Below are 72,089 nucleotides of genomic sequence, written 5' to 3'. Positions count from 1 at the left end.
CTAGACCTCCTGCTTACACTACATACCTGTTATTTATATACTGATCTCATATGTAACTGTATCACTAGACCTCCTGCTTACACTACATACCTGTTATTTATATACTGATCTCATATGTAACTGTATCACTAGACCTCCTGCTTACACTACATACCTGTTATTTATATACTGATCTCATATGTAACTGTATCACTAGACCTCCTGCTTACACTACATACCTGTTATTTATATACTGATCTCATATGTAACTGTATCACTAGACCTCCTGCTTACACTACATACCTGTTATTTATATACTGATCTCATATGTAACTGTATCACTAGACCTCCTGCTTACACTACATACCTGTTATTTATATACTGATCTCATATGTAACTGTATCACTAGACCTCCTGCTTACACTACATACCTGTTATTTATATACTGATCTCATATGTAACTGTATCACTAGACCTCCTGCTTACACTACATACCTGTTATTTATATACTGATCTCATATGTAACTGTATCACTAGACCTCCTGCTTACACTACATACCTGTTATTTATATACTGATCTCATATGTAACTGTATCACTAGACCTCCTGCTTACACTACATACCTGTTATTTATATACTGATCTCATATGTAACTGTATCACTAGACCTCCTGCTTACACTACATACCTGTTATTTATATACTGATCTCATATGTAACTGTATCACTAGACCTCCTGCTTACACTACATACCTGTTATTTATATACTGATCTCATATGTAACTGTATCACTAGACCTCCTGCTTACACTACATACCTGTTATTTATATACTGATCTCATATGTAACTGTATCACTAGACCTCCTGCTTACACTACATACCTGTTATTTATATACTGATCTCATATGTAACTGTATCACTAGACCTCCTGCTTACACTACATACCTGTTATTTATATACTGATCTCATATGTAACTGTATCACTAGACCTCCTGCTTACACTACATACCTGTTATTTATATACTGATCTCATATGTAACTGTATCACTAGACCTCCTGCTTACACTACATACCTGTTATTTATATACTGATCTCATATGTAACTGTATCACTAGACCTCCTGCTTACACTACATACCTGTTATTTATATACTGATCTCATATGTAACTGTATCACTAGACCTCCTGCTTACACTACATACCTGTTATTTATATACTGATCTCATATGTAACTGTATCACTAGACCTCCTGCTTACACTACATACCTGTTATTTATATACTGATCTCATATGTAACTGTATCACTAGACCTCCTGCTTACACTACATACCTGTTATTTATATACTGATCTCATATGTAACTGTATCACTAGACCTCCTGCTTACACTACATACCTGTTATTTATATACTGATCTCATATGTAACTGTATCACTAGACCTCCTGCTTACACTACATACCTGTTATTTATATACTGATCTCATATGTAACTGTATCACTAGACCTCCTGCTTACACTACATACCTGTTATTTATATACTGATCTCATATGTAACTGTATCACTAGACCTCCTGCTTACACTACATACCTGTTATTTATATACTGATCTCATATGTAACTGTATCACTAGACCTCCTGCTTACACTACATACCTGTTATTTATATACTGATCTCATATGTAACTGTATCACTAGACCTCCTGCTTACACTACATACCTGTTATTTATATACTGATCTCATATGTAACTGTATCACTAGACCTCCTGCTTACACTACATACCTGTTATTTATATACTGATCTCATATGTAACTGTATCACTAGACCTCCTGCTTACACTACATACCTGTTATTTATATACTGATCTCATATGTAACTGTATCACTAGACCTCCTGCTTACACTACATACCTGTTATTTATATACTGATCTCATATGTAACTGTATCACTAGACCTCCTGCTTACACTACATACCTGTTATTTATATACTGATCTCACATGTAACTGTATCACTAGACCTCCTGCTTACACTACATACCTGTTATTTATATACTGATCTCATATGTAACTGTATCACTAGACCTCCTGCTTACACTACATACCTGTTATTTATATACTGATCTCATATGTAACTGTATCACTAGACCTCCTGCTTACACTACATACCTGTTATTTATATACTGATCTCATATGTAACTGTATCACTAGACCTCCTGCTTACACTACATACCTGTTATTTATATACTGATCTCATATGTAACTGTATCACTAGACCTCCTGCTTACACTACATACCTGTTATTTATATACTGATCTCATATGTAACTGTATCACTAGACCTCCTGCTTACACTACATACCTGTTATTTATATACTGATCTCATATGTAACTGTATCACTAGACCTCCTGCTTACACTACATACCTGTTATTTATATACTGATCTCATATGTAACTGTATCACTAGACCTCCTGCTTACACTACATACCTGTTATTTATATACTGATCTCATATGTAACTGTATCACTAGACCTCCTGCTTACACTACATACCTGTTATTTATATACTGATCTCATATGTAACTGTATCACTAGACCTCCTGCTTACACTACATACCTGTTATTTATATACTGATCTCATATGTAACTGTATCACTAGACCTCCTGCTTACACTACATACCTGTTATTTATATACTGATCTCATATGTAACTGTATCACTAGACCTCCTGCTTACACTACATACCTGTTATTTATATACTGATCTCATATGTAACTGTATCACTAGACCTCCTGCTTACACTACATATCTGTTATTTATATACTGATCTCATATGTAACTGTATCACTAGACCTCCTGCTTACACTACATACCTGTTATTTATATACTGATCTCATATGTAACTGTATCACTAGACCTCCTGCTTACACTACATACCTGTTATTTATATACTGATCTCATATGTAACTGTATCACTAGACCTCCTGCTTACACTACATACCTGTTATTTATATACTGATCTCATATGTAACTGTATCACTAGACCTCCTGCTTACACTACATACCTGTTATTTATATACTGATCTCATATGTAACTGTATCACTAGACCTCCTGCTTACACTACATACCTGTTATTTATATACTGATCTCATATGTAACTGTATCACTAGACCTCCTGCTTACACTACATACCTGTTATTTATATACTGATCTCATATGTAACTGTATCACTAGACCTCCTGCTTACACTACATACCTGTTATTTATATACTGATCTCATATGTAACTGTATCACTAGACCTCCTGCTTACACTACATACCTGTTATTTATATACTGATCTCATATGTAACTGTATCACTAGACCTCCTGCTTACACTACATACCTGTTATTTATATACTGATCTCATATGTAACTGTATCACTAGACCTCCTGCTTACACTACATACCTGTTATTTATATACTGATCTCATATGTAACTGTATCACTAGACCTCCTGCTTACACTACATACCTGTTATTTATATACTGATCTCATATGTAACTGTATCACTAGACCTCCTGCTTACACTACATACCTGTTATTTATATACTGATCTCATATGTAACTGTATCACTAGACCTCCTGCTTACACTACATACCTGTTATTTATATACTGATCTCATATGTAACTGTATCACTAGACCTCCTGCTTACACTACATACCTGTTATTTATATACTGATCTCATATGTAACTGTATCACTAGACCTCCTGCTTACACTACATACCTGTTATTTATATACTGATCTCATATGTAACTGTATCACTAGACCTCCTGCTTACACTACATACCTGTTATTTATATACTGATCTCATATGTAACTGTATCACTAGACCTCCTGCTTACACTACATACCTGTTATTTATATACTGATCTCATATGTAACTGTATCACTAGACCTCCTGCTTACACTACATACCTGTTATTTATATACTGATCTCATATGTAACTGTATCACTAGACCTCCTGCTTACACTACATACCTGTTATTTATATACTGATCTCATATGTAACTGTATCACTAGACCTCCTGCTTACACTACATACCTGTTATTTATATACTGATCTCATATGTAACTGTATCACTAGACCTCCTGCTTACACTACATACCTGTTATTTATATACTGATCTCATATGTAACTGTATCACTAGACCTCCTGCTTACACTACATACCTGTTATTTATATACTGATCTCATATGTAACTGTATCACTAGACCTCCTGCTTACACTACATACCTGTTATTTATATACTGATCTCATATGTAACTGTATCACTAGACCTCCTGCTTACACTACATACCTGTTATTTATATACTGATCTCATATGTAACTGTATCACTAGACCTCCTGCTTACACTACATACCTGTTATTTATATACTGATCTCATATGTAACTGTATCACTAGACCTCCTGCTTACACTACATACCTGTTATTTATATACTGATCTCATATGTAACTGTATCACTAGACCTCCTGCTTACACTACATACCTGTTATTTATATACTGATCTCATATGTAACTGTATCACTAGACCTCCTGCTTACACTACATACCTGTTATTTATATACTGATCTCATATGTAACTGTATCACTAGACCTCCTGCTTACACTACATACCTGTTATTTATATACTGATCTCATATGTAACTGTATCACTAGACCTCCTGCTTACACTACATACCTGTTATTTATATACTGATCTCATATGTAACTGTATCACTAGACCTCCTGCTTACACTACATACCTGTTATTTATATACTGATCTCATATGTAACTGTATCACTAGACCTCCTGCTTACACTACATACCTGTTATTTATATACTGATCTCATATGTAACTGTATCACTAGACCTCCTGCTTACACTACATACCTGTTATTTATATACTGATCTCATATGTAACTGTATCACTAGACCTCCTGCTTACACTACATACCTGTTATTTATATACTGATCTCATATGTAACTGTATCACTAGACCTCCTGCTTACACTACATACCTGTTATTTATATACTGATCTCATATGTAACTGTATCACTAGACCTCCTGCTTACACTACATACCTGTTATTTATATACTGATCTCATATGTAACTGTATCACTAGACCTCCTGCTTACACTACATACCTGTTATTTATATACTGATCTCATATGTAACTGTATCACTAGACCTCCTGCTTACACTACATACCTGTTATTTATATACTGATCTCATATGTAACTGTATCACTAGACCTCCTGCTTACACTACATACCTGTTATTTATATACTGATCTCATATGTAACTGTATCACTAGACCTCCTGCTTACACTACATACCTGTTATTTATATACTGATCTCATATGTAACTGTATCACTAGACCTCCTGCTTACACTACATACCTGTTATTTATATACTGATCTCATATGTAACTGTATCACTAGACCTCCTGCTTACACTACATACCTGTTATTTATATACTGATCTCATATGTAACTGTATCACTAGACCTCCTGCTTACACTACATACCTGTTATTTATATACTGATCTCATATGTAACTGTATCACTAGACCTCCTGCTTACACTACATACCTGTTATTTATATACTGATCTCATATGTAACTGTATCACTAGACCTCCTGCTTACACTACATACCTGTTATTTATATACTGATCTCATATGTAACTGTATCACTAGACCTCCTGCTTACACTACATACCTGTTATTTATATACTGATCTCATATGTAACTGTATCACTAGACCTCCTGCTTACACTACATACCTGTTATTTATATACTGATCTCATATGTAACTGTATCACTAGACCTCCTGCTTACACTACATACCTGTTATTTATATACTGATCTCATATGTAACTGTATCACTAGACCTCCTGCTTACACTACATACCTGTTATTTATATACTGATCTCATATGTAACTGTATCACTAGACCTCCTGCTTACACTACATACCTGTTATTTATATACTGATCTCATATGTAACTGTATCACTAGACCTCCTGCTTACACTACATACCTGTTATTTATATACTGATCTCATATGTAACTGTATCACTAGACCTCCTGCTTACACTACATACCTGTTATTTATATACTGATCTCATATGTAACTGTATCACTAGACCTCCTGCTTACACTACATACCTGTTATTTATATACTGATCTCATATGTAACTGTATCACTAGACCTCCTGCTTACACTACATACCTGTTATTTATATACTGATCTCATATGTAACTGTATCACTAGACCTCCTGCTTACACTACATACCTGTTATTTATATACTGATCTCATATGTAACTGTATCACTAGACCTCCTGCTTACACTACATACCTGTTATTTATATACTGATCTCATATGTAACTGTATCACTAGACCTCCTGCTTACACTACATACCTGTTATTTATATACTGATCTCATATGTAACTGTATCACTAGACCTCCTGCTTACACTACATACCTGTTATTTATATACTGATCTCATATGTAACTGTATCACTAGACCTCCTGCTTACACTACATACCTGTTATTTATATACTGATCTCATATGTAACTGTATCACTAGACCTCCTGCTTACACTACATACCTGTTATTTATATACTGATCTCATATGTAACTGTATCACTAGACCTCCTGCTTACACTACATACCTGTTATTTATATACTGATCTCATATGTAACTGTATCACTAGACCTCCTGCTTACACTACATACCTGTTATTTATATACTGATCTCATATGTAACTGTATCACTAGACCTCCTGCTTACACTACATACCTGTTATTTATATACTGATCTCATATGTAACTGTATCACTAGACCTCCTGCTTACACTACATACCTGTTATTTATATACTGATCTCATATGTAACTGTATCACTAGACCTCCTGCTTACACTACATACCCTGTTATTTATATACTGATCTCATATGTAACTGTATCACTAGACCTCCTGCTTACACTACATACCTGTTATTTATATACTGATCTCATATGTAACTGTATCACTAGACCTCCTGCTTACACTACATACCTGTTATTTATATACTGATCTCATATGTAACTGTATCACTAGACCTCCTGCTTACACTACATACCTGTTATTTATATACTGATCTCATATGTAACTGTATCACTAGACCTCCTGCTTACACTACATACCTGTTATTTATATACTGATCTCACATGTAACTGTATCACTAGACCTCCTGCTTACACTACATACCTGTTATTTATATACTGATCTCATATGTAACTGTATCACTAGACCTCCTGCTTACACTACATACCTGTTATTTATATACTGATCTCATATGTAACTGTATCACTAGACCTCCTGCTTACACTACATACCTGTTATTTATATACTGATCTCATATGTAACTGTATCACTAGACCTCCTGCTTACACTACATACCTGTTATTTATATACTGATCTCACATGTAACTGTATCACTAGACCTCCTGCTTACACTACATACCTGTTATTTATATACTGATCTCATATGTAACTGTATCACTAGACCTCCTGCTTACACTACATACCTGTTATTTATATACTGATCTCATATGTAACTGTATCACTAGACCTCCTGCTTACACTACATACCTGTTATTTATATACTGATCTCATATGTAACTGTATCACTAGACCTCCTGCTTACACTACATACCTGTTATTTATATACTGATCTCATATGTAACTGTATCACTAGACCTCCTGCTTACACTACATACCTGTTATTTATATACTGATCTCACATGTAACTGTATCACTAGACCTCCTGCTTACACTACATACCTGTTATTTATATACTGATCTCATATGTAACTGTATCACTAGACCTCCTGCTTACACTACATACCTGTTATTTATATACTGATCTCATATGTAACTGTATCACTAGACCTCCTGCTTACACTACATACCTCTGTTATTTATATACTGATCTCATATGTAACTGTATCACTAGACCTCCTGCTTACACTACATACCCTGTTATTTATATACTGATCTCATATGTAACTGTATCACTAGACCTCCTGCTTACACTACATACCTGTTATTTATATACTGATCTCATATGTAACTGTATCACTAGACCTCCTGCTTACACTACATACCTGTTATTTATATACTGATCTCATATGTAACTGTATCACTAGACCTCCTGCTTACACTACATACCTGTTATTTATATACTGATCTCATATGTAACTGTATCACTAGACCTCCTGCTTACACTACATACCTGTTATTTATATACTGATCTCATATGTAACTGTATCACTAGACCTCCTGCTTACACTACATACCTGTTATTTATATACTGATCTCATATGTAACTGTATCACTAGACCTCCTGCTTACACTACATACCTGTTATTTATATACTGATCTCATATGTAACTGTATCACTAGACCTCCTGCTTACACTACATACCTGTTATTTATATACTGATCTCATATGTAACTGTATCACTAGACCTCCTGCTTACACTACATACCTGTTATTTATATACTGATCTCATATGTAACTGTATCACTAGACCTCCTGCTTACACTACATACCTGTTATTTATATACTGATCTCATATGTAACTGTATCACTAGACCTCCTGCTTACACTACATACCTGTTATTTATATACTGATCTCATATGTAACTGTATCACTAGACCTCCTGCTTACACTACATACCTGTTATTTATATACTGATCTCATATGTAACTGTATCACTAGACCTCCTGCTTACACTACATACCTGTTATTTATATACTGATCTCATATGTAACTGTATCACTAGACCTCCTGCTTACACTACATACCTGTTATTTATATACTGATCTCATATGTAACTGTATCACTAGACCTCCTGCTTACACTACATACCTGTTATTTATATACTGATCTCATATGTAACTGTATCACTAGACCTCCTGCTTACACTACATACCTCTGTTATTTATATACTGATCTCATATGTAACTGTATCACTAGACCTCCTGCTTACACTACATACCTGTTATTTATATACTGATCTCATATGTAACTGTATCACTAGACCTCCTGCTTACACTACATACCTGTTATTTATATACTGATCTCATATGTAACTGTATCACTAGACCTCCTGCTTACACTACATACCTGTTATTTATATACTGATCTCATATGTAACTGTATCACTAGACCTCCTGCTTACACTACATACCTGTTATTTATATACTGATCTCATATGTAACTGTATCACTAGACCTCCTGCTTACACTACATACCTGTTATTTATATACTGATCTCATATGTAACTGTATCACTAGACCTCCTGCTTACACTACATACCTGTTATTTATATACTGATCTCATATGTAACTGTATCACTAGACCTCCTGCTTACACTACATACCTGTTATTTATATACTGATCTCATATGTAACTGTATCACTAGACCTCCTGCTTACACTACATACCTCTGTTATTTATATACTGATCTCATATGTAACTGTATCACTAGACCTACTGCTTACACTACATACCTGTTATTTATATACTGATCTCATATGTAACTGTATCACTAGACCTCCTGCTTACACTACATACCTGTTATTTATATACTGATCTCATATGTAACTGTATCACTAGACCTCCTGCTTACACTACATACCTGTTATTTATATACTGATCTCATATGTAACTGTATCACTAGACCTCCTGCTTACACTACATACCTGTTATTTATATACTGATCTCATATGTAACTGTATCACTAGACCTCCTGCTTACACTACATACCTGTTATTTATATACTGATCTCATATGTAACTGTATCACTAGACCTCCTGCTTACACTACATACCTGTTATTTATATACTGATCTCATATGTAACTGTATCACTAGACCTCCTGCTTACACTACATACCTGTTATTTATATACTGATCTCATATGTAACTGTATCACTAGACCTCCTGCTTACACTACATACCTGTTATTTATATACTGATCTCATATGTAACTGTATCACTAGACCTCCTGCTTACACTACATACCTGTTATTTATATACTGATCTCATATGTAACTGTATCACTAGACCTCCTGCTTACACTACATACCTGTTATTTATATACTGATCTCATATGTAACTGTATCACTAGACCTCCTGCTTACACTACATACCTGTTATTTATATACTGATCTCATATGTAACTGTATCACTAGACCTCCTGCTTACACTACATACCTGTTATTTATATACTGATCTCATATGTAACTGTATCACTAGACCTACTGCTTACACTACATACCTGTTATTTATATACTGATCTCATATGTAACTGTATCACTAGACCTCCTGCTTACACTACATACCTGTTATTTATATACTGATCTCATATGTAACTGTATCACTAGACCTCCTGCTTACACTACATACCTGTTATTTATATACTGATCTCATATGTAACTGTATCACTAGACCTCCTGCTTACACTACATACCTGTTATTTATATACTGATCTCATATGTAACTGTATCACTAGACCTCCTGCTTACACTACATACCTGTTATTTATATACTGATCTCATATGTAACTGTATCACTAGACCTCCTGCTTACACTACATACCCTGTTATTTATATACTGATCTCATATGTAACTGTATCACTAGACCTACTGCTTACACTACATACCTGTTATTTATATACTGATCTCATATGTAACTGTATCACTAGACCTCCTGCTTACACTACATACCTGTTATTTATATACTGATCTCATATGTAACTGTATCACTAGACCTCCTGCTTACACTACATACCTGTTATTTATATACTGATCTCATATGTAACTGTATCACTAGACCTCCTGCTTACACTACATACCTGTTATTTATATACTGATCTCATATGTAACTGTATCACTAGACCTCCTGCTTACACTACATACCTGTTATTTATATACTGATCTCATATGTAACTGTATCACTAGACCTCCTGCTTACACTACATACCTGTTATTTATATACTGATCTCATATGTAACTGTATCACTAGACCTCCTGCTTACACTACATACCTGTTATTTATATACTGATCTCATATGTAACTGTATCACTAGACCTCCTGCTTACACTACATACCTGTTATTTATATACTGATCTCATATGTAACTGTATCACTAGACCTCCTGCTTACACTACATACCTGTTATTTATATACTGATCTCATATGTAACTGTATCACTAGACCTCCTGCTTACACTACATACCTGTTATTTATATACTGATCTCATATGTAACTGTATCACTAGACCTCCTGCTTACACTACATACCTGTTATTTATATACTGATCTCATATGTAACTGTATCACTAGACCTCCTGCTTACACTACATACCTGTTATTTATATACTGATCTCATATGTAACTGTATCACTAGACCTCCTGCTTACACTACATACCTGTTATTTATATACTGATCTCATATGTAACTGTATCACTAGACCTCCTGCTTACACTACATACCTGTTATTTATATACTGATCTCATATGTAACTGTATCACTAGACCTCCTGCTTACACTACATACCCTGTTATTTATATACTGATCTCATATGTAACTGTATCACTAGACCTCCTGCTTACACTACATACCTGTTATTTATATACTGATCTCATATGTAACTGTATCACTAGACCTCCTGCTTACACTACATACCTGTTATTTATATACTGATCTCATATGTAACTGTATCACTAGACCTCCTGCTTACACTACATACCTGTTATTTATATACTGATCTCATATGTAACTGTATCACTAGACCTCCTGCTTACACTACATACCTGTTATTTATATACTGATCTCATATGTAACTGTATCACTAGACCTACTGCTTACACTACATACCTGTTATTTATATACTGATCTCATATGTAACTGTATCACTAGACCTCCTGCTTACACTACATACCTGTTATTTATATACTGATCTCATATGTAACTGTATCACTAGACCTCCTGCTTACACTACATACCTGTTATTTATATACTGATCTCATATGTAACTGTATCACTAGACCTACTGCTTACACTACATACCTGTTATTTATATACTGATCTCATATGTAACTGTATCACTAGACCTACTGCTTACACTACATACCTGTTATTTATATACTGATCTCATATGTAACTGTATCACTAGACCTCCTGCTTACACTACATACCTGTTATTTATATACTGATCTCATATGTAACTGTATCACTAGACCTCCTGCTTACACTACATACCTCTGTTATTTATATACTGATCTCATATGTAACTGTATCACTAGACCTCCTGCTTACACTACATACCTGTTATTTATATACTGATCTCATATGTAACTGTATCACTAGACCTCCTGCTTACACTACATACCTGTTATTTATATACTGATCTCATATGTAACTGTATCACTAGACCTCCTGCTTACACTACATACCTGTTATTTATATACTGATCTCATATGTAACTGTATCACTAGACCTCCTGCTTACACTACATACCTGTTATTTATATACTGATCTCATATGTAACTGTATCACTAGACCTACTGCTTACACTACATACCTGTTATTTATATACTGATCTCATATGTAACTGTATCACTACACCTACTGCTTACACTACATACCTGTTATTTATATACTGATCTCATATGTAACTGTATCACTAGACCTCCTGCTTACACTACATACCTGTTATTTATATACTGATCTCATATGTAACTGTATCACTAGACCTCCTGCTTACACTACATACCTGTTATTTATATACTGATCTCATATGTAACTGTATCACTAGACCTCCTGCTTACACTACATACCTGTTATTTATATACTGATCTCATATGTAACTGTATCACTAGACCTCCTGCTTACACTACATACCTGTTATTTATATACTGATCTCATATGTAACTGTATCACTAGACCTCCTGCTTACACTACATACCTGTTATTTATATACTGATCTCATATGTAACTGTATCACTAGACCTCCTGCTTACACTACATACCTGTTATTTATATACTGATCTCATATGTAACTGTATCACTAGACCTCCTGCTTACACTACATACCTCTGTTATTTATATACTGATCTCATATGTAACTGTATCACTAGACCTCCTGCTTACACTACATACCTCTTTGCTATTGATATATAAATGTAGTCACCAGTCAGCAAGCGTAACACCAGGTTCTCCTAACTCTAGGCAGAAGTTATTATAAATTATGTAAAACTACTTATCAGCGACATATCCCTAAAGTCTTGCTGGTTAAAAACCTATAACTGAGGTTATGTTTCCGGTTAAGCTTATGATTCAGGATATCTAACCTTTAGGCTTAGGACAGACCCTTTACACAGCCTATTGTGATGGTTCCAGCTCTTCGCCAACAACAACAGCTGGAACACTTTTTTTAAAGGTAAATGAAGGATTAGGGACAGTAAATCCTACTACTACGGCTCTTCGAGTCTTCACATCCCGTGAGACGTTTCATGTAGCTGTACCTTGCACAAAGCTTTTTTACATGATCCGGAAACTCACAAGCATTCTCTGCTGGGTGTCTATGGTAAGTGCTGTATGGCATCCTCTGAGCATTTAGCAAGGACTAACGGTAAGGTAAACCGCTATACCTGCAATGCGTTAATTACGCTACATTATTTTTACTATCTCTTTAAAGGTTCTGGAAAGGAATATGAGAAAAAATAAAAGGTTTACTGACATTACTTTGTGTAGTAAAAGATTAAGTGTTGGCAATGCCATTCACGTCCTAATGTTAGATTTTGTGTAGTTAGGACAGTAAACATTTCTATTGGTTATAAAACAAAGGTATAACTTATACAAGATATCCTTGCTGGTGTGTGTGTTAGAAACAAATTTGGTCTAAAAAGATACTTCCCAGAATCAGATCTATTGTAAATTGTGTGTCTTATCTTATTTGAATTTATTGATGAGATAAGAAAATGATGTGTTATCCATATACAACTCTATGCATATATAGCACAATAGAAAAATAAATACTATAAAATACAAAATAAAAACAAAATAAATTAATTAAAATAAATAAATAAATAAAATAAAATAAATAAATAAATAAAACAAGGTGTTGATATACACAATTAGGGAATACAGCAACAGAATATACAGCAAAATATGATTAGGTAGTCAGAGTCTAAATGAGTCTCTATAGATGTATTCCACTCTAGGTAGATGACCCAGTGAATTTTATGGTGACATAGCTGTGGCTCAGACGTGCAAGATGTGGCAGGAACAGGCAGCAAAAATGTCAGCGAGTCTAGAAAAGTGAAGAAAAAGGAGAGGCGCTTGTGTGTACCAATATAGAACAGATTTAACGACCTAAAGTCCCCAATACAGGGTACTCACATTTATGAGGAGCACTCAGACAGTGCTATCAGGCGCAGACTGGGTATTTAGCAGCAACCCAGCTTGCTGGAACCCCCACGGCAGAGCAGGAACACTGGAACAGGAAAGCTGGAACAGTGAAGCTCTGGAGCCCCAGGTGCTAAGGGTAAGGAATAATCCACAGCTGACAGCTCCCAGTGGGAGTGATTGGTAAGAGGTGAATTGCAGGCAATTAGCCAAAAGTTCCAGTATATATATATATATATATATATATATATATATATATATATATATATATATATATATATATAAAAAAGATTTATTTAAAATGATACACAAATAAAAACAGGAACCATAAGGTAAAGTATATGGATAGCCCTTCTTGTATATGCAACCCGTTTATCAGCGCTTGCGCTGATGAAACAGCATGGCGAAGCGCTGAGAAACGCGTTGCATATACAAGGAGGGCTATTTGTGTATATTTTTAAATAAATCTTTTTTATATATATAAACTGGAATGCTTTGCTAATTGCCTGCAATTCACCTCTTACCAATCACTCCCACTGGGAGCTGTCAGCTGTGGATTATTCCTTAGCTCCTGGGGCTCCAGAGCTTCACTGTTCCAGCTTTCCTGTTTCAGTGTTCCTGCTCTGCCATGGGAGTTCCAGCAAGCTGGGTTGCTGCAAAATACTCAGGGGCATATGAGCTTGATGCCCCGTGTTTCTGGCGAGTCATCAGGCTCGCCAGAAACAGCAGTTATGAAGCAGCGGTCACAAAGACCGCTGCTTCATAACCTGTCTGCCTGCTCTGAGCAGGTGGACAGACATCGCCTGAAATCAACCCGATCGAGTACGATCGGGTCGATTGACACCCCCTGCCGGCGGCCCATTGGCGCGAGTCTGCAGGGGGCGGCGTTGCACCAGCAGCTCTTGTGAGCTGCTGGTGCAATGCTGAATACAGCGAGCGTATTGATCGCCGTATTCAGCGAGGTCTGGTGGACCTGATCCAGAGTGTTGGATCAGGTCCACCAGACCTTGATAACTATGGGCCTTTGACAAAGCAGCTGGCGAAACGCGCGTCAGGCATTCACACTGCTTCTTTTGTGATTTTGTTAAATAATAGCATACTTATGGTATAAAACTTAAATCTTGTTGATCTTGTTATTTAGTTGGTAAAACGCATGGGGAAACCAGGGTTACTTTAAACTTTGTAAAATAATCGCTCTAGTGGCTGATCGATAATAGCTGCACCATACGCTTCCACAATGCTGCACCCAATTTAAAAACTTCATAATTGATTTATAACATGCTGTGTGCATCGCTTAATCTAGCTATAAAAAGTTAGCAATTATTCTGGGGTTAACCAATCAATAACAGCATTATATGTTGCACCAGACTTCTAAACTTTTAAATGGATATTTAATGTGCTGTGTACATCGCTAAATCCAGCATTTAACAGGAAGCTAACTGCTCTGGTGTCTGACAGAAACCATTAGCATGAGATGCCTCCACACTGCTGCACTAGACCTTTAAATTACAAAACAGAAACTTAATGTGCTGTGTGCACCGCTATAACTAGCACCTTATAGAAAGTATTTGTGGTGGTTTCATAAACGGAATTACGTACTTCTGGAACTAATTTACATTACCTACTACCTAAACGATTTGATGATTATGTGCTCTTTGTACAGTTATATGTACTAGTAAATTAACAATAATTTTTTGGTAGTAGCAGGTTTCTGTGCCTTAGGCACCATTGTATATTCCTAGAACCATCTAAATTATGTTTTAACATCACTAATAATCTATACTGGTGTCCCTGGTACCTATAGTATTTACCTAACTAACAGATAATCCTGGTGGTAGCCTGACACAAACTCACACAATTTATTGTATTGAATAAAGAGTTGCCAGTCTATCTGGCTCAAGCATTTTCCAAACCCTACTAGTGTCTAATAACACAACACTGACACTGTTCTTTATATGATTCTAATATATTGTTAATGTTCACCAGGGTTACTGTGTACAAATAGAAAATTATTGTGAACATTTCCATCCCAATTTGTGGGAAACACTTTTTTCATTGTATTTGCTCACAAAAGAAGCAAGTCCACTTTTATCTTTACTATAGGGCAGTTTCTTTTGGAACCAACCCTAATTTACAATTTTTTAACTGATTATATCACTTAATCTAGTATCTCATTATATCTGATGTAGCTTTTTACTGTTTAGACCCAATGTTGCTACCCCTATTGGTGTCCAAGTGCTATTACACCCTACAACTTAATTTTGTTGCTAACATCCTATGACACAGCGTGTTCTAGTTGAATAGGATTGACATGATGGTACAGAGTTAATACACTATATATGGTTATCCAGCTACATTTATGCTCTTAATTTAAAATAATCTTTTTAGTCTTTTTGTGTATATATATATATTCATTTTTTTAGCTCTATTTATAATAAAAGTTATATTTTAAAATACCTTTAAACCTCGTGCTAACCTATGGTACAGCTATTTAGACTCTTTAACAAGTTTGCCACACGATACCTCTTTTTCCTAAATTAACATTAACTATGGGCCTCAGTCTGCGCCTGATAGCACTGTCTGAGTGCTCCTCATAAATGTGAGTACCCTGTATTGGGGACTTTAGGTCGTTAAATCTGTTCTATATTGGTAGACACAAGCGCCTCTCCTTTTTCTTCACTTTTCACTTTTCTATTGGTTATGCAGAGTAAACCCTCAAGCTGATGCACACTTGAGTTATAGACAGTGGCATCACCAATCATTCCACTCTAGTTTTCATTCATTTATTCATTTATGATTTGTTTTAGTTGATTGCTGGATCCATTAACTTGGAAGGCAAACCATTAATGTTTTATGTCCTATTCTGAATGTATGTGTGTTATTTATGGTGTAAATGCTCTTTGTCCCCCAATACAACCCATTGACTCTAAATATTTATGGTGTTTTGTGTGTGTTCCTGATTTTAACTACCTGACCTTCCCATCTCCAGTTATTTGTATTTAATTATTTCCAATAACAATGTACAATGATGGAAGGTTTATGCGGAAGTGCTACAGAGAACAGCAGGAGCCAGCTGGGGAACCAAGGCATCAACAAATATCATAAGCTATTTGGGGTTATGTCCCGTAGACTATAGCTCAGCGGTGACCTCTCTATGGCCAAAAGATGGTGGATAGACTGAAAGCAACAGAGTATTCTTGTCAGCAAACTTGTGAAAACCCCCTCAGGGAACAAATTCTAATCTAGTGATCTCAGTCTCAAGGAATGTGTAATTGTCTGGTTTCAACTTGGTGTTTTGTTTAATTGAAGTCTTAAGGGAATTAAAACATCTCGGTCAGTGACTCACGTCTGCTCTTGCAAATAACAAGTCTGTGAACTTATCCTATAACATAAGGTTGTTTCTGTAATTTCCATGTATCTACTTGTGATCCTGTACGCTGCTGCTGTTCTAACTCTTTCTTCATCCTGAATATCTGAGAGAGGTCTAGGAAACAACAGACAACAATTTCAGTTGGTCACAGCGCCATGTTGTGCACCTTTCTTGTTCTATAATCAGTCACCAGACTCGCGGATCAAACCAAACATCTTTTTGTTTAATATGGGGTATAACCTCCAGCGTTATTTGACGCTTCACACTGAGATGTATTAAAATCCTCATCTTACACTAGAATAGATCCACCAGGCTTCACATGCAAAGCCAATGCTGCAATGGCAATGCGCTAGCTTAGACTTGTAGAACATAAGGAACCTTTTATGAGGTCCTTACCTGTCATGTTCCGGTGTATATTCGCTCAGGACACAGACTCTCGGGGCAGTGGTAGGGAATTAGAGACACGACCCCTGACCCGGGGAAGAGTATCCTGGACGTGGATAGATGATATTCTGTGCTTCATAGTTGCAAGAAGTTATTGTAGAATTCATGGAGAGTGAAACATATGTATACAATATATTCTGGCTTCAATGGAAACAAAAATTGATACAGTGACTTATAGTTGATAGGAGTTGATGCAGGATTCATGAGTGGAAAAATATAGCAATGTAAGATGTTCAGGCTTCAGAGTAAACTGGTAGAAGATTGACTCATAGATGCAAACTACCGGCTAGATTTAGAGTTTTGTCGGTAACGACCCACGTAGCTAACGCTGGCTTTTTTCTGGCCACACCTTTAAAATAACTCTGGTATTGAGAGTCCACAGAATGGCTGCGTTAGGCTCCAAAAAAGGAGCATAGAGCATATTTAACGCAACTTCAACTCTCGATACCAGAGTTGCTTACGGACGCGGCCAGCCTCAAAAACGTGCTCGTGCATGATTCCCCCATAGAAAACAATGGGGCTGTTTGAGCTGAAAAAAAACCTAACACCTGCAAAAAAGCCGCGTTCAGCTCCTAACGCAGCCCCATTGTTTGCTATGGGGAAACACTTCCTACGTCTGCACCTAACACCCTAACATGTACCCCGAGTCTAAACACCCCTAACCTTACACTTATTAACCCCTAATCTTCCGCCCCCGCTATTGCTGACCCCTGCATATTATTTTTAACCCCTAATCTGCCGCTCCGTAAACCGCCGCTACTTACATTATCCTTATGTACCCCTAATCTGCTGCCCCTAACACAGCCGACCCCTATATTATATTTATTAACCCCTAATCTGCCCCCCACAACGTCGCCTCCACCTGCCTACACTTATTAACCCCTAATCTGCCGAGCGGACCGCACCGCTATCATAATAAAGTTATTAACCCCTAATCCGCCTCACTAACCCTATAATAAATAGTATTAACCCCTAATCTGCCCTCCCTAACATCGCCGACACCTAACTTCAATTATTAACCCCTAATCTGCCGACTGGAGCTCACCGCTATTCTAATAAATGTATTAACCCCTAAAGCTAAGTCTAACCCTAACACTAACACCCCCCTAAATTAAATATAATTTTAATCTAACGAAATGAATTAACTCTTATTAAATAAATTATTCCTATTTAAAGCTAAATACTTACCTGTAAAATAAATCCTAATATAGCTACAATATAAATTATAATTACATTGTAGCTATTTTAGGATTAATATTTATTTTACAGGCAACTTTGTAACTATTTAATAGTTACCTAGTTAAAATAATAACAAAATTACCTGTAAAATAAATCCTAACCTAAATTACAATTAAACCTAACACTACACTATCATTAAATTAATTAAATAAAATATCTACAATTACCTACAATTAAACCTAACACTACACTATCAATAAATTAATTAAATACAATACCTACAAATAACTACAATGAAATAAACTAACTAAAGTACAAAAAATAAAAAAGAACTAAGTTACAAAAAATAAAAAAATATTTACAAACATAAGAAAAATATTACAACAATTTTAAACTAATTACACCTACTCTAAGCCCCCTAATAAAATAACAAAGCCCCCCAAAATAAAAAAAATGCCCTACCCTATTCTAAATTACTAAAGTTCAAAGCTCTTTTACCTTACCAGCCCTGAACAGGGCCCTTTGCGGGGCATGCCCCAAGAAGTTCAGCTCTTTTGCCTGTAAAAAAAAAACATACAATACCCCCCCCAACATTACAACCCACCACCCACATACCCCTAATCTAACCCAAACCCCCCTTAAATAAACCTAACACTAAGCCCCTGAAGATCTTCCTACCTTATCTTCACCATACCAGGTTCACCGATCGGTCCAGAAGAGCTCCTCCGATGTCCTGATCCAAGCCCAAGCGGGGGGCTGAAGATGTCCATGATCCGGTAGAAGTCTTCATCCAAGCGGGGCAGAAGAGGTCTTCCATCCGATTGAAGTCTTCATCCAAGCGGCATCTTCTATCGTCATCCATCCGGAGCGGAGCGGCAGCATCCTGAAGACCTCCGACGCGGAACATCCATCCTGGCCGACGACTGAACGACGAATGACGGTTCCTTTAAATGACGTCATCCAAGATGGCGTCCCTCGAATTCCGATTGGCTGATAGGATTCTATCAGCCAATCGGAATTAAGGTAGGAATATTCTGATTGGCTGATGGAATCAGCCAATCAGAATCAAGTTCAATCCGATTGGCTGATCCAATCAGCCAATCAGATTGAGATCGCATTCTATTGGCTGATCGGAACAGCCAATAGAATGCGAGCTCAATCTGATTGGCTGATCGGATCAGCCAATCGGATTGAACTTGATTCTGATTGGCTGATTCCATCAGCCAATCAGAATTTTCCTACCTTAATTCCGATTGGCTGATAGAATCCTATCAGCCAATCGGAATTCGAGGGATGCCATCTTGGATGACGTCCCTTAAAGGAACCGTCATTCTTCAGTTGGACGTCGCCGGATGAAGATGGGTCCGCGGTGGAGGTCTTCAGGATGGAGCCGGTCCTCATCGGATGAAGATAGAAGATGCCGCTTGGAAGAAGATGGTTGCCGGTCCGGATCTACTCTTCTTCCCGGATAGGATGAAGACTTTGGAGCCTCTTCTGGACTTCTTCAGCCGTCGGATGATGGATGTCTAGCCCCCGCTTGGGCTTAGATGAAGATATCGGAGCCTGGAACGGACGGTCATACCTGGCATGGTGAAGACAAGGTAGGAAGATCTTCAGGGGCTTAGTGTTAGGTTTATTTAAGGGGGGTTTGGGTTAGATTAGGGGTATGTGGGTGGTGGGTTGTAATGTTGGGGGGGGGTATTGTATGTTTTTTTTTTACAGGCAAAAGAGCTGAATTCTTTGGGGCATGCCCCGCAAAGGGCCCTGTTCAGGGCTGGTAAGGTAAAAGAGCTTTGAACTTTAGTAATTTAGAATAGAGTAGGGCATTTTTTATTTTGGGGGTCTTTGTTATTTTATTAGGGGGCTTAGAGTAGGTGTAATTAGTTTAAAATTGTTGTAATATTTTTCTTATGTTTGTAAATATTTTTTTATTTTTTGTAACTTAGTTCTTTTTTATTTTTTGTACTTTAGTTAGTTTATTTCATTGTAGTTATTTGTAGATATAGTATTTAATTAATTTATTGATAGTGTAGTGTTAGGTTTAATTGTAGGTAATTGTAGGTATTTTATTTAATTAATTTAATGATAGTATAGTGTTAGGTTTAATTGTAACTTAGGTTAGGATTTATTTTACAGGTAATTTTGTTATTATTTTAACTAGGTAACTATTAAATAGTTCTTAACTATTTAATAGCTATTGTACCTGGTTAAAATAATTACAAAGTTGCCTGTAAAATAAATATTAATCCTAAAATAGCTACAATGTAATTATTCGTTATATTGTAGCTATATTAGGGTTTATTTTACAGGTAAGTATTTAGCTTTAAATAGGAATAATTTATTTAATAAGAGTTAATTAATTTCGTTAGAATAAAATTATATTTAATTTAGGGGGGTGTTAGTGTTAGGGTTAGACTTAGCTTTAGGGGTTAATAAATTTAATAGAGTAGCGGTGCGGTCCGCTCGGCAGATTAGGGGTTAATAAGTGTAGGTAGTTGGCGGCGACGTTGTGGGGGGCAGATTAGGGGTTAATAAATATAATATTTAGGGTCGGGCGGTGTTAGGGGCAGCAGATTAGGGGTACATAAGGATAACGTAGGTGGCGGTCGGCAGATTAGGGGTTAAAAAAATTTAATCGAGTGGCGGCGATGTGGGGGGACCTCAGTTTAGGGGTACATAGGTAGTTTATGGGTGTTAGTGTACTTTAGAGCACAGTAGTTAAGAGCTTTATGAACCGGCGTTAGCCCAAAAAGCTCTTAACTCCTGGTTTTTTTCTGCGGCTGGAGTTTTGTCGTTAGATTTCTAACGCTCACTTCAGACACGACTCTAAATACCGGAGTTAGAAAGATCCCATTGAAAAGATAGGATACGCAATTTACGTAAGGGGATCTGCGGTATGGAAAAGTCGCGGCTGAAAAGTGAGCGTTAGACCCTTTCCTGACTGACTCCAAATACCGGCGGTAGCCTAAAACCAGCGTTAGGAGCCTCTAACGCTGGTTTTCACGGCTACCGCCAAATTCTAAATCTAGGCCTAAGTGAGGGGAGCAGAGGAAGAATATAATATAGACAAAGACTCAGTGAAAGGAGTAGGGGAAGAATAGAATATAGACAAAGACTCAGTGAGGGAGTAGGGGAAGAATAGAATATAGACAAAGACTCAGTGAGAGGAGCAGGGGAAGAATAGAATATAGACAAAGACTCAGTGAGGGAGTAGGGGAAGAATAGAATATAGACAAAGACTCAGTGAGGGGAGTAGGGGAAGAATAGAATATAGACAAAGACTCAGTGAGGGGAGCAGGGGAAGAATAGAATATAGACAAAGACTCAGTGAGGGAGCAGAGGAAGAATAGAATATAGACAAAGACTCAGTGAGGGGAGCAGAGGGAAGAATAGATTATAGACAAAGACTCATTGAGGGGAGCAGGGGAAGAATAGAATATAGACAAAGACTCAGTGAGGTGAGCAGGGGAAGAATAGAATATAGACAAAGACTCAGTGAGAGGAGCAGAGGAAGAATAGAATATAGACAAAGACTCAGTGAGAGGAGCAGGGGAAGAATAGAATATAGACAAAGACTCAGTGAGGGAGCAGAGGGAAGAATAGAATATAGACAAAGACTCAGTGAGAGGAGCAGGGGAAGAATAGAATATAGACAAAGACTCAGTGAGGGAGTAGGGGAAGAATAGAATATAGACAAAGACTCAGTGAGAGGAGCAGGGGAAGAATAGAATATAGACAAAGACTCAGTGAGGGGAGTAGGGGAAGAATAGAATATAGACAAAGACTCAGTGAGAGGAGCAGGGGAAGAATAGAATATAGACAAAGACTCAGTGAGGGAGCAGAGGGAAGAATAGAATATAGACAAAGACTCAGTGAGAGGAGCAGGGGAAGAATAGAATATAGACAAAGACTCAGTGAGAGGAGCAGGGGAAGAATAGAATATAGACAAAGACTCAGTGAGGGAGTAGGGGAAGAATAGAATATAGACAAAGACTCAGTGAGAGGAGCAGGGGAAGAATAGAATATAGACAAAGACTCAGTGAGGGGAGTAGGGGAAGAATAGAATATAGACAAAGACTCAGTGAGGGGAGCAGGGGAAGAATAGAATATAGACAAAGACTCAGTGAGGGAGTAGGGGAAGAATAGAATATAGACAAAGACTCAGTGAGGGGAGTAGGGGAAGAATAGAATACAAAGACTCAGTGAGGGGAGTAGGGGAAGAATAGAATATAGACAAAGACTCAGTGAGAGGAGCAGAGGGAAGAATAGAATATAGACAAAGACTCAGTGAGAGGAGCAGAGGGAAGAATATAATATAGACAAAGACTCAGTGAGGGGAGTAGGGGAAGAATAGAATATAGACAAAGACTCAGTGAGAGGAGCAGGGGAAGAATAGAATATAGACAAAGACTCAGTGAGGGGAGCAGGGGAAGAATAGAATATAGACAAAGACTCAGTGAGAGGAGCAGAGGGAAGAATAGAATATAGACAAAGACTCAGTGAGAGGAGCAGAGGGAAGAATATAATATAGACAAAGACTCAGTGAGGGGAGTAGGGGAAGAATAGAATATAGACAAAGACTCAGTGAGAGGAGCAGGGGAAGAATAGAATATAGACAAAGACTCAGTGAGGGGAGCAGGGGAAGAATAGAATATAGACAAAGACTCAGTGAGAGGAGCAGGGGAAGAATAGAATATAGACAAAGACTCAGTGAGGGGAGCAGGGGAAGAATAGAATATAGACAAAGACTCAGTGAGAGGAGCAGAGGAAGAATAGAATATAGACAAAGACTCAGTGAGGGGAGCAGGGGAAGAATAGAATATAGACAAAGACTCAGTGAGAGGAGTAGAGGAAGAATAGAATATAGACAAATATATAGAAATATAGAATATAGACAAAGACTCAGTGAGGGGAGCAGGGGAAGAATAGAATATAGACAAAGACTCAGTGAGGGGAGCAGGGGAAGAATAGAATATAGACAAAGACTCAGTGAGGGTAGCAGAGGGAAGAATAGAATATAGACAAAGACTCAGTGAGGGGAGCAGGGGAAGAATAGAATATAGACAAAGACTCAGTGAGAGGAGCAGGGGAAGAATAGAATATAGACAAAGACTCAGTGAGGGGAGCAGGGGAAGAATAGAATATAGACAAAGACTCAGTGAGGTGAGCAGAGGGAAGAATAGAATATAGACAAAGACTCAGTGAGGGGAGCAGGGGAAGAATAGAATATAGACAAAGACTCAGTGAGGGGAGTAGGGGAAGAATAGAATATAGACAAAGACTCAGTGAGGGGAGCAGAGGGAAGAATAGAATATAGACAAAGACTCAGTGAGGGGAGCAGGGGATTAATAGAATTTAGACAAAGACTCAGTGAGGGGAGCAGGGGAAGAATAGAATATAGACAAAGACTCAGTGAGGGGAGTAGGGGAAGAATAGAATAAAGACAAAGACTCAGTGAGAGGAGCAGGGGAAGAATAGAATATAGACAAAGACTCAGTGAGAGGAGTAGGGGAAGAATAGAATATAGACAAAGACTCAGTGAGAGGAGCAGGGGAAGAATAGAATATAGACAAAGACTCAGTGAGAGGAGTAGGGGAAGAATAGAATATAGACAAAGACTCAGTGAGAGGAGTAGGGGAAGAATAGAATATAGACAAAGACTCAGTGAGAGGAGTAGGGGAAGAATAGAATATAGACAAAGACTCAGTGAGGGGAGCAGGGGAAGAATAGAATATAGACAAAGACTCAGTGAGAGGAGTAGGGGAAGAATAGAATATAGACAAAGACTCAGTGAGGGGAGTAGGGGAAGAATAGAATATAGACAAAGACTCAGTGAGGGGAGTAGGGGAAGAATAGAATATAGACAAAGACTCAGTGAAAGGAGCAGGGGAAGAATAGAATATAGACAAATATATAGAAATATAGAATATAGACAAAGACTCAGTGAGGGGAGCAGGGGAAGAATAGAATATAGACAAAGTCTCAGTGAGGGGAGCAGGGGAAGAATAGAATATAGACAAAGACTCAGTGAGGGGAGCAGGGGAAGAATAGAATATAGACAAAGACTCAGTGAGGGGAGCAGGGGAAGAATAGAATATAGACAAAGACTCAGTGAGAGGAGTAGGGGAAGAATAGAATATAGACAAAGACTCAGTGAGAGGAGCAGGGGAAGAATAGAATATAGACAAAGACTCAGTGAGAGGAGCAGGGGAAGAATAGAATATAGACAAAGACTCAGTGAGGGAGTAGGGGAAGAATAGAATATAGACAAAGACTCAGTGAGGGGAGTAGGGGAAGAATAGAATATAGACAAAGACTCAGTGAGGGGAGCAGGGGAAGAATAGAATATAGACAAAGACTCAGTGAGAGGAGTAGGGGAAGAATAGAATATAGACAAAGACTCAGTGAGGTGAGCAGGGGAAGAATAGAATATAGACAAAGACTCAGTGAGGGGAGTAGGGGAAGAATAGAATATAGACAAAGACTCAGTGAGGGGAGTAGGGGAAGAATAGAATATAGACAAAGACTCAGTGAGAGGAGCAGGGGAAGAATAGAATACAGACAAAGACTCAGTGAGAGGAGCAGGGGAAGAATAGAATATAGACAAAAACTCAGTGAGGGGAGTAGGGGAAGAATAGAATATAGACAAAGACTCAGTGAGAGGAGCAGGGGAAGAATAGAATATAGACAAAGACTCAGTGAGGGGAGCAGAGGGAAGAATAGAATATAGACAAAGACTCAGTGAGGGGAGCAGAGGGAAGAATAGAACACAGACAAAGACTCAGTGAGGGGAGCAGAGGGAAGAATAGAATATAGACAAAGACTCAGTGAGAGGAGCAGGGGAAGAATAGAATATAGACAAAGACTCAGTGAGGGGATCAGGGGAATAATAGAATATAGACAAAGACTCAGTGAGGGGAGCAGGGGAAGAATAGAATATAGACAAAGACTCAGTGAGAGGAGTAGGGGAAGAATAGAATATAGACAAAGACTAAGTGAGGGGAGCAGGGGAAGAATAGAATATAGACAAAGACTCAGTGAGGGGAGCAGGGGAAGAATAGAATATAGACAAAGACTCAGTGAGAGGAGCAGAGGGAAGAATAGAATATAGACAAAGACTCAGTGAGGGGAGCAGGGGAAGAATAGAATACAAAGACTCAGTGAGGGGAGCAGGGGAAGAATAGAATATAGACAAAGACTCAGTGAGGGAGTAGGGGAAGAATAGAATATAGACAAAGACTCAGTGAGGGAGTAGGGGAAGAATAGAATATAGACAAAGACTCAGTGAGGGGAGCAGGGGAAGAATAGAATATAGACAAAGACTCAGTGAGGGAGCAGGGGAAGAATAGAATATAGACAAAGACTCAGTGAGGGAGTAGGGGAAGAATAGAATATAGACAAAGACTCAGTGAGGGGAGCAGGGGAAGAATAGAATATAGACAAAGACTCAGTGAGGGGAGTAGGGGAAGAATAGAATATAGACAAAGAATAAGTGAGGGGAGTAGGGGAAGAATAGAATATAGACAAAGACTCAGTGAGATGAGCAGAGGGAAGAATAGAATATAGACAAAGACTCAGTGAGAGGAGTAGGGGAAGAATAGAATATAGACAAAGACTCAGTGAGATGAGCAGAGGGAAGAATAAAATATAGACAAAGACTCAGTGAGGGGAGCAGGGGAAGAATAGAATATAGACAAAGACTCAGTGAGGGGAGCAGGGGAAGAATAGAATATAGACAAAGACTCAGTGAGGGGAGCAGGGGAAGAATAGAATATAGACAAAGACTCAGTGAGGGGAGCAGGGGAAGAATAGAATATAGACAAAGACTCAGTGAGGGGAGTAGGGGAAGAATAGAATATAGACAAAGACTCAGTGAGGGGAGCAGAGGGAAGAATAGAATATAGACAAAGACTCAGTGAGGGGAGTAGGGGAAGAATAGAATACAGACAAAGACTCAGTGAGGGGAGTAGGGGAAGAATAGAATATAGACAAAGACTCAGTGAGAGGAGCAGGGGAAGAATAGAATATAGACAAAGACTCAGTGAGGGGAGTAGAGGGAAGAATAGAATATAGACAAAGACTCAGTGAGAGGAGCAGAGGGAAGAATAGAATATAGACAAAGACTCAGTGAGGGGAGTAGAGGGAAGAATAGAATATAGACAAAGACTCAGTGAGGGGAGCAGAGGGAAGAATAGAATATAGACAAAGACTCAGTGAGGGGAGCAGGGGAAGAATAGAATATAGACAAAGACTCAGTGAGGGGAGCAGGGGAAGAATAGAATATAGACAAAGACTCAGTGAGGGGAGCAGGGGAAGAATAGAATATAGACAAAGACTCAGTGAGGGGAGTAGGGGAAGAATAGAATATAGACACAGACTCAGTGAGAGGAGTAGGGGAAGAATAGAATATAGACAAAGACTTAGTGAGAGGAGCAGGGGAAGAATAGAATATAGACAAAGACTCAGTGAGAGGAGCAGGGGAAGAATAGAATATAGACAAAGACTCAGTGAGAGGAGCAGGGGAAGAATAGAATATAGACAAAGACTCAGTGAGAGGAGCAGGGGAAGAATAGAATATAGACAAAGACTCAGTGAGGGAGCAGGGGAAGAATAGAATATAGACAAAGACTCAGTGAGGGGAGAAGGGGAAGAATAGAATATAGACAAAGACTCAGTGAGAGGAGCAGAGGGAAGAATAGAATATAGACAAAGACTCAGTTAGGGGAGCAGGGGAAGAATAGAATATAGACAAAGACTCAGTGAGGGGAGCAGAGGAAGAATAGAATATAGACAAAGTCTCAGTGAGGGGAGTAGGGGAAGAATAGAATATAGACAAAGACTCAGTGAGGGGAGCAGGGGAAGAATAGAATATAGACAAAGACTCAGTGAGGGGAGTAGGGGAAGAATAGAATATAGACAAAGACTCAGTGAGGGGAGCAGGGGAAGAATAGAATATAGACAAAGACTCAGTGAGGGCAGCAGGGGAAGAATAGAATATAGACAAAGACTCAGTGAGGGGAGCAGGGGAAGAATAGAATATAGACAAAGACTCAGTGAGAGGAGCAGGGGAAGAATAGAATATAGACAAAGACTCAGTGAGAGGAGCAGGGGAAGAATAGAATATAGACAAAGACTCAGTGAGGGGAGCAGGGGAAGAATAGAATATAGACAAAGACTCAGTGAGGGGAGCAGGGGAAGAATAGAATATAGACAAAGACTCAGTGAGGGGATCAGGGGAATAATAGAATATAGACAAAGACTCAGTGAGGGGAGCAGGGGAAGAATAGAATATAGACAAAGACTCAGTGAGGGGAGTAGGGGAAGAATAGAATATAGACAAAGACTCAGTGAGGGGAGCAGGGGAAGAATAGAATATAGACAAAGACTCAGTGAGGGGAGTAGGGGAAGAATAGAATACAGACAAAGACTCAGTGAGAGGAGCAGGGGAAGAATAGAATATAGACAAAGACTCAGTGAGAGGAGCAGGGGAAGAATAGAATATAGACAAAGACTCAGTGAGGGAGCAGAGGAAGAATAGAATATAGACAAAGACTCAGTGAGGGGAGCAGGGGAAGAATAGAATATAGACAAAGACTCAGTGAGGGGAGTAGGGGAAGAATAGAATATAGACAAAGACTCAGTGAGAGGAGTAGGGGAAGAATAGAATATAGACAAAGAATCAGTGAGAGGAGCAGGGGAAGAATAGAATATAGACAAAGACTCAGTGAGGGGAGTAGGGGAAGAATAGAATATAGACAAAGACTCAGTGAGAGGAGTAGGGGAAGAATAGAATATAGACAAAGACTCAGTGAGAGGAGTAGGGGAAGAATAGAATATAGACAAAGAATCAGTGAGAGGAGCAGGGGAAGAATAGAATATAGACAAAGACTCAGTGAGGGGAGTAGGGGAAGAATAGAATATAGACAAAGACTCAGTGAGAGGAGTAGGGGAAGAATAGAATATAGACAAAGACTCAGTGAGAGGAGTAGGGGAAGAATAGAATATAGACAAAGAATCAGTGAGGGAGCAGAGGAAGAATAGAATATAGACAAAGACTCAGTGAGGGGAGTAGGGGAAGAATAGAATATAGACAAAGACTCAGTGAGAGGAGTAGGGGAAGAATAGAATATAGACAAAGAATCAGTGAGAGGAGCAGGGGAAGAATAGAATATAGACAAAGACTCAGTGAGAGGAGCAGAGGAAGAATAGAATATAGACAAAGACTCAGTGAGGGGAGTAGGGGAAGAATAGAATATAGACAAAGACTTAGTGAGAGGAGCAGGGGAAGAATAGAATATAGACAAAGACTCAGTGAGGGGAGTAGGGGAAGAATAGAATATAGACAAAGACTTAGTGAGAGGAGCAGGGGAAGAATAGAATATAGACAAAGACTCAGTGAGAGGAGTAGGGGAAGAATAGAATATAGACAAAGACTTAGTGAGAGGAGCAGGGGAAGAATAGAATATAGACAAAGACTCAGTGAGAGGAGTAGGGGAAGAATAGAATATAGACAAAGACTTAGTGAGAGGAGCAGGGGAAGAATAGAATATAGACAAAGACTCAGTGAGAGGAGCAGGGGAAGAATAGAATATAGACAAAGACTCAGTGAGAGGAGCAGGGGAAGAATAGAATATAGACAAAGTCTCAGTGAGGGGAGCAGGGGAAGAATAGAATATAGACAAAGACTCAGTGAGGGGAGCAGGGGAAGAATAGAATATAGACAAAGACTCAGTGAGGGGAGTAGGGGAAGAATAGAAAATAGACAAAGACTCAGTGAGAGGAGCAGGGGAAGAATAGAATACAGACAAAGACTCAGTGAGAGGAGCAGAGGGAAGAATAGAATATAGACAAAGACTCAGTGAGGGGAGCAGGGGAATAATAGAATATAGACAAAGACTCAGTGAGGGGAGTAGGGGAAGAATACAATATAGACAAAGACTCAGTGAGAGGAGCAGGGGGAAGAATACAATATAGACAAAGACTCAGTGAGGGGAGCAGGGGAAGAATAGAATATAGACAAAGACTCAGTGAGGGGAGTAGGGGAAGAATAAAATATAGACAAAGACTCAGTGAGAGGAGCAGAGGAAGAATAGAATATAGACAAAGACTCAGTGAGGGGAGTAGGGGAAGAATAGAATATAGACAAAGACTCAGTGAGGGGAGTAGGGGAAGAATAGAATATAGACAAAGACTCAGTGAGAGGAGTAGGGGAAGAATAGAATATAGACAAAGACTCAGTGAGGTGAGCAGGGGAAGAATAGAATATAGACAAAGACTCAGTGAGGTGAGCAGGGGAAGAATAGAATATAGACAAAGACTCAGTGAGGGGAGTAGGGGAAGAATAGAATATAGACAAAGACTCAGTGAGGGGAGTAGGGGAATAATAGAATATAGACAAAGACTCAGTGAGGGGAGTAGAGGGAAGAATAGAATATAGACAAAGACTCAGTGAGGGAGCAGAGGAAGAATAGAATATAGACAAAGACTCAGTGAGGGGAGTAGGGGAATAATAGAATATAGACAAAGACTCAGTGAGAGGAGCAGGGGAAGAATAGAATATAGACAAAGAATCAGTGAGGGGAGCAGGGGAAGAATAGAATATAGACAAAGACTCAGTGAGGGAGCAGAGGAAGAATAGAATATAGACAAAGAATCAGTGAGGGAGCAGAGGAAGAATAGAATATAGACAAAGACTCAGTGAGGGGAGTAGGGGAATAATAGAATATAGACAAAGACTCAGTGAGGGAGCAGAGGAAGAATAGAATATAGACAAAGACTCAGTGAGGGGAGTAGGGGAATAATAGAATATAGACAAAGACTCAGTGAGGGAGCAGAGGAAGAATAGAATATAGACAAAGACTCAGTGAGGGGAGCAGAGGGAAGAATAGAATATAGACAAACACTCAGTGAGGGGAGTAGGGGAAGAATAGAATATAGACAAAGACTCAGTGAGGGGAGTAGGGGAAGAATAGAATACAGACAAAGACTCAGTGAGGGGAGCAGAAGAAGAATAGAATATAGACAAAGACTCAGTGAGAGGAGCAGAGGGAAGAATAGAATATAGACAAACACTCAGTGAGGGGAGCAGAAGAAGAATAGAATATAGACAAAGACTCAGTGAGAGGAGTAGGGGAAGAATAGAATATAGACAAAGACTCAGTGAGAGGAGTAGGGGAAGAATAGAATGCAGACAAAGACTCAGTGAGGGGAGCAGAAGAAGAATAGAATATAGACAAAGACTCAGTGAGAGGAGCAGAGGGAAGAATAGAATATAGACAAAGACTCATTGAGAGGAGCAGGGGAAGAATAGAATACAGACAAAGACTCAGTGAGGGGAGCAGAGGGAAGAATAGAATATAGACAAAGACTCAGTGAGAGGAGCAGAGGGAAGAATAGAATATAGACAAAGACTCAGTGAGAGGAGTAGGGGAAGAATAGAATATAGACAAAGACTCAGAGAGGGAGCAGGGGAAGAATAGAATATAGACAAAGACTCAGTGAGAGGAGCAGGGGAAGAATAGAATATAGATAAAGACCCAGTGAGAGGAGCAGGGGAAGAATAGAATATAGACAAAGACTCAGTGAGGGAGCAGGGGAAGAATAGAATATAGACAAAGACTCAGTGAGAGGAGCAGGGGAAGAATAGAATATAGACAAAGACTCAGTGAGGTGAGCAGAGGGAAGAATAGAATATAGACAAAGACTCAGTGAGGTGAGCAGAGGGAAGAATAGAATATAGACAAAGACTCAGTGAGGTGAGCAGAGGGAAGAATAGAATATAGACAAAGACTCAGTGAGGGGAGTAGGGGATGAATAGAATATAGACAAAGACTCAGTGAGGGGAGTAGGGGAAGAATAGAATATAGACAAAGACTCAGTGAGGGGAGCAGGGGAAGAATAGAATATAGACAAAGACTCAGTGAGGGGAGCAGGGGAAGAATAGAATATAGACAAAGACTCAGTGAGGGGAGTAGGGGAAGAATAGAATATAGACTAAGACTCAGTGAGAGGAGCAGGGGAAGAATAGAATATAGACAAAGACTCAGTGAGAGGAGCAGGGGAAGAATAGAATATAGACAAAGACTCAGTGAGGGGAGCAGGGGAAGAATAGAATATAGACAAAGACTCAGTGAGGGGAGCAGGGGAAGAATAGAATATAGACAAAGACTCAGTGAGGGGAGCAGAGGAAGAATAGAATATAGACAAAGACTCAGTGAGGGGAGTAGGGGAAGAATAGAATATAGACAAAGACTCAGTGAGAGGAGCAGGGGAAGAATAGAATATAGACAAAGACTCAGTGAGAGGAGCAGGGGAAGAATAGAATATAGACAAAGACTCAGTGAGAGGAGCAGAGGAAGAATAGAATATAGACAAAGACTCAGTGAGGGGAGCAGAGGAAGAATAGAATATAGACAAAGACTCAGTGAGAGGAGCAGGGGAAGAATAGAATATAGACAAAGACTCAGTGAGAGGAGCAGAGGGAAGAATAGAATATAGACAAAGACTCAGTGAGAGGAGCAGGGGAAGAATAGAATATAGACAAAGACTCAGTGAGGGGAGTAGGGGAAGAATAGAATATAGACAAAGACTCAGTGAGAGGAGCAGGGGAAGAATAGAATATAGACAAAGACTCAGTGAGGGGAGTAGGGGAAGAATAGAATATAGACAAAGACTCAGTGAGAGGAGCAGGGGAAGAATAGAATATAGACAAAGAATCAGTGAGAGGAGCAGGGGAAGAATAGAATATAGACAAAGACTCAGTGAGGGGAGTAGGGGAAGAATAGAAAATAGACAAAGACTCAGTGAGAGGAGCAGGGGAAGAATAGAATACAGACAAAGACTCAGTGAGAGGAGCAGAGGGAAGAATAGAATATAGACAAAGACTCAGTGAGGGGAGCAGGGGAATAATAGAATATAGACAAAGACTCAGTGAGGGGAGTAGGGGAAGAATAGAATATAGACAAAGACTCAGTGAGAGGAGCAGGGGGAAGAATACAATATAGACAAAGACTCAGTGAGGGGAGCAGGGGAAGAATAGAATACAGACAAAGACTCAGTGAGGGGAGCAGGGGAAGAATAAAATATAGACAAAGACTCAGTGAGGGGAGCAGGGGAAGAATAGAATATAGACAAAGACTTAGTGAGAGGAGCAGGGGAAGAATAGAATATAGACAAAGACTCAGTGAGGGGAGCAGGGGAAGAATAGAATATAGACAAAGACTTAGTGAGAGGAGCAGGGGAAGAATAGAATATAGACAAAGACTCAGTGAGAGGAGCAGGGGAAGAATAGAATATAGACAAAGACTCAGTGAGAGGAGCAGGGGAAGAATAGAATATAGACAAAGACTCAGTGAGGGGAGTAGGGGAAGAATAGAAAATAGACAAAGACTCAGTGAGAGGAGCAGGGGAAGAATAGAATACAGACAAAGACTCAGTGAGAGGAGCAGAGGGAAGAATAGAATATAGACAAAGACTCAGTGAGGGGAGTAGGGGAAGAATAGAAAATAGACAAAGACTCAGTGAGAGGAGTAGGGGAAGAATAGAATATAGACAAAGACTCAGTGAGAGGAGCAGGGGAAGAATAAAATATAGACAAAGACTCAGTGAGAGGAGCAGGGGAAGAATAGAATATAGACAAAGACTCAGTGAGAGGAGCAGAGGGGAGAATAGAATATAGACAAAGACTCAGTGAGTGTAGCAGGGGAATAATAGAATATAGACAAAGACTCAGTGAGGGGAGTAGAGGAAGAATAGAATATAGACAAAGACTCAGTGAGAGGAGCAAGGGAAGAATAGAATATAGACACAGACTCAGTGAGAGGAGCAGGGGAAGAATAGAATACAGACAAAGACTCAGTGAGAGGAGTAGGGGAAGAATAGAATATAGACAAAGACTCAGTGAGGGGAGTAGAGGGAAGAATAGAATATAGACAAAGACAGTGAGGGGAGCAGGGGAAGAATAGAATACAGACAAAGACTCAGTGAGGGGAGTAGGGGAAGAATAGAATACAGACAAAGACTCAGTGAGGGGAGTAGAGGGAAGAATAGAATATAGACAAAGACTCAGTGAGGGGAGCAGGGGATGAATAGAATATAGACAAAGACTCAGTGAGGGGAGCAGGGGAAGAATAGAATATAGACAAAGACTCAGTGAGGGGAAGAATAGAATATAGACAAAGACTCAGTGAGGGAGCAGAGGGAAGAATAGAATATAGACAAAGACTCAGTGAGAGGAGCAGGGGAAGAATAGAATATAGACAAAGACTCAGTGAGAGGAGCAGGGGAAGAATAGAATATAGACAAAGACTCAGTGAGAGGAGCAGGGGAAGAATAAAATATAGACAAAGACTCAGTGAGAGGAGCAGGGGAAGAATAGAATACAGACAAAGACTCAGTGAGAGGAGCAGAGGGAAGAATAGAATATAGACAAAGACTCAGTGAGGGGAGCAGGGGAAGAATAGAATATAGACAAAGACTCAGTGAGAGGAGTAGGGGAAGAATAGAATATAGACAAAGACTCAGTGAGAGGAGCAGGGGAAGAATAGAATATAGACAAAGACTCAGTGAGAGGAGCAGGGGAAGAATAGAATATAGACAAAGACTCAGTGAGGGGAGCATGGGAAGAATAGAATATAGACAAAGACTCAGTGAGGTGAGTAGAGGGAAGAATAGAATATAGACAAAGACTCAGTGAGAGGATCAGAGGGAAGAATAGAATATAGACAAAGACTCAGTGAGAGGAGCAGGGGAAGAATAGAATATAGACAAAGACTCAGTGAGAGGAGCAGGGGAAGAATAGAATATAGACAAAGACTCAGTGAGAGGAGCAGGGGAAGAATAGAATATAGACAAAGACTCAGTGAGGGGAGCAGGGGAAGAATAGAATATAGACAAAGACTCAGTAAAGGGGAACAGGGGAAGAATAGAATACAGACAAAGACTCAGTGAGGGGAGTAGGGGAAGAATAGAATATAGACAAAGACTCAGTGAGAGGAGCAGGGGAAGAATAGAATATAGACAAAGACTCAGTGAGAGGAGCAGAGGAAGAATAGAATATAGACAAAGACTCAGTGAGGGGAGTAGGGGATGAATAGAATATAGACAAAGACTCAGTGAGAGGAGTAGAGGAAGAATAGAATATAGACAAAGACTCAGTGAGAGGAGCAGGGGAAGAATAGAATATAGACAAAGACTCAGTGAGGGGAGTAGGGGAAGAATAGAATATAGACAAAGACTCAGTGAGAGGAGCAGGGGAAGAATAGAATATAGACAAAGACTCAGTGAGAGGAGCAGAGGAAGAATAGAATATAGACAAAGACTCAGTGAGGGGAGTAGGGGATGAATAGAATATAGACAAAGACTCAGTGAGAGGAGTAGAGGAAGAATAGAATATAGACAAAGACTCAGTGAGAGGAGCAGGGGAAGAATAGAATATAGACAAAGACTCAGTGAGAGGAGCAGAGGGAAGAATAGAATATAGACAAAGACTCAGTGAGGGGAGCAGAGGGAAGAATAGAATATAGACAAAGACTCAGTGAGGGGAGCAGAGGGAAGAATAGAATATAGACAAAGACTCAGTGAGGGAGTAGGGGAAGAATAGAATATAGACAAAGACTCAGTGAGGGGAGTAGGGGAAGAATAGAATATAGACAAAGACTCAGTGAGGGGAGTAGGGGAAGAATAGAATATAGACAAAGACTCAGTGAGGGGAGTAGGGGAAGAATAGAATATAGACAAAGACTCAGTGAGAGGAGCAGGGGAAGAATAGAATATAGACAAAGACTCAGTGAGGGAGTAGGGGAAGAATAGAATATAGACAAAGACTCAGTGAGGGGAGTAGGGGAAGAATAGAATATAGACAAAGACTCAGTGAGGGGAGTAGGGGAAGAATAGAATATAGACAAAGACTCAGTGAGAGGAGTAGGGGAGGAATAGAATATAGACAAAGACTCAGTGAGAGGAGCAGGGGAAGAATAGAATACAGACAAAGACTCAGTGAGAGGAGCAGGGGGAAGAATAGAATATAGACAAAGACTCAGTGAGGGGAGTAGGGGATGAATAGAATATAGACAAAGACTCAGTGAGAGGAGCAGGGGAAGAATAGAATACAGACAAAGACTCAGTGAGGGGAGCAGAGGGAAGAATAGAATATAGACAAAGACTCATTGAGAGGAGCAGGGGAAGAATAGAATATAGACAAAGACTCAGTGAGGGAGCAGAGGGAAGAATAGAATATAGACAAAGACTCAGTGAGGGGAGCAGGGGAAGAATAGAATATAGACAAAGACTCAGTGAGGGAGCAGGGGAAGAATAGAATATAGACAAAGACTCAGTGAGGGGAGTAGGGGATGAATAGAATATAGACAAAGACTCAGTGAGAGGAGCAGGGGAAGAATAGAATACAGACAAAGACTCAGTGAGGGGAGCAGAGGGAAGAATAGAATATAGACAAAGACTCATTGAGAGGAGCAGGGGAAGAATAGAATATAGACAAAGACTCAGTGAGGGGAGTAGGGGAAGAATAGAATACAGACAAAGACTCAGTGAGAGGAGCAGGGGAAGAATAGAATATAGACAAAGACTCAGTGAGAGGAGCAGGGGAAGAATAGAATATAGACAAAGACTCAGTGAGGGGAGTAGGGGAAGAATAGAATATAGACAAAGACTCAGTGAGAGGAGCAGGGGAAGAATAGAATATAGACAAAGACTCAGTGAGGGGAGTAGGGGAAGAATAGAATATAGACAAAGACTCAGTGAGAGGAGCAGGGGGAAGAATAGAATATAGACAAAGACTCAGTGAGAGGAGCAGGGGAAGAATAGAATATAGACAAAGAATCAGTGAGAGGAGCAGGGGAAGAATAGAATATAGACAAAGACTCAGTGAGAGGAGCAGAGGAAGAATAGAATATAGACAAAGACTCAGTGAGGGGAGTAGGGGAAGAATAGAATATAGACAAAGACTTAGTGAGAGGAGCAGGGGAAGAATAGAATATAGACAAAGACTCAGTGAGGGGAGTAGGGGAAGAATAGAATATAGACAAAGACTTAGTGAGAGGAGCAGGGGAAGAATAGAATATAGACAAAGACTCAGTGAGAGGAGTAGGGGAAGAATAGAATATAGACAAAGACTTAGTGAGAGGAGCAGGGGAAGAATAGAATATAGACAAAGACTCAGTGAGAGGAGTAGGGGAAGAATAGAATATAGACAAAGACTTAGTGAGAGGAGCAGGGGAAGAATAGAATATAGACAAAGACTCAGTGAGAGGAGCAGGGGAAGAATAGAATATAGACAAAGACTCAGTGAGAGGAGCAGGGGAAGAATAGAATATAGACAAAGTCTCAGTGAGGGGAGCAGGGGAAGAATAGAATATAGACAAAGACTCAGTGAGGGGAGCAGGGGAAGAATAGAATATAGACAAAGACTCAGTGAGGGGAGTAGGGGAAGAATAGAAAATAGACAAAGACTCAGTGAGAGGAGCAGGGGAAGAATAGAATACAGACAAAGACTCAGTGAGAGGAGCAGAGGGAAGAATAGAATATAGACAAAGACTCAGTGAGGGGAGCAGGGGAATAATAGAATATAGACAAAGACTCAGTGAGGGGAGTAGGGGAAGAATACAATATAGACAAAGACTCAGTGAGAGGAGCAGGGGGAAGAATACAATATAGACAAAGACTCAGTGAGGGGAGCAGGGGAAGAATAGAATATAGACAAAGACTCAGTGAGGGGAGTAGGGGAAGAATAAAATATAGACAAAGACTCAGTGAGAGGAGCAGAGGAAGAATAGAATATAGACAAAGACTCAGTGAGGGGAGTAGGGGAAGAATAGAATATAGACAAAGACTCAGTGAGGGGAGTAGGGGAAGAATAGAATATAGACAAAGACTCAGTGAGAGGAGTAGGGGAAGAATAGAATATAGACAAAGACTCAGTGAGGTGAGCAGGGGAAGAATAGAATATAGACAAAGACTCAGTGAGGTGAGCAGGGGAAGAATAGAATATAGACAAAGACTCAGTGAGGGGAGTAGGGGAAGAATAGAATATAGACAAAGACTCAGTGAGGGGAGTAGGGGAATAATAGAATATAGACAAAGACTCAGTGAGGGGAGTAGAGGGAAGAATAGAATATAGACAAAGACTCAGTGAGGGAGCAGAGGAAGAATAGAATATAGACAAAGACTCAGTGAGGGGAGTAGGGGAATAATAGAATATAGACAAAGACTCAGTGAGAGGAGCAGGGGAAGAATAGAATATAGACAAAGAATCAGTGAGGGGAGCAGGGGAAGAATAGAATATAGACAAAGACTCAGTGAGGGAGCAGAGGAAGAATAGAATATAGACAAAGAATCAGTGAGGGAGCAGAGGAAGAATAGAATATAGACAAAGACTCAGTGAGGGGAGTAGGGGAATAATAGAATATAGACAAAGACTCAGTGAGGGAGCAGAGGAAGAATAGAATATAGACAAAGACTCAGTGAGGGGAGTAGGGGAATAATAGAATATAGACAAAGACTCAGTGAGGGAGCAGAGGAAGAATAGAATATAGACAAAGACTCAGTGAGGGGAGCAGAGGGAAGAATAGAATATAGACAAACACTCAGTGAGGGGAGTAGGGGAAGAATAGAATATAGACAAAGACTCAGTGAGAGGAGTAGGGGAAGAATAGAATATAGACAAAGACTCAGTGAGAGGAGTAGGGGAAGAATAGAATGCAGACAAAGACTCAGTGAGGGGAGCAGAAGAAGAATAGAATATAGACAAAGACTCAGTGAGAGGAGCAGAGGGAAGAATAGAATATAGACAAAGACTCAGTGAGAGGAGCAGAGGGAAGAATAGAATATAGACAAAGACTCAGTGAGAGGAGTAGGGGAAGAATAGAATATAGACAAAGACTCAGAGAGGGAGCAGGGGAAGAATAGAATATAGACAAAGACTCAGTGAGAGGAGCAGGGGAAGAATAGAATATAGATAAAGACCCAGTGAGAGGAGCAGGGGAAGAATAGAATATAGACAAAGACTCAGTGAGGGAGCAGGGGAAGAATAGAATATAGACAAAGACTCAGTGAGGGGAGTAGGGGAAGAATAGAATATAGACAAAGACTCAGTGAGGGGAGCAGGGGAAGAATAGAATATAGACAAAGACTCAGTGAGGGGAGCAGGGGAAGAATAGAATATAGACAAAGACTCAGTGAGGGGAGTAGGGGAAGAATAGAATATAGACTAAGACTCAGTGAGAGGAGCAGGGGAAGAATAGAATATAGACAAAGACTCAGTGAGAGGAGCAGGGGAAGAATAGAATATAGACAAAGACTCAGTGAGGGGAGCAGGGGAAGAATAGAATATAGACAAAGACTCAGTGAGGGGAGCAGGGGAAGAATAGAATATAGACAAAGACTCAGTGAGGGGAGCAGAGGAAGAATAGAATATAGACAAAGACTCAGTGAGGGGAGTAGGGGAAGAATAGAATATAGACAAAGACTCAGTGAGAGGAGCAGGGGAAGAATAGAATATAGACAAAGACTCAGTGAGAGGAGCAGGGGAAGAATAGAATATAGACAAAGACTCAGTGAGAGGAGCAGAGGAAGAATAGAATATAGACAAAGACTCAGTGAGGGGAGCAGAGGAAGAATAGAATATAGACAAAGACTCAGTGAGAGGAGCAGGGGAAGAATAGAATATAGACAAAGACTCAGTGAGAGGAGCAGAGGGAAGAATAGAATATAGACAAAGACTCAGTGAGAGGAGCAGGGGAAGAATAGAATATAGACAAAGACTCAGTGAGGGGAGTAGGGGAAGAATAGAATATAGACAAAGACTCAGTGAGAGGAGCAGGGGAAGAATAGAATATAGACAAAGACTCAGTGAGGGGAGTAGGGGAAGAATAGAATATAGACAAAGACTCAGTGAGAGGAGCAGGGGAAGAATAGAATATAGACAAAGAATCAGTGAGAGGAGCAGGGGAAGAATAGAATATAGACAAAGACTCAGTGAGGGGAGTAGGGGAAGAATAGAAAATAGACAAAGACTCAGTGAGAGGAGCAGGGGAAGAATAGAATACAGACAAAGACTCAGTGAGAGGAGCAGAGGGAAGAATAGAATATAGACAAAGACTCAGTGAGGGGAGCAGGGGAATAATAGAATATAGACAAAGACTCAGTGAGGGGAGTAGGGGAAGAATAGAATATAGACAAAGACTCAGTGAGAGGAGCAGGGGGAAGAATACAATATAGACAAAGACTCAGTGAGGGGAGCAGGGGAAGAATAGAATACAGACAAAGACTCAGTGAGGGGAGCAGGGGAAGAATAAAATATAGACAAAGACTCAGTGAGGGGAGCAGGGGAAGAATAGAATATAGACAAAGACTTAGTGAGAGGAGCAGGGGAAGAATAGAATATAGACAAAGACTCAGTGAGGGGAGCAGGGGAAGAATAGAATATAGACAAAGACTTAGTGAGAGGAGCAGGGGAAGAATAGAATATAGACAAAGACTCAGTGAGAGGAGCAGGGGAAGAATAGAATATAGACAAAGACTCAGTGAGAGGAGCAGGGGAAGAATAGAATATAGACAAAGACTCAGTGAGGGGAGTAGGGGAAGAATAGAAAATAGACAAAGACTCAGTGAGAGGAGCAGGGGAAGAATAGAATACAGACAAAGACTCAGTGAGAGGAGCAGAGGGAAGAATAGAATATAGACAAAGACTCAGTGAGGGGAGTAGGGGAAGAATAGAAAATAGACAAAGACTCAGTGAGAGGAGTAGGGGAAGAATAGAATATAGACAAAGACTCAGTGAGAGGAGCAGGGGAAGAATAAAATATAGACAAAGACTCAGTGAGAGGAGCAGGGGAAGAATAGAATATAGACAAAGACTCAGTGAGAGGAGCAGAGGGGAGAATAGAATATAGACAAAGACTCAGTGAGTGTAGCAGGGGAATAATAGAATATAGACAAAGACTCAGTGAGGGGAGTAGAGGAAGAATAGAATATAGACAAAGACTCAGTGAGAGGAGCAAGGGAAGAATAGAATATAGACACAGACTCAGTGAGAGGAGCAGGGGAAGAATAGAATACAGACAAAGACTCAGTGAGGGGAGTAGAGGGAAGAATAGAATATAGACAAAGACTCAGTGAGGGGAGCAGGGGATGAATAGAATATAGACAAAGACTCAGTGAGGGGAGCAGGGGAAGAATAGAATATAGACAAAGACTCAGTGAGGGGAAGAATAGAATATAGACAAAGACTCAGTGAGGGAGCAGAGGGAAGAATAGAATATAGACAAAGACTCAGTGAGAGGAGCAGGGGAAGAATAGAATATAGACAAAGACTCAGTGAGAGGAGCAGGGGAAGAATAAAATATAGACAAAGACTCAGTGAGAGGAGCAGGGGAAGAATAGAATACAGACAAAGACTCAGTGAGAGGAGCAGAGGGAAGAATAGAATATAGACAAAGACTCAGTGAGGGGAGCAGGGGAAGAATAGAATATAGACAAAGACTCAGTGAGAGGAGTAGGGGAAGAATAGAATATAGACAAAGACTCAGTGAGAGGAGCAGGGGAAGAATAGAATATAGACAAAGACTCAGTGAGAGGAGCAGGGGAAGAATAGAATATAGACAAAGACTCAGTGAGGGGAGCATGGGAAGAATAGAATATAGACAAAGACTCAGTGAGGTGAGTAGAGGGAAGAATAGAATATAGACAAAGACTCAGTGAGAGGATCAGAGGGAAGAATAGAATATAGACAAAGACTCAGTGAGAGGAGCAGGGGAAGAATAGAATATAGACAAAGACTCAGTGAGAGGAGCAGGGGAAGAATAGAATATAGACAAAGACTCAGTGAGAGGAGCAGGGGAAGAATAGAATATAGACAAAGACTCAGTGAGGGGAGCAGGGGAAGAATAGAATATAGACAAAGACTCAGTAAAGGGGAACAGGGGAAGAATAGAATACAGACAAAGACTCAGTGAGGGGAGTAGGGGAAGAATAGAATATAGACAAAGACTCAGTGAGAGGAGCAGGGGAAGAATAGAATATAGACAAAGACTCAGTGAGAGGAGCAGAGGAAGAATAGAATATAGACAAAGACTCAGTGAGGGGAGTAGGGGATGAATAGAATATAGACAAAGACTCAGTGAGAGGAGTAGAGGAAGAATAGAATATAGACAAAGACTCAGTGAGAGGAGCAGGGGAAGAATAGAATATAGACAAAGACTCAGTGAGGGGAGTAGGGGAAGAATAGAATATAGACAAAGACTCAGTGAGAGGAGCAGGGGAAGAATAGAATATAGACAAAGACTCAGTGAGAGGAGCAGAGGAAGAATAGAATATAGACAAAGACTCAGTGAGGGGAGTAGGGGATGAATAGAATATAGACAAAGACTCAGTGAGAGGAGTAGAGGAAGAATAGAATATAGACAAAGACTCAGTGAGAGGAGCAGGGGAAGAATAGAATATAGACAAAGACTCAGTGAGAGGAGCAGAGGGAAGAATAGAATATAGACAAAGACTCAGTGAGGGGAGCAGAGGGAAGAATAGAATATAGACAAAGACTCAGTGAGGGGAGCAGAGGGAAGAATAGAATATAGACAAAGACTCAGTGAGGGAGTAGGGGAAGAATAGAATATAGACAAAGACTCAGTGAGGGGAGTAGGGGAAGAATAGAATATAGACAAAGACTCAGTGAGGGGAGTAGGGGAAGAATAGAATATAGACAAAGACTCAGTGAGGGGAGTAGGGGAAGAATAGAATATAGACAAAGACTCAGTGAGAGGAGCAGGGGAAGAATAGAATATAGACAAAGACTCAGTGAGGGAGTAGGGGAAGAATAGAATATAGACAAAGACTCAGTGAGGGGAGTAGGGGAAGAATAGAATATAGACAAAGACTCAGTGAGGGGAGTAGGGGAAGAATAGAATATAGACAAAGACTCAGTGAGAGGAGTAGGGGAGGAATAGAATATAGACAAAGACTCAGTGAGAGGAGCAGGGGAAGAATAGAATACAGACAAAGACTCAGTGAGAGGAGCAGGGGGAAGAATAGAATATAGACAAAGACTCAGTGAGGGGAGTAGGGGATGAATAGAATATAGACAAAGACTCAGTGAGAGGAGCAGGGGAAGAATAGAATACAGACAAAGACTCAGTGAGGGGAGCAGAGGGAAGAATAGAATATAGACAAAGACTCATTGAGAGGAGCAGGGGAAGAATAGAATATAGACAAAGACTCAGTGAGGGAGCAGAGGGAAGAATAGAATATAGACAAAGACTCAGTGAGGGGAGCAGGGGAAGAATAGAATATAGACAAAGACTCAGTGAGGGAGCAGGGGAAGAATAGAATATAGACAAAGACTCAGTGAGGGGAGTAGGGGATGAATAGAATATAGACAAAGACTCAGTGAGAGGAGCAGGGGAAGAATAGAATACAGACAAAGACTCAGTGAGGGGAGCAGAGGGAAGAATAGAATATAGACAAAGACTCATTGAGAGGAGCAGGGGAAGAATAGAATATAGACAAAGACTCAGTGAGGGAGCAGAGGGAAGAATAGAATATAGACAAAGACTCAGTGAGGGGAGTAGGGGAGGAATAGAATATAGACAAAGACTCAGTGAGGGAGCAGGGGAAGAATAGAATATAGACAAAGACTCAGTGAGGGGAGTAGGGGAAGAATAGAATATAGACAAAGACTCAGTGAGGGGAGCAGAGGGAAGAATAGAATACAGACAAAGACTCAGTGAGAGGAGCAGGGGAAGAATAGAATATAGACAAAGACTCAGTGAGGGGAGCAGGGGAAGAATAGAATATAGACAAAGACTCAGTGAGGGGAGCAGGGGAAGAATAGAATATAGACAAAGACTCAGTGAGGGGAGTAGGGGAAGAATAGAATATAGACAAAGACTCAGTGAGGGGAACAGAGGGAAGAATAGAATATAGACAAAGACTCAGTGAGAGGAGTAGGGGAAGAATAGAATATAGACAAAGACTCAGTGAGGGGAGCAGGGGAAGAATAGAATATAGACAAAGACTCAGTGAGGGGAGCAGGGGAAGAATAGAATATAGACAAAGACTCAGTGAGGGGAGCAGGGGAAGAATAGAATATAGACAAAGACTCAGTGAGTGGAGTAGGGGAAGAATAGAATATAGACAAAGACTCAGTGAGAGGAGCAGGGGAAGAATAGAATATAGACAAAGACTCAGTGAGAGGAGCAGGGGAAGAATAGAATATAGACAAAGACTCAGTGAGGGAGCAGAGGAAGAATAGAATATAGACAAAGACTCAGTGAGGGGAGTAGGGGAAGAATAGAATACAGACAAAGACTCAGTGAGGGGAGCAGAGGAAGAATAGAATATAGACAAAGACTCAGTGAGAGGAGTAGGGGAAGAATAGAATATAGACAAAGACTCAGTGAGGGGAGTAGGGGAAGAATAGAATATAGACAAAGACTCAGTGAGAGGAGTAGGGGAAGAATAGAATATAGACAAAGACTCAGTGAGAGGAGCAGGGGAAGAATAGAATATAGACAAAGACTCAGTGAGGGGAGCAGAGGGAAGAATAGAATATAGACAAAGACTCAGTGAGGGGAGTAGGGGAAGAATAGAATATAGACAAAGACTCAGTGAGGGGAGCAGGGGAAGAATAGAATATAGACAAAGACTCAGTGAGAGGAGTAGGGGAAGAATAGTGTGACAGACCCTTCTGTCAGGACTGAAGGAGTTAACTGTGTTTAGCTTTAAGAAGCTAATTTCTAAAGACAGGTTTGCTGGCCTCAGCTATTGTGTGCTATAATTACGTTTAAGTAATAAACATTCCATTGTTTAATCACATCTAGAGAGCAGACGCCTCAGTGATAAGAGAAGCCAAGTGTGTGTCTTGTGTTCAAGTTGTTATCAGCTTGAGCAAGGTATTCTATTGTATCATGTCAAAGGGCGTGTTCCCTCCATCTAATGTACAACAGTCTTTCAACCCCCCCATCTGGGGTCAAACCTGTATAAATACTAGGCATCTAGCCTTTAATAAATGTCATTCTGTTTTAAACCTGATGTGAAGCCTGGTCTCATGTTTGAGGGGAAAAACTGGCTGGGTTGTGAGTTGCTGATTCCCTATGCAGGACATTGTTCATCTGGTGTTAACCCTTGGTATCCTGTTGGTACCGTAACAATTGGTGGCAAGCGACGGAATGAACCTTATCACCCAGAAGAGCAACTACACAAGCCAGTAACCTCAGGAAGAGGGGGATTATTACAATACTGACTAAGATGGAAAAGAGAAAATTAAATTTTGCAGCTTTTAAAAACTTCCTGGAAACAGAAGGAGAGATTGATGGGTACCTTGCGGATTTTGAGAGGCAATGTGCACTACACAAGGTACCCGCAGAGGACTGGGTCACGATATTATCTGGAAAATTATCCGGCCGGGCCAGTGAGGCTTTTCGGGCCATTCCAGATGAGGAAGTCGGGGATTATAATACTGTAAAAGAGGCTCTGCTCTCCAGGTATGCGGTTACACCGGAGGCATACCGGAGGCGGTTCAGAGACACTGTTAAATTAGCTGGAGATTCCTACCTTGAGTGGGCATGTAAGGTGCACCGCACAGCAGCTCACTGGATAGCGGGGTGCCAAGCCGTATCTGGGGAAGAGGTGCTGCAGCTAATCCTGTTGGAACATTGCTTCGACAAGTTACCCACAGGAGTTCGAGAGTGGGTTCGGAACCGTAAACCCTCCACCCTGCAGGAAGCGGCTCGCTTGACAGATGAGTATACGGATGCCCGCAAACTGGACACTGCTACCACTAAGCCCCCTGCTAGAGTGGAGTACAGACCCCCAGTCACCCCAGCAGCTGCCAGTTACCAAACCCCGGCGCACCGCTATACCACACGGCCTCCGGCCACAAACTACCCTCAGAGAGCCCGGTTCAATTTGCGGTGCTACTCACAACCTATTCGGTGCTTTAGATGTAAGCAACTAGGGCACAAAAGACCAGAGTGTCCCCTAAACGCAGCGAACCAAGCGCAGTCCTGGAGAAGACCCGCCGGCGGAATCCCACGTAATCCTCAGCCTGCGGCCCGCTACGTAGAGGCGCAAGAATGCTGGGGCATCCTACATGAGGCAGACCTTGTGCAAGCTGCCCACCGGAATAACCGGCAACTGGTTAAAGTGAATGGGAAGGAGGTCAGTGGTCTACGGGATACTGGTGCTACCATGACCTTGCTTCAAAAGAACTTGGTGTCTGAGAAACAGCACACTGGAGACACTGTGGCTGTGAGGGTAGCAGGGGGCGATGTGTTCCGCCTACCTGTTGCCAGGGTACATTTGGATTGGGGAGTGGGCGCTAGACCTGTGAATGTGGGGGTCAAGAAGGACTTACCTGCTGATGTTCTTCTTGGAAATGACTTGGCCCCCCTTGTTTCTGCCTATGCTCCCATGGGTCCCGCTGATGTTAATCCTGTGACTACCCGTGCCCAGACCCGTGCCACCGAGACCGACCCACCTGCTGCTGAGACCCAGGTAAGACTCTCTCCCCCGACTTGTACCCTAGACCAGACCCCCTTAAGCTGGGATACCCCAGAGACGTACGGGAGGGAAACCCGGGAGGATCCGACCCTTCAGAAATACAGGGCTAGGGCAGATGCTGGAGAAGAGGGGGTAGATGGGGAACATTATGAGTGGGTGGGGGATCGGCTATATAGAATCCCCAAACCTGCCCAGAAAAGTACTGCCCCTCCACACAATCGGCAGCTGGTGGTGCCTGCGAAATACCGGCAAGAGATTCTGCGGATTGGGCACGATGTACCATTAGCTGGACATCTAGGGTCCCGCCACACCGCTCATAGGATCACCCAGAATTTCTTCTGGCCCAATTTTAACCGAGATGTGCGGGTATATTGTAGTACTTGTGACACCTGTCAACGGGTGGGTAAGCGGGGGGATCACCCAAAAGCTAGGCTTATGTCTATGCCTGTCATTGGGGAACCCTTTTCCCGCATAGCCGTTGACATTGTGGGTCCACTGGCCAGGGCTAGTCCATCAGGTAAGAAGTATATTCTCACTGTGGTGGACTATGCCACTCGTTACCCAGAGGCAGTAGCACTGTCGAATATAGAGGCAGAGACAGTCGCTGATGCCCTAGTTAAGGTTTTTACTAGGGTCGGGTTCCCTAAGGAGATTCTCTCTGATCAGGGGACCCAGTTTACCGCTGTGCTCACCCAGCAGCTGTGGAAGGTGTGCGGCATTAAACCGTTGCTCAGTTCGCCTTATCACCCACAGACTAACGGTCTCTGCGAGCGCTTTAATGGCACCCTCAAGCAGATGCTGAGGACCTTCACGGACACTTGCAGAGACTGGGAATGATTCCTGCCTCATCTGCTATTTGCGTACAGAGAGGTGCCCCAGGAATCTACTGGGTTCTCTCCCTTTGAGTTACTCTATGGGAGAAGGGTCCGCGGCCCCCTGGATCTCATTAGAGGACACTGGGAGGGAGAGATAGAGCAGGAGGGAACCCCCATCGTGCCATATGTTCTGGAACTCCGGGACCGCATGGAGAAACTGTCTCTGATGGTAAGAGAGAATCTCCAGGTGGCCCAGGGGAGACAGAAGGGGTGGTACGATCAGGGTGCCCGGCAGCGGGTCTTCCAGGTTGGACAGAAGGTTTTGGTGCTCAAGCCTGTGAAGACCAACAAGATGCAAGCATCTTGGCAGGGCCCGTATAAGGTGTTATCTCAGGTGTGTGATACTACCTATATTATAGCCAGCTGTGCAGATGAGAGGATCCAGCGATCCTTTCATGTGAACATGCTGAAGGAGTATAAGGAGAGGCCAGAGGATGTAGCTGCAGTATGTGCCCCTGCTGCAGACGACCCAGACAATTTACCCCTACCCGACTTATTAGAGAAGGACCCCCAGACTGACCTCACTAGTCTTGTGCAGCTAGGGGACCGGTTAAACCCTACCGAGAGGGTACAGGCAAGACAGCTCCTGTGGGAGAAGCAGGCGACGTTCTCCCAAGAGCCCGGCTACACTACTCTAGCTGTACATAAGGTAGAGACACCTGGACAGAATCCCCTGCGACAGCCTCCCTACCGTATACCCGAAGCAGTCCGAGAAGGAATGCGGAAGGAGATACAGGAGATGGCTCGGATGGGAGTGATCGAGCACTCCGATAGTCCTTGGGCTTCACCTGTAGTCCTGGTACCTAAGAAAGATGGAACCACCCGGTTCTGTGTGGACTACAGGCGGCTCAACGAGAGGACCACCACTGACACTTACCCGATGCCCCGGGTAGACGAATTACTAGACCGTATTGCTAGGGGATGCTATCTGACAACCATAGACCTGTGTAAAGGCTATTGGCAGATTCCCCTGGCCGAGGATGCTATCCCCAAGTCGGCATTCGTCACCCCATTCGGCCTGTACCAGTTTAAGGTCATGCCCTTTGGGATGAAGAATGCTCCGGCTACCTTCCAGCGTATGGTGGATAGACTCCTCGATGGCTTCCAGGAATTTGCTTGTGCATACCTGGACGACATTGCGGTTTACAGTGAGTCCTGGGAAGAACACCTTACCCATGTAGGGGTGGTTCTGGACAAGATTCGGGCCGCTGGCCTGACCTTGAAACCAGACAAGTGCCATCTAGGTATGGCTGAAGTACAGTACTTGGGTCACCGAGTGGGGTGTGGGAGACAGAGACCGGAGCCAGCCAAGGTAGAGGCTGTGGCTAACTGGCCCACACCTATCACTAAGACCCAAGTGCTAGCCTTCCTGGGGACGGCCGGGTATTACCGATGTTTTGTCCCAGACTACAGTACTATCGCCAAGCCCCTGACTGACCTGACTAAAAAGAACCTCCCCAAACAGGTCCTGTGGTCTCCAGCTTGTGAAGCCGCGTTTCAGGCACTGAAGCAGGCCCTTGTGAATGCCCCTGTCTTGGCTGCCCCAGTCCCTAACAAACGTTTTCTCATTCATACAGATGCTTCCATGTATGGACTGGGGGCTGTACTGAGTCAAGTTGGGGAGGATGGAGGAGAGCACCCTGTCGCATACCTAAGCAGAAAGTTGTTACCTCGGGAAGTGAGTTATGCGGCAGTAGAGAAGGAATGTTTAGCCCTGGTCTGGGCACTGAAGAAGTTGAACCCTTATCTATACGGACAGGAATTTTCCCTCATAACGGACCACAATCCCTTAGTCTAGCTTAACCGGGTCTCAGGAGACAATGGTAGATTGCTGAGGTGGAGTTTAGCCCTCCAGCCCTATAACTTCACCATCGGCTACCGGCCCGGTAAGCTAAACGGGAATGCAGATGGATTGTCCCGGCAAACTGACATGCCTACCACCTCCTAGTCCGGTCATCCCCAGGTTGACCCGCCAAAGGGTCAAGCCGGGTCTGCCGGAGTGTTCCACAAGGGGGGAGCTATGTGACAGACCCTTCTGTCAGGACTGAAGGAGTTAACTGTGTTTAGCTTTAAGAAGCTAATTTCTAAAGACAGGTTTGCTGGCCTCAGCTATTGTGTGCTATAATTACGTTTAAGTAATAAACATTCCATTGTTTAATCACATCTAGAGAGCAGACGCCTCAGTGATAAGAGAAGCCAAGTGTGTGTCTTGTGTTCAAGTTGTTATCAGCTTGAGCAAGGTATTCTATTGTATCATGTAAAAGGGCGTCTTCCCCTTTTATCTAATGTACAAGAGTCTTTCAACCCCCCCATCTGGGGTCAAACCTGTATAAATACTAGGCATCTAGCCTTTAATAAATGTCATTCTGTTTTAAACCTGGGGGTCGATCCGATATAAATCGTCGCCCGCAAAAGCAGGCGATGCCAATATTTACACTGATTTGGTATCACATATACGGCGTAACCTAGAAGTTACGCGCGTATATTTCTGCCGTCGCCCGTAGTTTTTTGGGCTATAGGCAGGTATACCAAACCAGCGCAGTTTGGTATCCAATATGCAGCGTAAGGACTTACGTGGCGAAAATGGAGAAAACTTACTCCATTTTCACCTCGCCACAAAAAGCAGCCGTAAGAAGCCTTACGCTGACTATTGGAGCCCCGTAACTCCCTAAACTGGCTGCTAAAATAAACCTAACACCTAACGCATGCGCAATGTCTATCTCCCTGTCAACCGCGATCTTCTAAAATAAACCTAACACCTAACGCATGCGCAATGTCTATCTCCCTGTCAACCGCGATCTTCTAAAATAAACCTAACACCTAACGCATGCGCAATGTCTATCTACCTGTCAACCGCGATCCCCCCCCGGAATCCCTAATAAAGTTATTAACCCCTAAACCGCCGCTCCCGGACCCCGCCGCCATCTACATAAACTAACCCCCTACTGTGAGCCCCTAAAACCGCCGCCATCTACCTTATCTATCCCCTAATTAGAACCCCTTACACCGCTGTCATCTACCTTATCTATCCCCTAATCTGACCCCTTACACCGCCGCCACCTATATAAAAATTATTAACCCCTAATCTAATCCCCCTATACCGCCGCCAGCTATATTAATATTATTAACCCCTAATGTAAGCCCCTTACACCGCCGCCATCTCTATTAAAATGATTAACCCCTAATTTAATCTACCTACCCCGCCGCCAGCTATATTATCTATATTAACCCTAAGTAGATTATAGTTAATATAGGTATTACATTATATATATTAACTATATTAACCTTAATTATATTAGGGTTAATATAGTTAATATAGTTACTATAGTATTTATATTAACTATATTAACTCTATCTAACCCTAACACCCCTAACTAAATTTATATTAAATTAATCTAATTCATTTATAAACTAAAATATTCCTATTTAAATCTAAATACTTACCTTTAAAATAAACCCTAAGATAGCTACAATATAATTAATAATTACATTGTAGCTATGTTAGGGTTAATATTTATTTTACAGGTAAATTGTTAATTATTTTAACTAGGTATAATAGATATTAAATAGTTATTAACTATTTAATATCTACCTAGTTAAAATAATTACCCAATTACCTGTAAAATAAATCCTAACCTAAGTTACAAATACACCTACACTATCAATAAATTAAATAAACTACAAACATCTATCTAAAAATACAATTAAATTAACTAAACTAAATTACAAAAAAAAAAAACACTAAATTACAAAAAATAAAAAAAAGATTACAAGATTTTTAAGCTAATTACACCTATTCTAAGCCCCCTAATAAAATAATAAACCCCCAAAATAAAAAAAATTCCCTGCCCTATTCTAAATTAAAATAAGTTCAAAGCTCTTTACCTTACCAGCCCTTAAAAGGGCCTTTTGTGGGGCATGCCCCAAAGAATACAGCTCTTTTGCATACAAATACAATACCCCCCCCCCCATTACAACCCACCACCCACATACCCCTATTCTAAAACCACCCAAACCCCCCTTAAAAAAGCCTAACACTACCCCCCTGAAGATCTCCCTACCTTGTCTTCACCACACCGGGCCGAACTCCTGATCCGATCCGGGCGATGTCTTCCTCCAAGCGGCAAAGAAGAATTCTTCCTCCGGCGATGTCTTCCTCCAAGCGGCAAAGAAGAATTCTTCCTCCGGCGACGTCTTCCTCCAAGCGGCAGCAAAGTCTTCATTCTTCCGGCGGCATCTTCAATCTTCTTTCTTCGCTCCGCCGCTGCGGAGCATCCATCCCGGCCGACTACTGAACTTGGAATGAGGTACCTTTAAATGACGTCATCCAAGATGGCGTCCGCCGAATTCCGATTGGCTGATAGGATTCTATCAGCCAATCGGAATTAAGTTAAAAAAATCTGATTGGCTGATTGAATCAGCCAATCAGATTCAAGTTCAATCCGATTGGCTGATCCAATCAGCCAATCAGATTGAGCTCGCATTCTATTGGCTGATCGGAACAGCCAATAGAATGCGAGCTCAATCTGATTGGCTGATTGGATCAGCCAATCGGATTGAACTTGAATCTGATTGGCTGATTCAATCAGCCAATCAGATTTTTTTAACTTAATTCCGATTGGCTGATAGAATCCTATCAGCCAATCGGAATTCGGCGGACGCCATCTTGGATGACGTCATTTAAAGGTACCTCATTCCAAGTTCAGTAGTCGGCCGGGATGGATGCTCCGCAGCGGCGGAGCGAAGAAAGAAGATTGAAGATGCCGCCGGAAGAATGAAGACTTTGCTGCCGCTTGGAGGAAGACGTCGCCGGAGGAAGAATTCTTCTTTGCCGCTTGGAGGAAGACATCGCCGGAGGAAGAATTCTTCTTTGCCGCTTGGAGGAAGACATCGCCCGGATCGGATCAGGAGTTCGGCCCGGTGTGGTGAAGACAAGGTAGGGAGATCTTCAGGGGGGTAGTGTTAGGCTTTTTTAAGGGGGGTTTGGGTGGTTTTAGAATAGGGGTATGTGGGTGGTGGGTTGTAATGGGGGGGGGGGGGTATTGTATTTGTATGCAAAAGAGCTGTATTCTTTGGGGCATGCCCCACAAAAGGCCCTTTTAAGGGCTGGTAAGGTAAAGAGCTTTGAACTTATTTTAATTTAGAATAGGGCAGGGAATTTTTTTTATTTTGGGGGTTTATTATTTTATTAGGGGGCTTAGAATAGGTGTAATTAGCTTAAAAATCTTGTAATCTTTTTTTATTTTTTGTAATTTAGTGTTTGTTTTTTTTTGTAATTTAGTTTAGTTAATTTAATTGTATTTTTAGATAGATGTTTGTAGTTTATTTAATTTATTGATAGTGTAGGTGTATTTGTAACTTAGGTTAGGATTTATTTTACAGGTAATTGGGTAATTATTTTAACTAGGTAGATATTAAATAGTTAATAACTATTTAATATCTATTATACCTAGTTAAAATAATTAACAATTTACCTGTAAAATAAATATTAACCCTAACATAGCTACAATGTAATTATTAATTATATTGTAGCTATCTTAGGGTTTATTTTATAGGTAAGTATTTAGATTTAAATAGGAATATTTTAGTTTATAATATGAATTAGATTAATTTAATATAAATTTAGTTAGGGGTGTTAGGGTTAGATAGAGTTAATATAGTTAATATAAATACTATAGTAACTATATTAACTATATTAACCCTAATATAATTAGGGTTAATATAGTTAATATATATAATGTAATACCTATATTAACTATAATATACTTAGGGTTAATATAGATAATATAGCTGGCGGCGGGGTAGGTAGATTAAATTAGGGGTTAATCATTTTAATAGAGATGGCGGCGGTGTAAGGGGCTTACATTGGGGGTTAATAATTGTAATATAGATGGCGGCGGTGTTAGGGGCTCACTTTAGGGGGTTATAGATATAATATAGCTGGCGGCGGGGTACGGGAGCGACGGTTTAGGGGTTAATAACTTTATTAGGTTGCGGCGGGGTACGGGAGCGGCGGTTTAGGGGTTAATAGCTTTTTTATTGTTAGGATAGTGAGGGGGGATAGCGGATAGAGGGTTAGACGTGTCGGGCTATGTTAGGGAGGCATGTTAGACGTGTCGGGCTATGTTAGGGAGGCGTGTTAGACAGTGCGGGTGATTTAGACTTTAGTCAGGTTTTATAGGCGCCGGCAGTTTCTAACGTGCCGCAAGTCACTGGCGACGCCAGAAATTTGTACTTACGCAGATTTCTGGACATCGCTGGTTTGTCAGACTTACGGCACGTTAGCATCTGACGGCGACTTATATGGGATAGCTCGAGTTGCGAGCTGAAACTGCGGGCGACGCCGGTTCCCTCGCTTGCGCCGCAAACTGCGATCTATATCGGATCGCGCCCCTGATGTGAAGCCTGGTCTCATGTTTGAGGGGAAAAACTGGCTGGGTTGTGAGTTGCTGATTCCCTATGCAGGACATTGTTCATCTGGTGTTAACCCTTGGTATCCTGTTGGTACCGTAACAAATAGAATATAGACAAAGACTCAGTGAGGGGAGCAGGGGAAGAATAGAATATAGACAAAGACTCAGTGAGGGGAATAGGGGAAGAATAGAATATAGACAAAGACTCAGTGAGGGGAGCAGAGGGAAGAATAGAATATAGACAAAGACTCAGTGAGGGGAGTAGGGGAAGAATAGAATATAGACAAAGACTCAGTGAGGGGAGCAGGGGAAGAATTGAATATAGACAAAGACTCAGTGAGGGGAGCAGAGGGAAGAATAGAATATAGACAAAGACTCAGTGAGGGGAGCAGAGGGAAGAATAGAATATAGACAAAGACTAAGTGAGGGGAGCAGGGGAAGAATAGAATATAGACAAAGACTCAGTGAGGGGAGCAGGGGAAGAATAGAATATAGACAAAGACTCAGTGAGGGGAGCAGAGGGAAGAATAGAATATAGACAAAGACTCAGTGAGGGGAGCAGAGGAAGAATAGAATATAGACAAAGACTCAGTGAGAGGAGCAGAGGGAAGAATAGAATATAGACAAAGACTCAGTGAGGGAGCAGGGGAAGAATAGAATATAGACAAATACTCAGTGAGGGGAGTAGAGGGAAGAATAGAATATAGACAAAGACTCAGTGAGGGGAGTAGAGGGAAGAATAGAATATAGATAAAGACTCAGTGAGGGGAGCAGAGGGAAGAATAGAATATAGACAAAGACTCAGTGAGAGGAGCAGAGGGAAGAATAGAATATAGACAAAGACTCAGTGAGAGGAGTAGGGGAAGAATAGAATATAGACAAAGACTCAGTGAGAGGAGCAGAGGGAAGAATAGAATATAGACAAAGACTCAGTGAGAGGAGCAGAGGAAGAATAGAATATAGACAAAGACTCAGTGAGGGGAGTAGGGGAAGAATAGAATATAGACAAAGACTCAGTGAGGGGAGTAGGGGAAGAATAGAATATAGACAAAGACTCAGTGAGGGGAGTAGGGGAAGAATAGAATATAGACAAAGACTCAGTGAGAGGAGTAGGGGAAGAATAGAATATAGACAAAGACTCAGTGAGGTGAGCAGGGGAAGAATAGAATATAGACAAAGACTCAGTGAGGGGAGTAGGGGAAGAATAGAATATAGACAAAGACTCAGTGAGGGGAGTAGGGGAATAATAGAATATAGACAAAGACTCAGTGAGGGGAGTAGAGGGAAGAATAGAATATAGACAAAGACTCAGTGAGAGGAGCAGGGGAAGAATAGAATATAGACAAAGACTCAGTGAGGGAGCAGAGGAAGAATAGAATATAGACAAAGACTCAGTGAGGGGAGCAGAGGGAAGAATAGAATATAGACAAACACTCAGTGAGGGGAGTAGGGGAAGAATAGAATATAGACAAAGACTCAGTGAGAGGAGTAGGGGAAGAATAGAATATAGACAAAGACTCAGTGAGAGGAGTAGGGGAAGAATAGAATATAGACAAAGACTCAGTGAGAGGAGTAGGGGAAGAATAGAATACAGACAAAGACTCAGTGAGGGGAGCAGAAGAAGAATAGAATATAGACAAAGACTCAGTGAGAGGAGCAGAGGGAAGAATAGAATATAGACAAAGACTCAGTGAGGGGAGCAGAGGAAGAATAGAATATAGACAAAGACTCAGTGAGAGGAGCAGGGGAAGAATAGAATATAGACAAAGACTCAGTGAGGGAGCAGGGGAAGAATAGAATATAGACAAAGACTCAGTGAGAGGAGCAGGGGAAGAATAGAATATAGACAAAGACTCAGTGAGGGAGCAGGGGAAGAATAGAATATAGACAAAGACTCAGTGAGAGGAGCAGGGGAAGAATAGAATATAGATAAAGACCCAGTGAGAGGAGTAGGGGAAGAATAGAATATAGATAAAGACTCAGTGAGGGGAGCAGAGGGAAGAATAGAATATAGACAAAGACTCAGTGAGAGGAGCAGGGGAAGAATAGAATATAGACAAAGACTCAGTGAGGGAGCAGGGGAAGAATAGAATATAGACAAAGACTCAGTGAGGGAGCAGGGGAAGAATAGAATATAGACAAAGACTCAGTGAGGGAGCAGGGGAAGAATAGAATATAGACAAAGACTCAGTGAGAGGAGCAGGGGAAGAATAGAATATAGATAAAGACCCAGTGAGAGGAGTAGGGGAAGAATAGAATATAGATAAAGACTCAGTGAGGGGAGCAGAGGGAAGAATAGAATATAGACAAAGACTCAGTGAGGGGAGAAGGGGAAGAATAGAATATAGACAAAGACTCAGTGAGGGGAGTAGGGGAAGAATAGAATACAGACAAAGACTCAGTGAGAGGAGCAGGGGAAGAATAGAATATAGACAAAGACTCAGTGAGGGGAGCAGAGGAAGAATAGAATATAGACAAAGACTCAGTGAGGGAGTAGGGGAAGAATAGAATATAGACAAAGACTCAGTGAGGGGAGCAGGGGAAGAATAGAATATAGACAAAGACTCAGTGAGAGGAGCAGGGGGAAGAATAGAATATAGACAAAGACTCAGTGAGAGGAGCAGAGGGAAGAATAGAATATAGACAAAGACTCATTGAGAGGAGCAGGGGAAGAATAGAATATAGACAAAGACTCAGTGAGAGGAGCAGGGGAAGAATAGAATACAGACAAAGACTCAGTGAGAGGAGCAGGGGGAAGAATAGAATATAGACAAAGACTCAGTGAGGGGAGCAGGGGAAGAATAGAATATAGACAAAGACTCAGTGAGGGAGTAGGGGAAGAATAGAATATAGACAAAGACTCAGTGAGAGGAGCAGGGGAAGAATAGAATATAGACAAAGACTCAGTGAGGGAGTAGGGGGAGAATAGAATATAGACAAAGACTCAGTGAGGGAGCAGAAGAAGAATAGAATATAGACAAAGACTCAGTGAGAGGAGCAGAGGGAAGAATAGAATATAGACAAAGACTCATTGAGAGGAGCAGGGGAAGAATAGAATATAGACAAAGACTCAGTGAGGGGAGTAGGGGAAGAATAGAATATAGACAAAGACTCAGTGAGGGGAGCAGAGGGAAGAATAGAATATAGACAAAAACTCAGTGAGGGGAGTAGGGGAAGAATAGAATATAGACAAAGACTCAGTGAGGGGAGTAGGGGAAGAATAGAATATAGACAAAGACTCAGTGAGGGAGCAGAGGGAATAATAGAATATAGACAAAGACTCAGTGAGGGGAGCAGAGGGAAGAATAGAATATAGACAAAGACTCAGTGAGGGGAGCAGAGGAAGAATAGAATATAGACAAAGACTCAGTGAGGGGAGCAGGGGAAGAATAGAATATAGACAAAGACTCAGTGAGGGGAGCAGGGGAAGAATAGAATACAGACAAAGACTCAGTGAGAGGAGCAGAGGGAAGAATAGAATATAGACAAAGACTCAGTGAGGGGAGCAGAGGAAGAATAGAATATAGACAAAGACTCAGTGAGGGAGCAGGGGAAGAATAGAATATAGACAAAGACTCAGTGAGAGGGAGCAGGGGAAGAATAGAATAAAGACAAAGACTCAGTGAGAGGAGCAGGGGAAGAATAGAATATAGACAAAGACTCAGTGAGGGGAGTAGGGGAAGAATAGAATATAGACACAGACTCAGTGAGAGGGAGCAGGGGAAGAATAGAATAAAGACAAAGACTCAGTGAGAGGAGCAGGGGAAGAATAGAATATAGACAAAGACTCAGTGAGGGGAGCAGGGGAAGAATAGAATATAGACAAAGACTCAGTGAGAGGAGCAGGGGAAGAATAGAATATAGACAAAGACTCAGTGAGGGGAGTAGGGGAAGAATAGAATATAGACAAAGACTCAGTGAGGGGAGCAGGGGAAGAATAGAATATAGACAAAGACTCAGTGAGGGGAGCAGGGGAAGAATAGAATATAGACAAAGACTCAGTGAGGGGAGCAGGGGAAGAATAGAATATAGACAAAGACTCAGTGAGGGAGTAGGGGGAGAATAGAATATAGACAAAGACTCAGTGAGGGAGCAGGGGAAGAATAGAATATAGACAAAGACTCAGTGAGAGGAGCAGGGGAAGAATAGAATATAGACAAAGACTCAGTGAGGGGAGCAGGGGAAGAATAGAATACAGACAAAGACTCAGTGAGGGGAGTAGAGGGAAGAATAGAATATAGACAAAGACTCAGTGAGAGGAGTAGGGGAAGAATAGAATATAGACACAGACTCAGTGAGAGGAGTAGGGGAAGAATAGAATATAGACAAAGACTCAGTGAGGGGAGCAGAGTGAAGGATAGAATATAGACAAAGACTCAGTGAGAGGAGCAGGGGAAGAATAGAATATAGACAAAGACTCAGTGAGGGGAGCAGAGGAAGAATAGAATATAGACAAAGACTCAGTGAGAGGAGTAGGGGAAGAATAGAATATAGACAAAGACTCAGTGAGGGGAGCAGAGGGAAGAATAGATTATAGACAAAGACTCAGTGAGGGGAGCAGGGGAAGAATAGAATATAGACAAAGACTCAGTGAGGGGAGTAGGGGAAGAATAGAATATAGACAAAGACTCAGTGAGGGGAGCAGAGGGAAGAATAGATTATAGACAAAGACTCAGTGAGGGGAGCAGGGGAAGAATAGAATATAGACAAAGACTCAGTGAGGGGAGTAGGGGAAGAATATAATACAGACAAAGACTCAGTGAGGGGAGCAGAGGAAGAATATAATACAGACAAAGACTCATTGAGAGGAGCAGGGGAAGAATAGAATATAGACAAAGACTCAGTGAGGGGAGCAGGGGAAGAATAGAATATAGACAAAGACTCATTGAGGGGAGCAGAGGAAGAATAGAATATAGACAAAGACTCAGTGAGGGGAGCAGAGGAAGAATAGAATATAGACAAAGACTCATTGAGGGGAGCAGAGGAAGAATAGAATACAAAGACTCATTGAGAGGAGCAGGGGAAGAATAGAATATAGACAAAGACTCAGTGAGGGGAGTAGGGGAAGAAGAGGATTTATTTGACAGCCAAGGGAATCAAGACAAAGTATTAGCCATCAGCATTTATTTTTAGATCGCTGACAAAACATACATGGGTTTCAAACAGTAGGTTGATATCTGAATAATACACATGCCTCTCTTCTTACGTGTAAAAGTGGTTCTGTTTAAATGCCATAATAAAATTATTCACACCATTCTAAATGGCACCAACACGCTTTGTCTTGCAGTAGGGGGATAACAAATTAATTATACAAGTGCTTCATCTTTTTCATTTAAAAGTGCACTTTATAGATGGATTTAATGGGATTACACACATCATTCAGTGTGGGGACCAACGCGTTTCATCTTGCAGGAACATAGGATATGAACAATACAAGATCTTCTTTATTAGCATATAAGAGTGCATTTGATCGTATAATTACACAAGTCCTTCCAAGTGGGCACCAACGCATTTCATCCTGGCTATTGTCAGATGATCTGGAATTGCTGTGTTTCCATTAGAGTTATGTACTTATGTTTCTTTTAAGTTTTATATAATTACAAGGTTTTATAACTGGCTCAAATTATCAGTCTGTGATATTCCTGGCAATGCAAACATATTTTGTTTATTAATATTAGATGCATGTTATTTAAATAAACTGTTCGACCATTATTGCTTTTATATTCTTCAGTTGAACCATTTAGAAAACTATAATTACCATAATAAAATATTTATCTTTATTACTGATTTTCTCATTTCAGATACTGTATTTCTGCATTTTCCTTTGTTCTTACTTTTATGCTGGACACTGATGGATGAATTGTTCTGTTTGGGTTGTGAGTCTGAAATGCTTCTAATTCAGGAACATTTATTTTTAGACCTGCTGAATTTCATTATGTTTTAATCTTTAGAAAAAAAATATTTGTAAAGAAGGATGGCAGCTTTGTATATGATACTCCCAGGTTATCTGTAGAGTCAGTCCAGTTACCTGAAGCGTAAATACTGCTGGGTCTGTTTAGTAAAGTCCCACAACTGTGGCATAAACAGTGGTGATTGAGGACAATCTCGTCAGGTAAAATTAATTGGAATGAAATAATTGGATTTGATGCTGAATATTTATCTAGTCAATTTAAAGTTATCCAACCACAGCTAATACGTATATAACTATTTGTTCTTGCTATATAACAGTGGGGTCCGAGTACAAAATAAGTTCCTTTGCACAATCCCAACTCAGCTAGCAGTTGTATGTTTTTCCACAGGATTTTATTGGCTATAGGCCATCATGAACTGTGCAGGAGATAAGGGCATCATAAAAGGCAATATGTCAGATGCCATGCACATATAGTAAGAGAGGCAGACTTCAGTGAAGAACAGTTTTTAACATAGGGCTCAAAAACTATCCGGCTTGGTGTGAAATAATGTTGCAGATGTTACAAGGCAGAACTTCCTCAACTCTATAAGAAAAACATCAGATCTTACAAGTGCCAGAGAGACGAGAGCTGCCTCCCAAGCTATGAGACTCTCTGGGAAACAGAATCTCACAGGGGAGAGAGTAACTTAAACAGGGAGCACCTGGTACTGATATAAATTCTCAATTTTTACTGAAGAACAGTGTCTAACATATGGCTTATTTCTTAAAAACTCTCCAGATTGGTGGGAAATAAAATTTCAGCATTTTGAAAGGGCAGAAGTTCATCAATTATATAAGAAAAACGTAAGATCCTACAAATGCCAGAGAGATGAGTGCAGCTTCCCATAGAAAGTAATGAGACTCTGTGGGATACAGAATCTCACAGGGGAGAGTAGGTTTAACAGGGAGCACCTGGCACTGATACAAATTCTCAATTTGCAGCAAATACAAATTAAACTTTTAAACCTGTATTAGCATCTAATCGCCCAGTTCAAGAAACACCCTTGTCAAGTTCAAGGAACACTCCAGACCAGTCCAAGGAATTCCTCTGTCCTGCCCAAGATATTCCCCTGTACAGTCCAAGGAACACCCCTGTTCAGCATAAGGAGCTCTCCTGTCCAGCTCAACGAACTCCTTTATCAATCAAAAGGAATTCCCCTGTCCAGCACAAGGAGCTATCCTGCCCAACTCAAATAACTCCCCAGTTCAGCTCAAGGAACTCCTCTATCCATCCCAAGGAATCCCCCTGTCCAGCACAAGGAGCTCTCCTGTCCAGCTCAAGGAACACCCCTGTCCAGCTCAATGAACTTCTATATCCATCCAAAGGAATTCACCTGTCCAGCCCAGAAACTCTATTGTCCAGCTAAAGGACTTCCCTTGTCCAGCCCAAGGAATTCCCCTGTCTAGCCTGAGGAGCTCCCCTGTGAAGCACAATAAATCTCTTTGTCTAGCATAAGAAACTCCCCTGTCCAGCACAAGAATCTCCCCTGTTTGTCCTAGCTGGCAAGATATTTCAGTGATGCCTGCTAGTGTAACATGAATGAAAACTCAAAAAGAACACAGCAGGCTTCCCATAGGTACACTTACTCCGTGTCAGTAGATAATATATGAATATAATCACTGTGGCAAAAAAGTCATGCAAACAAATGAATGTATCAGCCCCAGGAGAGCACACTGAACGTGCACCAAATAAGCTTATTGATCAAGCATACAACAGTTCCAGGTTCCCAGCAGGGACGATTAAGAGGAAACAGGCTTTCAAACTCACCCCTCAAATGCTAATAGGCAATTTTTCCTTTTCTTTCTATCCCTCTCCGGCTTGCATCAAAGGTTCCCATCACCTGCAGGATAAGGGCTCCGTCGTCACGGTGAACCACAGCTCCGGTGCGGGATTATTCACTAGACGAGCCTCCTTTTGCCGCGTTGCCTATGGTTTGCAAGCCCGGCGTCTGACGTCACACCAGGGGCATGCCTATATGGAGGTGTGCAGCGTTTGCCTCCAATCCACTTAGTGCCGTGTCTTCAGCTCTCCTAGGGGGAAAGTTTGAAACAGCAGCTTGCCACAGGAATAGATGAAGCTGTGAGGGCTCCTGATAAAGTAAACGGACTCCTTGTAGCCCATAAAAATATATAGAAAAAAAAAGAGAAATCAGGAGTCCCAAATGTAAAAAGTATTCCAACAAACTTTATTGCGGTAAGATTAAAAATCAAACGTAACACCAACAAAGTAACAGAGAAACAGCTCCTATATTTCTGTATTCTGTATATATGTATATATGCATTCATGTAATTATAACATGTCTTGTAATTATTATTTGTCACCAAATGCTGTTTCTGTTCATGCCACCCTAAAAATCTTATGTTCAATCAAGGGTTAAGTGGGAGGTATTTGTTGTTTCCCACAGCAGCCAATAACTGCGCCCTTGTTGTAGTACACAGCAGGTCTTAGATTACGGCAACTAGCCGAAACTAGTAGGAACAGCTGTTTCTCTGTTACTTTGCTGGTGTTACGCTTGATTTTTAATCTTACCGCAATAAAGTTCGTTGGAATACTTTTTACATTTGGGACTCCTGAATTCTCTTTTTTTCTATGAATGAAAACTGTGAGAGAGCTTTAAATATACCAAAGGAAAAACCCCGGTCTAGCCCAGGGAACTCCCCTGCCCAAAACAAGGAACTCCTTTGTTCAGCCCAAGGACCTCCCAAGTCCAGCCAAAGGAAACCCTTGTTTAACACAATGAGATCCCTAGTCTAGCCCAATAAACTCTCCTGTCCAGCCCAATGAACTTCACTTTCCAGCACAAAGAACTCCCCTTCCAGCCAAAGGACCTTTCCTGTCCAGCACAAGGACAAATACGGTACAGCCCAAGGATTTCCCCTGACTAGCCTAAGGAACTCCCCTGTCCAGCCCAATGATTTTCCCTGTCCAGCACTAGGAACTTCCCTGTCCAGCACTAGGAACTCCCCTGTTTATCCTAGCTAGCAAGATATTTCAGTAAGATCTGCAAGGGTAACATGAATGAAGGCTGTGAGAAAACTTTAAACATACCCAAGGAAAACAGCTGGCTTAGCCCAATTAACTCCCCAAACAAAGGAACTCCCTTTTCTGGCACAAGGAAACTCCTGTCCAACACAAGGAGCTCTCTAGTCTAGCCAAATAAACTATCTTCTCCAGCCCAAATGAACTTCCATGTTTAGCACAAATAACTCCCCTTTTAGCCCAATGACCTCTCCTATCTAGCACAAAATTAAATTTGGTCCAGCCCAAGGAACTCCCCTGTCCAGCTAATGATTTCCCCTGTCTAGCCTAAGGAACTCCCCTGTTCACCCCAAGGTACTCACATGTCCAAAACAAAGAACTCCCCTGTCAGCCCAAAGACCTCTCCTATCCAGCACAAGTAACACTACAGTCCAGTCCAAGGATTTCCCCTTTCCAGCACAAGGAACATTGTCTATCTCAAGGATTTCCCCTGTTCAACCCAAGAAACTCCCCTATCCAGCACAAGGAATACTAATGTCCTGCCCAAGAAACTCCCCTGACCAGCACAATGAAATACCACTACCCAGCCCAAGGAATACCAGTATCCAGCCCAAGGAACTCCCCTGACCAGCACAAGGAACTTCCTTGACCAGCACAAGGAACTCTCCTGACCAGCACAAGGGACTCCCCTGTCCAACCCAAGAAACTCCCCTGACCAGCACAAGGAATACCACTATCCAGCCCAAGGAACTTCCCTGAACAGCACAAGGAACTCCCCTGAACAGCATGAGGAACACTCCTATCTATACCAATATATTGTATTGAGTTTATGATGGATTTATGAAGAATTAAATGGCATTTTCCCACAGCACAGAAGTGTAAATATATTGGTAATACAAACAACTGACTGAAGCATTTTCAGTATCTTTTTTCTAATGTTAAACAGATGGGATATAATACAAATGGTCAGGAACAGCTGCTTACAGTATACACTGTCTGTTAGGTTTCCTGTGAGTTTATACAATGCCATGTGCGCCATCATAATACTGTAACCATTTGACTATAATTATCAATAAAACTGTTAACATATTACTTAACAAATGCTGTAAAATGTTTTCTCCAACATCACTTAAAGGGACATTATACACTAGATTTTTATTTGTAGATGTTCCATTTATAGCCTATATAGTTTTTTAATGTATAGTTTTGCTTATTTTAAAATAACATTTTTAGACTCCTAACCAAGCCTTAGAGTTTTAGAAGTATATTGAGGTATCCCTACTCCAGCTTGCTCTTGTTTGTGTAAAGAGTCTTTTAATATGCAGAGGAAGGGGGGGGGGGGCAGTGCCTGCTGTTTTTGCTATAGAACCACTTTCAGTGGACTTTCCAGCTACCTTTTCAACAGACCTAAACTGGGAGCTTCTAAGTAAGTTTGTAAACGGTTTTATACTGGATTTTTATATCAGTATCTGTGCGTATTCCTCTTTATACTAGTTAAATGCAGTTATATGAAAATTGGTGTATACTGTCCCTTTAAAGGGACAGTAAACCTAAAAAATAATGTTATATAATTCTGCACATAGTGCAGAATTATATAACATTATTTTACTGCTATAGTTATGAAACCCTTTTTTTCCTTTTAATATTTAAAAAACATGCCGCTTTTACGCTCTCTGTACTCTGCTGAGCGGGTCTGTTTTTTTCACACAGCGCATTAGGCCAGCTGTATAGTCACAGCCCGGCCCGACCGCACCATAACATTAAGTGAAGCTCGCTCCTGCTGTCAGACAGAGCAGGAGCGAGCTGCACTTAGTCTTATGGCGCGGTCTGGCCGGGCTGTGACTATACAGCTGGCCCGATGCGCTGACTAAAAAAAACAGACCCGCTCAGCAGAGAGCAGAGAGCGGGTCTGTAAAAGCGGCATGTTTTTTAAATATTAAAAGGAAAAAAAGGGTTTCATAACTATAGCAGTAAAATAATGTTATATAATTCTGCACTATGTGCAGAATTATATAACATTATTTTTTAGGTTTACTGTCCCTTTAACAATTATTTTAATAACACAGCATCAAGTTCACAAAATATATTGAAACTGAATTGCTTATTGCTTGAAAGTGAAGCTGTAAGGATTAAACTAATGATAGCAAGTGCTGTGGCCAGGATTGTGAGCTGTGACACAGACATTAGAAACATTAGTGGGCTGTGTGTGGTCAGTAGAATGAGTGTGGTACAGAAGGAAGAAACATTAGAGGGTTGAGTGTGGTCAGGAGAGTGAGGTGTGACACAGAAGGAAGAAACATTAGAGGGTTGGGTGTGGTCAGGAGAGTGAGCTGTGACACAGACGTTAGAAACATTAGTGGGCTGTGTGTGGTCAGGAGAGTGAGGTGTGACACAGAAGGAAGAAACATTAGTGGGTTTGGTGTGGTCAGGAGAATGAGGTGTGACACAGAAAGAAGAAACAATAGTGGGTTGGGTGTGCTCAGGAGAGTGAGCTGTGACACAGAAGGAAGAAACAATAGTGGGTTGGGTGTGCTCAGGAGAGTGAGCTGTGACACAGAAGGAAAAAACATTAGTGGGTTGGGTGTGGTCAGGAGAGTGAGCTGTGACACAGAAGGAAAAAACATTAGTGGGTTGGGTGTGGTCAGGAGAATGAGGTGTGACACAGAAGGAAGAAACATTACTGGGTTGGGTGTGGTCAGGAGAGTGAGCAGTGACACAGAAGGAAGAAACATTAGTGGGTTGGGTGTGGTCAGGAGAATGAGGTGTGACACAGAAGGAAGAAACATTAGTTGGTTGGGTGTGGTCAGGAGAGTGAGGTGTGACACAGAAGGAAGAAACATTAGAGGGTTGGGTGTGGTCAGGAGAGTGAGCTGTGACACAGACGTTAGAAACATTAGTGGGCTGTGTGTGGTCAGGAGAGTGAGGTGTGACACAGAAGGAAGAAACATTAGTGGGTTGGGTGTGGTCAGGAGAATGAGGTGTGACACAGAGAGAAGAAACAATAGTGGGTTGGGTGTGCTCAGGAGAGTGAGCTGTGACACAGAAGGAAGAAACAATAGTGGGTTGGGTGTGCTCAGGAGAGTGAGCTGTGACACAGAAGGAAGAAACAATAGTGGGTTGGGTGTGGTCAGGAGAGTGAGCTGTGACACAGAAGGAAAAAACATTAGTGGGTTGGGTGTGGTCAGGAGAATGAGGTGTGACACAGAAGGAAGAAACATTACTGGGTTGGGTGTGGTCAGGAGAGTGAGCAGTGACACAGAAGGAAGAAACATTAGTGGGTTGGGTGTGGTCAGGAGAATGAGGTGTGACACAGAAGGAAGAAACATTAGTGGGCTGGGTGTGGTCAGGAGAGTGAGGTGTGATACAGAAGGAAGAAACATTAGTTGGTTGGGTGTGGTCAGGAGAGTGAGGTGTGACACAGAAAGAAGAAACATTAGTGGGTTGGGTGTGCTCAGGAGAGTGAGCTGTGACACAGAAGGAAGAAACATTAGTGGGTTGGGTGTGGTCAGGAGAATGAGTGTGGTACAGAAGGAAGAAACATTAGAGGGTTGAGTGTGGTCAGGAGAGTGAGGTGTGACACAGAAGGAAGAAACATTAGTTGGTTGGGTGTGGTCAGGAGAGTGAGGTGTGACACAGAAAGAAGAAACAATAGTGGGTTGGGTGTGCTCAGGAGAGTGAGCTGTGACACAGAAGGAAAAAACATTAGTGGGTTGGGTGTGGTCAGGAGAATGAGGTGTGACACAGAAGGAAGAAACATTACTAGGTTGGGTGTGCTCAGGAGAGTGAGCAGTGACACAGAAAGAAGAAACATTAGAGGGTTGAGTGTGGTCAGGAGAGTGAGGTGTGACACAGAAGGAAGAAACATTAGTTGGTTGGGTGTGGTCAGGAGAGTGAGGTGTGACACAGAAGGAAGAAACATTAGTGGGTTGGGTGTGGTCAGGAGAATGAGGTGTGACACAGAAAGAAGAAACAATAGTGGGTTGGGTGTGCTCAGGAGAGTGAGCTGTGACACAGAAGGAAAAAACATTAGTGGGTTGGGTGTGGTCAGGAGAATGAGGTGTGACACAGAAGGAAGAAACATTAGTGGGTTGGGTGTGCTCAGGAGAGTGAGCAGTGACACAGAAGGAAGAAACATTAGTGGGTTGGGTGTGGTCAGGAGAATGAGGTGTGACACAGAAGGAAGAAACATTAGTGGGCTGGGTGTGGTCAGGAGAATGAGGTGTGATACAGAAGGAAGAAACATTAGTTGGTTGGGTGTGGTCAGGAGAGTGAGGTGTGACACAGAAAGAAGAAACATTAGTGGGTTGCGTGTGCTCAGGAGAGTGAGCTATGACACAGAAGGAAGAAACATTAGTGGGTTGGGTGTGGTCAGGAGAATGAGGTGTGACACAGAAGGAAGAAACATTAGTCGGCTGGGTGTGGTCAGGAGAGTGAGGTGTGACACAGAAGGAAGAAACAATAGTTGGTTGGGTGTGGTCAGGAGAGTGAGGTGTGACACAGAAGGAAGAAACAATAGTTGGTTGGGTGTGGTCAGGAGAGTGAGCTGTGACACAGAAAGAAGAAACATTACTGGGTTGGGTGTGCTCAGGAGAGTGAGCTGTGACACAGAAGGAAGAAACAATAGTGGGTTGGGTGTGGTCAGGAGAATGAGGTGTGACACAGAAGGAAGAAACATTACTGGGTTGGGTGTGCTCAGGAGAGTGAGCTGTGACACAGAAGGAAGAAACAATAGTGGGTTGGGTGTGGTCAGGAGAATGAGATGTGACACAGAAAGAAGAAACATTAGTGGGTTGGGTGTGGTCAGGAGAGTGAGCTGTGACAAAGAAGGAAAAACATTAGTGGGTTGGGTGTGGTCAGGAGAATGAGGTGTGACACGGAAGGAAGAAACATTACTGGGTTGGGTGTGCTCAGGAGAGTGAGCTGTGACACAGAAGGAAGAAACAATAGTGGGTTGGGTGTGGTCAGGAGAATGAGATGTGACACAGAAGGAAGAAACATTAGTTGGTTGGGTGTGGTCAGGAGAGTGAGGTGTGACACAGAAAGAAGAAACATTAGTGGGTTGGGTGTGGTCAGGAGAGTGAGCTGTGACACAGAAGGAAGAAACATTAGAGGGTTGGGTGTGGTCAGGAGAATGAGGTGTGACACAGAAGGAAGAAACATTAGTGGCTTGGGTGTGGTCAGGAGAGTGAGCTGTGACACAGAAGGAAGAAACATTAGTTGGTTGGGTGTGCTCAGGAGAGTGAGGTGTGACACAGAAAGAAGAAACATTAGAGGGTTGAGTGTGGTCAGGAGAGTGAGGTGTGACACAGAAGAAAGAAACATTAGTTGGTTGGGTGTGGTCATGAGAGTGAGGTGTGACACAGAAAGAAGAAACAATAGGGGGTTGGGTGTGCTCAGGAGAGTGAGCTGTGACACGGAAGGAAAAAACATTAGTGGGTTGGGTGTGGTCAGAAGAATGAGGTGTGACACAGAAGGAAGAAACATTAGTGGGTTGGGTGTGGTCAGGAGAATGAGGTGTGACACAGAAGGAAGAAACATTAGTGGGTTGGGTGTGCTCAGGAGAGTGAGCTGTGACACAGAAGGAAGAAACATTAGTGGGTTGGGTGTGGTCAGGAGAATGAGGTGTGACACAGAAGGAAGAAACATTAGTGGGCTGGGTGTGGTCAGGAGAGTGAGCTGTGACACAGAAGGAATAAACATTAGTTGGTTGGGTGTGGTCAGGAGAGTGAAGTGTGACACAGAAAGAAGAAACATTAGTGGGTTGGGTGTGCTCAGGAGAGTGAGCTGTGACACAGAAGGAAGAAACATTAGTGGGTTGGGTGTGGTCAGGAGAGTGAGGTGTGACACGGAAGGAAGAAACATACGTGGGTTGGGTGTGGTCAGGAAAGTGAGGTGTGACACAGAAGGAAGAATCATTAGTGGGTTGGGTGTGGTCAGGAGAGTGAGGTGTGATACAGAAGGAAGAAACATACGTGGGTTGGGTGTGGTCAGGAAAGTGAGGTGTGACACAGAAGGAAGAAACATTAGTGGGCTGAGTGTGGTCAGGAGAGTGAGGTGTGACACAGACGTTAGAAACATTAGTGGGCTGAGTGTGGTCAGGAGAGTAAGGTGTGACACAGAAGGAAGAGACATTAGTGGGTTGGGTGTGGTCAGGAGAGTGAGGTGTGATACAGAAGCAAGAAACATTAGTGGGATTGCTGTGGTCAGGAGAGTGAGCTGTGACAAAGAAGGAAGAGATATAAGTGGCCTGGGTGTGGTCAGGAGGGTGAGATGTGACACAGAAGGAAGAAACAGTGGGTTGGGTGTGGTCAGGAGAGTGTGCCGTTACACAGAAGCAAGAAACATTAGTGGGATGGGTGTGGTCAGGAGAGTAAGCTGTGACAAAGAAGGAAGAGACATTAGTGGCCTGGGTGTGGTCAGGAGGGTGAGATGTGACACAGAAGGAAGAAACAGTGGGTTGGGTGTGGTCAGGAGAGTGAGGTGTGACACAGAAGGAAGAAACATTAGTGGGTTGGGTGTGGTCAGGAGAGTGAGGTGTGACACGGAAGGAAGAAACATACGTGGGTTGGGTGTGGTCAAAAAAGTGAGGCGTGACACAGAAGGAAGAAACATTAGTGGGTTGGGTGTGGTCAGGAGAGTGAGGTGTGATACAGAAGGAAGAAACATACGTGGGTTGGGTGTGGTCAGGAAAGTGAGGTGTGACACAGAAGGAAGAAATATTAGTGGGTTGGGTGTGGTCAGGAGAATGAGGTGTGACACAGAAGGAAGAAACATTAGTAGGTCGGGTGTGGTCAGGAGAGTGAGGTGTGATACAGAAGGAAGAAACATTAGTGGGTTGGGTGTTGTCAGGAGAATGAGCCGTGACACAGAAGGAAGAAACATACGTGGGTTGGGTGTGGTCAGGAGAGTGAGGTGTGATACAGAAGGAAGAAACATACGTGGGTTGGGTGTGGTCAGGAGAGTGAGGTGTGATACAGAAGGCAGAAACATACGTGGGTTGGGTGTCGTCAGGAAAGTGAGGTTTGACACAGAAGGAAGAAACATTAGTGGGTTGGGTGCAGTCAGGAGAGTGAGGTGTGATACAGAAAGAAGAAACATTAGTGGGTTGGGTGTGGTCAGGAGAATGAGGTGTGACACAAACGTTAGAAACATTAGTGGGCTGAGTTTGGTCAGGAGAATTAGTGTGGTACAGAAGGAAGAAACAATAGTGGGTTGGGTAAGCAAATAGAAATATGGAGAAAAACAATGCATTTAGGTGTGGGATCATTAGTGAGCAGGCTCATATCAGAGGCCATGAATTGGTTAAATAACCAGCAAGATTTGTATGGGTGAAATTTGGGCCAATCAAACAGCTAGAGCATATTTTTAAGGAAGCACTACACCATTGTTTTTAAATGGCTTGGAGTACGGCGCAAAATAAAGTGATTTTAAAGCAGATCCGGTGCTCCTTGTTCTTCGTTTATTCAGATTTACATTGTTGGGGCCATCCAATGAAGCACGGATCTTATAACTGAATTGCTCAGGATAGGCTGGCTGCTCTACACACACCCACGCATTGACCAATAGACGTCCGAACCGGCTTCCAGACGAGTATACGTCATACGCCACATTGTGAAGAGAGGTGTCTCTGCTGTGGGAAGCGGTAAGAAGCCGGTGATCTGTACCTCAATTGTCGTTAAGGCGAATAGGAGGGTAAGACTGTTTCATACACATCAGAAATACACCCTGTGTTAATGCTACTATAACGTTTTGCAAAAGGCCACATGTATGGACACAAGTGATACAGTGTCCGGAGTAACTTTTTGTTATCGGCTTGAACAGATCAGTTGATCACGACAGTGGCCTGATTGCAGTTGTACTTTACAATGGAAATGTGAAGCTGCATATGTGTGTTACTTGAACTTGCTTCATGCTAAATGCACCGGTTGTATGGATCATATTGGTTATTCACGTTAACCGGAGCAGAAACTTAGGATTGAATTGAGCTTTATGAGCTCTGCTATATATATTTGGGAACATCGATACAAATATTGTGATCATTGCATGCAGCCAAGTGCAGATCCACTTAGTACAATTACAGTGGATTTTTGACCCTCATACTAGACTACCTAAATAGGAGACAAGTGGGTGTGTTAATTTAATTACCAGTATAATAGACTGATGATATTTAATACAAGGACTGATTAGGGTAGTGGACCCTGTAACCCACCAATTGTCATATATACCATTGCCTATAGAAAGAGCCCATAGACTGGGTAAAATATATCCAAAACATAATGTAATGACCTGTCAGGGTACCTGTGAAATAACATTAAATAAACTACAGATGTATCACATAATCAGTTTATCTCTAAAGGCAAAATCCATCACCGACTGGGCATTTGAAGGCCCCGACCCTGACGGTAGTACCCCTGAAGCCTCAGAGGGAACCGCTCCCCCAGAGGAAAAACCCGGCTCACCTGGCGCCCGCAGGTTAAGAGGACACGGATAAGCCCTTTGCTGGCCCTCAAGAAACTGTAAATGCGCCAATGCCAAGAATATGGCAATGCGCAACTGAGCCGCAATCTCTCCCCAGAGGAAGAGAAGAGCACTCTATTATGGCATACGGAACATTAATGATTGGGCCGGATTACCCAGGCCTCCATACAATCTAAGCAGTAAACAGAATCTGAATCCGAGAAATCCTCCTCAGAAATATCAGAATCCTCCGTTACTTGACCGGACAAATTTTGTACAAAAATAACTGGCACCTCACACCCCCAATGGCTGGGGCACTCACCACCTCCTATGACCCAGACAAGTAGAGAATAGACTCACTCCACTGAACCTCGGTCAAGAACAAGGAAATGGAGAGCGAAAACGTGACGACGCCAGGTCACGAGGTGCAATCCACAAGTCA

The sequence above is a fragment of the Bombina bombina genome, chromosome 7 (genome assembly GCF_027579735.1).
Source record: "Bombina bombina isolate aBomBom1 chromosome 7, aBomBom1.pri, whole genome shotgun sequence".
NCBI lineage: Eukaryota > Metazoa > Chordata > Amphibia > Anura > Bombinatoridae > Bombina > Bombina bombina.
The sequence above is the reverse complement of the archived record's forward strand: the minus strand, read 5'-3'. Positions refer to the sequence as shown.